We start from the raw sequence: 72,089 nt of genomic DNA on the forward strand, positions 1-72,089 counted from the left end.
ACTTCTCTAATCACACTTGACTCATAGGTATTAATTTATTAAATTTGCAACTCACTCGTTGGATTTAGTGATCCCCAAATCACTGTTTTCAACACCACTGAAAATTGGGCTGTTACATTAATCTTTTGAATGCAATAAATATACATAACAATATCTAGAACAACCATCAATAAAAGTAACAAAATATTTCTTTCCACCTAATGTAGGAGTATTATGCATATCACATAAATCACTATGTATCAAATCATGCAATTTTGTTTTTCTTTTAACTTTAGGGAAAGGGTTTCTTGTAATTTTAGTCAACATGCATGTATTGCATTTTTCAATATTTTATTAAAAACATGAATTAAATCTAACTTATACATGTCATTCAATTTTCTATAATTTAAATGACCTAATCTAGAATGCCATAAACAAAAAGATTCAACCATATAAGCAGAAATAGTATTTTTATTCTTATTAATAATATTCAGTTTGAACATACTCTCATACATATACCATTTCCCTATAAAAAATCCTCCCTTAGAAAAAATAAACTTATCCGCCTTAAAAACAAGTTTGAAACCAAACTTATTCAATAGACTTCCAGACAATAAATTCTTTCTAACTTCTGGTATATAATATACATCATTTAAGGTTAAACCTTTCTAGAAGTGAATTGTAGCTCAATAGACCATTTGCCTTTGATTGCTGCGGTGGAAGAATTTCCCATGTACAAGACATTGTCATTTTCACATTGTATGAACTTTGTGAACATGCTTTTGTCTTTGCACACATGTTTGGTTACTCTGGTATCAATCCACCATGTATTATCATCTTTTGCCATATTAATTTCAGATATCATTGCAACGAAATTTTCGTTATTATTAGCCTTAGAAGATGATTTCTTCTTTAAAATCGACATTCATTCTTAAAATGTTCTGGCTTAACACAATGATAGCATGAGCCCTTTTTTTTTTCTTTTGAACTTAGGTGCTCTATTAGTCTGTTTGAACTTTCTCTTGAATGGTTTAGTAGTCTGTACTTCCTCTGTAACATGCACTTTGGCATTTTCAGAATTTCGATTCTGATCTTGCTTTCGATATTCTTCTTCAATACGAAGATGATTTGCTAAAGCCTCAAGAGATATTTCCTCTTTCTTATGTTTTAGACTTCTTTTAAAGTCTTTCCAAGATGGAGGAAGTTTGTCTATTATGGAGGATACAATAATCATTTCATCCATTTTCATATTATATTGCTTGAATTGATTCAATATCTTTTCAATATCACGTAATTGTTCCATAACAGAACGACCATCAACCATTTGATAATTATTGAAACGACTGACAAGAAATTTCTTACTTGTAACATCTTCGGTCATGTATCTTGTCTCCAATTTGTCCCATAATTCTTTAGTAGTGACCTCGTTTTGGTAGGTGTCGAACAAACCATCAGATAAACCATTCAATATATGGCCCATGCACATGTAATCAGCATTGTCCCATTTTTGTCTTTCTCGAGTTGCAACAACAGATTCGTTTTCAGTCTCTTCAAGTTTTGGAGTTGCAACAACAGATTCGTTTTCAGTCTCTTCAAGTTTTGGAGTATCCAAAACATAAGCAATTTTTAAAGTTGATAATAAAAAGTGCATCTTTTTCTGCCATTGTCGAAAATTACCACTATCAAACCGATCAAGTTTGACAAAATTAGAAGTCAACTCCCTTAGTGTTTCACTTTCATGAGTTGTGGTAGTCATCATGAAATATAACCTTAAAATTGTTAGAACAAATCTCCGGTGAGAAAAATCTCGAACACATGAACGAAACTCGAACAGAAGAAGAAATAGGACAAGGCTCCAAGATATGTATCAAACCAGTATCTTTAAGGTTATATTCGCTCCCACCTATCTTCGGTGTGCAAAGGAATTTCAAGCAAATTAACCTCGAGGATACAATGAAACCAATGGCTATTTGTGTTTTGCATTGACGAGAATAGCCCACTACACACTGAGCAATGTATGATAAGGAACTCAATTTCTATAAATGATTTCTGCAGTAATACTTTATAGAATAATCTAATAATATTAGAATATAAAGGAAGAAAAGAATTAATATTAGAATTTGTTAGTATGATTTCCAAATGAAATCTCATTCTTATTTATAAGAATTTTTATGTCTCTTCATAGAGATATCTTTTATCAATAGGTGTCTTTCTAAATAATAATGTCTTTAAAATAAACTTATAATTATTCATGTAATTACAACGATTCAAATAATATTATTTAAATAGTTATAATTATTTTTAAAAAAATTAAATAATATAATCTTTTAATTAATTACACGTATTCATTTATAATTATTTTGACTAAAAATGTTTGGTATCCACCTCTAATTCTTTGACTAAAAATGTTTTGTATCCACCTCTAATTCTTTCAATTTTTCTACTCTCAGATCCTTTTCCAACGCATTTATCATCAAAAGTTGGTGATGATTTGACAACTTTAATTGGGGAAAGGTATGAAATTTCCCTCCAAAGTTATGAAAAAGGTTGCTTTGATATAGTGGCAGGTATAACCCAATTCAAACGAATTATGGTATAAGAGATTTGCAAGCCCAACCATGATAGCCTTTTTTTTGTTTCCTCTCTCACTCTCAAGCTTTAGCAGTGAAGAATCATGCTCTTCTAGTGCAGGTTACTTTTGATTTCATAAATTGCTTTGACAATTCATTGTCATTTTGTAGTCTTTAATGAAAAGCTCCTCTTGTGAAACTAAAGCAATCATTTAAAATATTTAATTGCAGTGAGGGGTGAAACGATAAACAGTTCACCTCCAAATCTAATGCCTAGGAAGAGCAGAAGAATAAGTAGTCATTTGGTACGACCAGAATGAAGTATGATCTGGACGATGATTTTGCCAAGGAAACACGTTGCAAAGACAGAGATAATCTTGGGCAACCATCTGGAAAATATACGAGGACTCCAGTTTTGCACAAGTCAAGAGCAACCAAGCGTGCAAGCTATTGTCTCCAAGGGGAAATAGAACAATCTCAGAAATGGTTGCTTGAGGAAGGATGCAATTCAGTTGATATAGATTTGGGTTTCAGTTCTTCCCATTGCACCTCACAGGCAAACCTTCCATCTGTAGGATCCCGGCTGTGGGCTGAAGATCCTATTGGTGCCTTTCCTGTTCCCGAACTGAATCTTGATGTCAAATCTTGATTTAATACACCTAAGCAGAGTGAATCTATTCACTGTTCGCCTTTTAGCTGTTTCACCTCTGAGAAGTTTGCTTTTTGCCAATCATTGAATCACACTAACTCTTTTGATTCTCCAGTATTCTGGATCAATCAGGCGTGTCCTATCTCCAGATTCAGGAAGACAAGGTGTTCCTTTGGGTTTGTTTGATGCTGGTCAGCATAGAGAGATCGGATTTCTTGATTTATCATCAGTACAAGGACGAATTAATGGAGACGATAAAAGAAAACCAAAATCCCCACCAGCCAACTGCGAACAGTTTGAATTTGAAATGGAAAATTGCCTTGGAAATGATTTATTATTTTCAAAAGGAGCACATAGTAATGGGTGGTTCAAATCCCAATAGCAAGGAGGATTTTCAAGTAAAAGATGGAACTCTAGAAAAAAAGGGAGCCTTGGTGTGGAAACATCATCATCTGTTAAGATCCATGAGAAAGGAGAGAGCCAAGGGTAACTATAACCTACTCAGAATTCATCTTTCCAATTTGCCATCACTTTTTTTCCTTGCCCTCTGTCAAGTAAGATGCTGAGATAAGGCTTTTCATTGCTGCTAGATATGAGCGATGTAGAAATTCCACTTCCTTGTAAAAGCGGGACAGAACAGAATGTATCTCTTCTTCTAATATATATACATATATGCATATTAAAGTTTGAACTGCCATTAGATGTTTGCTTGATGTTCTGGATTCATATATAACGTTTGAATCAGAGCTCAATGCAGGAACAGAAATGAAAGGAATCTAAGCAGGTGGGAAAGCTAGCTATGTTGTTCAATTTGTTTAGCTAGAGAAAGTTGCAAGGAAAGGAAAGGAAACATTTGATTATGCCTTGCCTTGTACATTATTATAACTTGAAAAATGTCTGACTAGAATAAATACTAATAGAGTTGGAGATTGGGTAACAGGGAATAACAGGGAATGCTGATTCTCTCTAATCGTTACACTTTTAAGTAGCAGAAAATGGTTAAGAGGCAACACTTTGTTTTGTTAACTGCCTAGAATTCAACTACGCTCTTTTGCAATTGCTATTGCTAATCCCAGCAAGTACTCCATCTGTCAATTAAAGGAAAAAACTTTAGGAATTTGGAGAGAAGTCAATCGTCTCAGCCCCGCCATCGTCGTACCTTTCTTCTTCCTCCAATCAATAACTATTTTTACTTTTTGGGGTTAATTTTTAACGCTTCAAATCAAATATTAAAAAGGATTTTTTTTCTTCGTTATTTAGCGAAGAAGAAAAAGAAAAGAATTGGAGGTCCTTCAAGGCAGTGTCAAGTTTGCAACCAAGCTTAATCCAAGTGTAAGTGCCCCTCTTGTCTTATTCCTTAGTAAGTTCTTCAGCTCCCTTCCATTCTTTTGCTGTTTTTATTTCTGGGTTTTTAATTTGTTTATTTCTCTTTTTCCTTTTTTTTCAGCTGTTCTCTAGCACGTTTCAAGACGCACAAAGGTATAACACCCAACAATTCTTTTCTTTTCTCTCTCCCCCCCCCCTCTTAATTATTCTATTTTTACCTTTATTTCTTAATTTATGTTGATAAATATTCGAATTTTGCTTAATCTTATTGCTTTTGATCGTTGGGATTTTGTTGGCTTAATGTTTTCTCATCGACTTATGTTCTAAACTTCTAATAGTGGAGTTGAATACGTGTTGGCTAAAAGAACTGAACCAATGGTGAATTGTCTCAAGTTTTTGTTGAAAAGATTAAAAGGAAATTTGGGTTTATTGTCCTTTTTGACCCAGTTGCACTTTGTAGTTAAATTCATAAGGTTATATTGTTTTTGTGATACTAGAAATGGGGAACTAATGTGCTTTAACGAATGATGCAGAAACTCCCTGCATGAAGCCGGAATCCGTAAATGAAAAATCCGGTGAGAACTTTCCCTCGACTGTATGTTTCTTAATCAACTCCATATTTTTTCCTAATCAAGCATGCTTGTGTTTTTAATACATTTGATGTTCTAATGGTATCTTTTTATAGATTGGTACATGTTGAGAGGTAATAATATTTTTTTTTTCACACTAAGGTTGTGGCCTTGGGGTTGATTTTCTTGTGTAGATGGTGCCATAAACCCTTATGAAGTGATAAATTTGGAATTCTGTTTTTGTTTCAGTAATATCAGCAGTATCGACACTGCTTTTCTGGTTTGTTCAGTAATCCATACTGAGGTTTATGTCATTGGAAACCCACTGCAAATTTAACCAATGTGTATTTCCACTCAAGTTCAGGTCAACAGAAAATAACAGAGCTAAAGGGGTTTTACCTATGATTTCTATCTGAAGTTGGCCTTTGCTCTGTGGTTCCAGAATGGCCAAATTTAAAAACTAATGCAAGTTTGTGAATAATGCAGGAACTCACAGTGTGGATTGAGGGTCCAGCAATAGTGCTGTAACAACTAGGTTAAAGCGACAATGCAGTGACCCCCAATGTCAAGCCAGAATCACCTAGGAAGATCCAGTAAGTACTCTGTTTATTAACTGAAAGTTTTCTGGTGATCTAAAAATTCAAAAGATGTGTTTGATGTTTATCTTTAGATATATGCTTATTTGAAGTTTTTCAGAAGATTTGATAGGAAAGTTTCATTTTCCTAGTGAATAGTCTGCTTCAGCATTTGAATCTTATTCATGTTTCCTTTTCATATGTGCTTATATTAGGAGCTTCAATATCTAGTAACATTTTTTTAAGAACCTTCATAAAGGCTTTTAACAGCTACCATTTCTTTTAAAAACTAATGCTTTTGCTTATATCTAACCAAGTGAGGGCCTTTATGATTTTAAAGCCTGGGCAAAGAAACATGTTTTACATTTGCATGCTTGATGTGTTGCTTCACGATGAGTTTTGTGGAGATAATCACTACTCAGAACATAGTTTCATGAAATGTCATTCTCATATTTGTTGTCATCATGGTGTGTTAATATCAACAACTTATGGAAAGGAAATTAGAAGTTGATGACCCAAGTGAAGTGCCACAAATTATGCAGATGCAGGCTATTGGTATATATTTTTAAATCTAATCGTAGCTTGGTTATCTTTAGTAAAAACCGCCTTAAAGAGAGGGGAAGTACGCCACTTGAGCAAATTTTTGAAAAAGAATCGACTCATTATAATATATGCACTGGCATCTCGTTGATATTGGCCAACCCAATCAAGATATCCAAGTGCAATAAAATGCAAAATGTATGAAGGAAAGCTTTGTCATAATATCTGTAATTAATCTTTTGCTTTTGATAAGAATTCAATGTATCCCTGGGAGAAATACTGAAATCTCATACAGATATCTTAGAGCTCAATATATCGATGATGGTTATAGATGATTCAAAGGTTGTAATGCGTTAAAAGGATATCCGAGGGTATTGTGATGGACTTGTGGTAGAATATTTTTTGCATTTTATAGTTGGCCGATTGCATTGCTTTTAGCTGGATTTGGTCTGCATGAAGTTTTATGTCAGGTCCCAAAGCATTTTTCCATAAATTGATTCCCAGGGGCTCATTGTACACCAGATTGAGTGGTATGGTAGAAGCTTAAATGCCTTCCAGCTTAAGATAACTAGCTTGTATGATCAAAATTTTTTCATTATCTATATGATGTTAGAGCCAGAGAACCTTTAGACAAACTGTCTTGATGCTGAATCTGGTTAATTCGCTTCACACTACTATTTATATCTACAATTTTCTCTCATGCAGCTTCTTCCAATGAAGTCCGTGAAGCCTTGAAGGATGAACACCGTCAAAAACTTATCTCTGATATTGATAACTCCCCAGATGCATTGAATGTCAATGATGTTATTCCCACTTGAAAACCAAGACCTGAGACTTATTTTCCTTTTTGCTGGTGTTGTTTGTGTGCGTACTAAATCGTGTTTTTACCTTTTGTTACGAACTTGACAAAGCTATTGGACTAGATGTTTTTCGCATTTTCAGTGATAAGGTATCTTATCATCTTCAACCAGTTCCGTCTTCTATTTCTACTTTAACAATATTCATATTTTCTTCTTCGCCTGTTGGCCGTTGGGCTTCTGTATAATTACACTTGTTGCTAATCAGAACTTGGTAATGCCTGAAGTTTAACTGTCTATTTTTTCTCTATCATCAGATTTTATCCGCGATCAATCAATGACCACATATCATAAGTCCTCTGAAGTTCTTTCTTCGAATACATCGATGCCAATATATTTATCTCCAAGTTTTGCTGCGAGCTCAGATGAGAAGTCATCCCACTGTCTCTGAGCCTGGTCAGTGGTCGATGTTTCTGTAAGTATAGTATTTTGGTTAATCGTTATTCATATTATTCTTGTGTTGTGTTAGTTTTCATCTCGACGAAAATGTCTGATGGCCTTCATGTCATTTCTTTTTACAGTAGATCCCTACAATTTCCTTATCTCTTTCAACCCACTGTTAAATTTTTTGTTCTTCCTACGAATGGTAGTATTATCACTAACACTCAAGTTTTACGAGATATGATCTTTCAAATATAAGTAAAAATTTATTGTTCCAAATCCGGCAATTGATTAAAATAGAGCTTAAATCCTTGAAGGAGGATCTATTATTGTCATAATTAGTAAACACTAAAACCCCAACCCAATTTGCACTGATTTTTTTAAAAAGAAAGAACAAGAAAAAGATTATATATGATTACAGAATGTCAATCATGTAAATTTATAATTTCTGTTAAATATTGTAATAGTTTAATTTTACTTTTCATTCTTATGAGCATAAGATTAAGAATATTAATTCAATAATTAATGTTAATATGTATTTGATTGGTTGGAAAGGTAAATAGATAAAATTAAGCTAATAATGATTTATGAACTATTAACCAAATGTATCACTAAATTTGTTATATCAAATTATAAATTTTTTAAAAGGTAAAAAATTAGGAGGGACTAAATATAAATTTACCCTATTTAAAAGATGTATGGTTTGTAAAGAAGTTTAAAAAATTCAAGAGGGGAACAATAGAAAATGTTATTTTTTAGATTAGGATGCTAAAAATTGGGGAAGAATTTGGAAGTTTAGGGGGCCTAAACATGTAAGTATTCCAATTTTGAATGGGATACCACTAGCTAGAGAGCTTCAAAATTTTAGGGGCTAGTCCCCTGTGAACCCCTCTGGCTCAATGGTTTTTGGGTGTGGGCTGGATAGACTCGATTTAATATTAAGGTAAAATTATTTTAAAATTTTAAATAAGCACTTGATTTTAATATTATAACATAACTGAAAAGAAAAATCTATACTCTGCAATGTCCCAGCTAATATATTAAAAAAAAAAAACTTATACACTATTACATTTTGATTAAACTAAATATATGTTGAATTGAGCTTATCTTGAAGATGTTTGTGCTCTTATTGCTGACAGTGTGGACTAGATGCCAATGCAACTGAAAGGGTGCTTCTTCGATCTTTCAAGCCTTCTCTATACACAAATATCGACTACAATGCGCTATCCGCTGCTGTCATTTGTAGACAGATCTCTATTGTTAGATCACTTTTCCAGGTAAGCATCTCAGAACATAGTCGATCATGATCCGTAGCTTCCCTTCATTGGAGTAGTAGAATTTTTTTTGAATTTGCACTCTTTGTTGCTTGGGATTTAAAGTGCTATATATGTATAAGCTTCTGAATCAAGTTGTTGCTTGTTTACTTATCTACAGAGTGTTCTTAAATGGTATTTCTAACTTTTTCAAAACTGATGATCAGGCTGGCATCAAGATGGACTTAAAGGTGAGAGTTGGAGCTTGGTCTTGGGATATTGATACAGGCGAAGAAACTAGGGTCAGTGCCGGACTAGCTGAAGCTTATTCCATCACATGGTGCGCTGTCGAGTATTTTGAAGTCAGTGGTTCCATCTTGCGGTTGCTGCTTCGACACATCTCCCCAAACAACCTTCACTATGGCAGGACCCTCATCCACCATGCCATCTTATGTAACAATGTATCAGTTGTTGAAGTGCTTCTGAATTGCAGTGCCGATATAGAATTTCTAGTTAAAACAACTCCCAAAACAGCATTACCCCTATACATTTGTCTGCGAAACTAGGATTTGTTGAAGTTCTTCAATGCTTGATTGTAGCTGGTTGTGATATCGATTCTCGAATAGCTTTTGGAGATTCCGTGCTATGATTTGTGCTAGATACAAACATGGGGATTGCCTTAAAGTACTGGCCTCAGCTGGGGCTGACTTTGGATTGGTAAACTCTGTTGGCCAAACTGCAAGCTCCATTGCAGGGTTAACCAGATGGAATCATGGCTTCCAACAAGCAGTTCAAGATGTGATTCTAGCAGGGAAGACACCTCAATCAAGCAACCCCTCTGTATTTTCTCCTTTGATGTTCACTGCCGGTGGAAATGAGATTGAAGCTTTGAAGAAACTCCTTGAAAGGGTAGATGTTGATCTTTATGAACAAGATGACGATGGAAATTCAGCTCTGATGATTGCTGCATCAGGAGGCCATTTGGAAGCCTTTGAGTTGCTTCTTCGTGCTGGTGCTAATATAAAGTTGTCTAACAAATACGGTGATTGTTGGAATATGTATATATTTTAAATTTATTTAGGTAGATAAATCTTATTTAGGTAGATAAGTTTTATTCATATTTTAGGAATATTTTTATTTTATCTTTTAGTAGTTTATTAGAATAAGGGAACTATTTTTTTTTATATTTTAGTAGTTTATTAGAATAAGGGAACTATTTTTCCAATTAGGATTAGGACTCTTTTCTCTATTTAAGTTCCATTATTCAGTTAATAATAAAGAATAGTTTTATTAAAAGCTCTCTTGAAAACTTTCATGACATCTGAGCTAGGTTAAAATCTCTAGTAACATCATGGTTAAAACAGCCTTCACTAGAGATAAGAAAAAACCTTGGTACGATCACTGTAAAAAATATTGGCACACTCGAGAAATGTGTTGGAAGCTCCATGGGAAACCGACAAATGGAAGGAAAAAGAGTGACAATAGTCGTGGTTCATAATCAGGGGATAGAAGAGCTTTCTAAACAACTAATGGAAATTACAAGGGCTTTCCAAACTAGCCAGGTACTACGTTATCTTTGGGGCAAAGCCTTATTAATAGCTACATATCTTATTAATAGAATGCCCAGTAAAACTCTAAACTATAGAACTCCTTTTCGTCTCTTTAAAGATAATTTTCCTAACTCTAAATTGATCACAGATTTATCCCTCCGAGTTTTTGGGTGTAGTGTTTTTGTTCATATTCACAACCAAGGCAAACTAGATCCTAGAGCAAAAAAAATGTCTTTGTTGGTTATGCTTCTAATAAAAAGGGTTACAAATGTTATGATCCAATTGATAAGAAGATTATTGTTACCATGGATGTTACATTTGTTGAAACACAATCTTATTTTGATTCTAATCTTCAGGGAGGGAATTATACTAAGGAAGATTCTATAATTGATCAAGAAAAGATTAGGAATATACAACATAGGGATTCTAATAATGGGGAAAGCTAATTTATAATTAACACAGAAATTAATAATGTTAATGTTAATGAAAAGGATGATGAAGGTGTAGAGTCTAATCATGAGAATAAAAAACAAACAAAGGAGTTAATTGTTTACTCAAGAAGAAATCGAAATCAAGAAAGTGGAATCCACCAGATTCATCACCAATAATCTGACCGCAAGATCCTATCAAAAGTCCAGGTAAAACTCATAATCTAGTCAATGAATTTTCTGATTTAGATATTCCAATTGCCAAAAGAAAAGGTGTTAGAAATATTGTCAAATATCCCATGTCTAACTTTGTATCCTATAAAGCCTTGTCTTCGACATTCTCAACCTTTGTTTCGTGTCTTGATACTGTACAAATACCCAAAAATATGAAAGATGCTTTACAGATTCCTGAGTGGAAGGAGGCTATTTTAGAGGAGATGCGCGCTCTTGAAAAAATAGGTACATGGGAAACAATGGAATTACCTGTAGGGAAAAAAATAGTGGGCTGTAAATGGGTGTTCACAACCAAATTCAAACCAGATGGATTTTTAGATAGATACAAAGCCCGGTTGGTGGCTAAAGGGTACACTCAAACATACAGGATAGATTATCTTGAAACGTTTGCTCCAGTGGCCAAATTAAATTCCGTTAGAGTTCTTTTATCAAGTGCTGTTAATCTTGATTGGTCTTTACAGCAATTAGATGTGAAGAATGCTTTCCTAAATGGAAAACTTGAAGAAGAATTTTACATGGATCCTCCTCCAGGTTTTTAAGAAAAATTTGGAACTCAAGTATGTAAACTCATGAAATCTTTGTATGGTTTGAAACGGTCTCCTCGAGCTTGGTTTGAATGATTCACTCAAGTTGTTAAAAAACAAGGTTATTCACAAGGGCAAGTTGATCACACAATGTTCTATCGACATTCACAAAAAGGTAGAATAGCAGTTATTATAGTTTATGTCGATGATATCATTCTTACAGATATCATTCTTACAGAAGATGATGTGGATGAAATAAGGCGTCTCAAGGAGCATCTAGCATTGGAGTTTGAGATTAAAGAATTGGGTCCTTTGAAATACTTTCTTGGAATAGAAGTTGCTCGATCAAAGAAAGGTCTTGTGGTCTTTCAGAAAAAAATATGTGATTGATCTTTTAAAAGAGGCTGGGATGAGTGGTTGCCACCCAGCTGACACACCAATTGATCCAAATGTAAAATTCTGGAATAAAGAAGGTCGATTAGTTGATAAAGGGCAGTACCAAAGATTAGTTGGTAAGTTAATTTACTTATCACATACAAGGCCAGACATAGCTTTTGCAGTGAGCTTAGTGAGTCAATTTATGCACTCCCCAATGGAGGAACATGAAAAAGCAGTGTTTCAAATTCTAAGATACTTGAAGAGTTCACCAGGAAAGGGCTTATTCTTCAAGAAATTCGAACAAAGAGGAATTGAAGCTTATATAGATGCAGATTGGGCAGACTCAATAACAGATAGAAGATCTATATCAGGGTACTATACATTTGTTTGGGGAAACCTTGTGACTTGGCGAAGCAAAAAACAAAGTGTTGTAACAAGAAGTAATGCAGAGGCTGAGTTTAGATCAATGGCTCAAGGAATTTGTGAAATGATGTGGCTAAAAAGAATTATGGAAGAGCTGAGGAAACCAATAACTTCACCAATGAAGTTGTACTGTGATAGCAAAGCTGCCATTAGTATTGCTCACAACCCAGTCTAACATGACAGGACTAAACATGTTGAGATTGATAGACACTTTATCAAGGAGAAGATTGAAGAAGGCCAAGTGTGTATGCCGTTTGTTCCTTCAAAACAACAGATTGCTGACATACTCACCAAAGGACTCTCTAAGACAAACTTTGATTTTCTTGTAAGCAAGTTGGGCATGATTGATATATATGCACCAACTTGAAGGAGGGTGTTGAAATATGTATATATTTTAAATTTATTTAGGTAGATAAATCTTATTTAGGTAGATAAGTTTTATTCATATTCTAGGAACATTTTTATTTTATCTTTTAATAGTTTATTAGAATAATGGAACTATTTTCTTTTATATATTAGTAGTTTATTAGAATAAGGGAACTATTTTCCCAATTAGGATTAGGACTCTTTTCTCTATTTAAGTTCAATTCTTCAGTTAATAATAAAGAATAGTTTTATTAAAAGCTCTCTTGGAAACTTTCAGTGATACCTCCATAAACTTATTGGAGTTAAATCAGAAGGGCGATGTATTTGACCAACTAATGCTGGAGTATGCACATGAAGACGCAAATGGTCCCATTGGGTTTTATGCTCTACACCGTGCGGTAAAACGCTGAGACTTGAATTTAGTTCACATATTAACTAGTAGAGGCTACGATGTTAATGCATTTGATGCTGATGGATACACCACCCTAATGCTAGCGGCAAGAGGAGGTTATGGTAGAGTTTGTGAGCTTCTAATCTCTTGTGGTGCAAAATGCGACATCAAAAATGCAAGGCACGAAACAACTCTATTGCTTGCTGTTGAAACCTTTTTAAAGGGGGAATTTGAAAATGGGAGTCGCCACCAACCTTTTTAGGTGTGATTGGATCACCTTATGAAACATTTTGGTCTATGAAAATGTGAGAAAACAGGTTCGGGAGTCGATTACGTACAAGGAAGGATTAACACCCTCGCAACGCCTAAAATTGGTACCAAATTGAATAGTTTTTTGTCTTATCGTTAAAAAGTTTGAAAGAATTTAAAAATACGATCCCTTTTTAAAACCAGAATAATTTGAGTTGAAAATCGAGATTCCTTTACTCCAAAAGAATACAAACATCATATCCAGCATGATTGGACACGATATTCTTAAACTTTCGTAAGTGAAATCATCTTGTGATTTACAAAATCTATTTAGAAGGATACTTTAGACATTTAGACAAACGAGAAATCGCAACCCAGCATGTTAGGGCACTACTTCCCGAATTCCTAAATACAAAAAAGCATTGCCTCATTTTTAAAAATCTTTTGGATTAAATGAAATATAAATTTTTAAACAATGATGCAATTAACATATTACAAGATTTCAATACTAAATAATATAAACTTCATGATACATACTTTAACATTTCATGCAAATATAATATAGAAAATGATAAATAACGACATAAATTTCATAATATACATTAACATTTCATGTAGATATAATCATAAATAACATAAATATACATACATTAACATTTCATGCGAAATACAACATAGAAAATAATGAATATAACAATATAAATTACATAATATATATACAATAATATTTCATGCAAATATAACTTAGAATAACAACATATATAATCAATTTTCATGCAAATATATAAAAACAATAAATAACATAAAAATAACAAATAATTTATGAGATAAAATTAACTTACTAAAATAATACTAAATAAATACAAAAAAATACAAAAAATAAATAAACAAATTATGAACATATAAAAATAATAATAAAAAAAGATAAAAACTAAATACAATTAAAAAATGGGGTATTAAAAAATAAAATATTTAAAACAACATAATAATAATAAAGGAGAATTTTTTTTAAAAATGGTTAATATATATAAAAATATACTATATGATATAATAACTTAATATATATTTATAAAAATAATAATATGTTAAATAGGAACAAAATTTTGTAGTAAATTTAGAATATTACATACTAAATATTTAATAATGATGTATAAAAATGTAATATTTAATAATAATTTACAAATTTTAAAATTATACATAATATAATAAATAATATAGTAAATAATACATACAAAAATAATAAAATAAATATTTTTTTACATATAAATAAGGTTTAAAGTAAAATAAATAATATACCAAATATTTAAAATAAATAAATTATAATATATATAAGAAGTATTAAAATTGAATTTAAATAAAACTCTAAGGTTAATTTTAAAATAATAATATGAATTTTGGATCCAGTTGAAACACACGCTAAAAGCTTAGGAACTCACTAGGCAATTTGACCCTAATCCCAAAACGACATCGTTCCTGACATCAGCCTTATAATAGCAGCTAGGACTAAATTGAAACAAAAATAAAAGGTCAGGGCCAAATTAAAATAAAAATAAAATTTGAATTGAACGAAATTATAAACGCTGAAAATACGGAAGGACCAGTTGGGCAATTAGCCCTTTAAACAAAAACACGCGGATCCTTCCCGGGTCACGGGTCAACGCGCGGATCCTTAGCCTTGAAACGACACCATTTTGGTCACTAAATGGTTATCCTAAAACGACATCGTATGGGTCGTTTATAAATATAAAAAAAACCTAAAAATTCATTTTAGCCCCGGTTATAAAAAAACAAAAGAAATCCTCTGAAAAAGGAAAAGAGAAAAAAAAAACCTCCGCGCTCCGGCCTCCGTTAAGCCAAGCCTTGGTCATCAGGCACAGGCGCCCACGCGCCGTCATCAAGCCCGCCGGATACGGCGGCCGGAAGCTGAAGAGCTTTGATTTTTAGCGCAAATCTGACGGTAAATCTTTTCGTTTTATTTAGTGATATTTGTATGTATAAAAAGAAAAAAAATGTAAAAACAAATCACCTCCGTTCCTTCGATAAACTGTTGGTATTTTATTGTAAATGTGCATAAAAAAACCCCCTCCATTACATCGTTTCGATTCGGGCTTTTATAGGCACTGAAAATCAACATAAAATATATTAACAATATTTGATTTTATTTCTTGCTATATTTGTACTGTCTCTGCTGTTTCTTTCCTTTTGTAGGCGAGTGAAGATTCGGTGACGAGGGATTGGCACGCCGATTAAGGCGCGAGATGAGGCCTAGTGTCGGGGTGCTTGCGGTGAATAGGGTTTCAGAAAACCCTAGGTCCTCTGATTCTGTTAATGGTTTGGGCCCTTTGGGCCGTGTTTATTTGTTGGGTTAGGAGGTTTAATGGGTGTAACCGGGTATTAGGTTAATGGGTATTTTGGTTTAGGCTAATTGAGCTATAAAATGTAACCGAGTTTTGGATTATCAGGCCTTTAGGCCTGTTTATTGTAAATTGGACATTAACAGGGACACTTTATTTATTTAATTTGGTTTATAAATTTTTTTTTATTTCATTTCACGGGCCCGGGCAAAAACGGGTTCCTACAGCTGCCCCTCTTTACTCATTGCCGTGTAACGGAAATAGAGCAAAGACTATAAAAGGACCCATTTTGCCCAGCCTGGCCAAGTCTCGAAATCTTGATCCTCATCTTCTTCAAAGGTATTCTGATAGCTTCAAACTGCTTCACTGTAACTCAGGAATGTCAAATCTGCTATCTTCGATCTGCTCCCCGTCTAATACAGAGATGACAAATCTGTCATCTTCGATCTGCTTCGATGTAAACACATGAATGTCAGATCTGCTATCTTCGATCTGCTCCCGGTCTAATACAAAGACGACAAATCTGTCATCTTTGATCTACTTTAATGTAAACACACGAATGCCAGATCTGCTATCTTTGATCTGCTCCCCGTCTAATACAGAGACGCCAAATCTGTCATCTTCGATCTACTTCGATGTAAACAAACGAATGTCAGATCTGCTATCTTCAGTCTGCTCCCTGTCTAATACAGAGACGCCAAATTTGTCATCTTTGATCTGCTTCGATGTAAACACATGAATGTCAGATCTGCTATCTTCGATCTGCTCCCCGTCTAATACAGAGACGCCAAATCTGTCATCTTTGATCTGCTTCGATGTAAACACATGAATGTCAGATCTACTATCTTTGATCTGCTCCCCGTCTAATACAAAGATGCCAAATTTGTCATCTTCGATCTGCTTCGATGTAAACACACGAATGTTAGATCTGCTATCTTCGATCTGCTCCCCATCTAATACAGACGCCAAATCTGTCATCTTTGATCTGCTTTGATGTAAACACACGAATGTCAGATCTGCTATCTTCGATCTGCTCCCCGTCTAATATAGAAATGTCAAATCTGCTATCGGTGATCTACATTGTCCCCTAAAAGACATAACCTGTAGAATGCGTATGTGCTCATGCCTAATGATTAGGATGCCATGATCGAAATGAGTCAAATGCTCCTAAATAGACATATTATGATGCAAAATGTTATGAAAATGACTCTTATTTCGGACGTCTTTACTCATTCATCCATCAAAGCTTCATCTTTATTTTTTACTCAAAGTATCAGTCGTACTCTGCTCGTATGCTTTGAATCAAATTAGTCCTATTGAATGTTACGACCTGTTGGAGATGATTCTCTCCTAGGATTGAATCGTTTGAATTGTCCAATCATCCTTTGAACTGAAGAAGAAATTTTCTCGAGTACCTCCGACTTTCACTCATGAGAATTCTTCAAACAATTGTTCTGTTTTAGTTTCTCGTATTATCTAGATATTTCCAGAGTAATATGCAAAACTTCATTTGTAAAAATATTTAGTTCATCAATCATTATTTCAATGCAACACACTTTATGAATAATGGAAAACGAATAATTTGATCTTGAGAATAGTTAGATAAATCATAAAAAATACAAAAGGAAATTAATCTAAAAATATATCTTTGAGAAGAAAAAGAATCCAAAGATAGTAACCAGGACAAAAATTAGATGCCCTACATATCACAACTTGGGCTTCTGTATACCAACTCCCTGAAGACTGTTTTGAGTTTAACATGTGTTTAGAAGATCCAAAGTACTTTGTTGATGCCCCAGCATGTAACACACTCCCCTTCTTGTTGAATCCGGTTAGCAAGATCACTGCATGCTTTTCAAAATTTGAGCTGCCCTTTCGGGTTTTCAACTCAAAACCCCTTTGGTCTTAAGGCACCCTTTGTGGGTTTTCACCTTGACCTCTCCATTTTTTTTAGAAGTTTCAAAGTGCCCTTTGAGGGTTTTCACCTTGGCTTCCCTTCTCTTTAGACAAAGTACTTCTTGACTGAGTCTGAATTCACTGGATTGGGTAAGCTTTTCCCATCCATTTCTGTCAAAATCAGTGCACCACCAGAGAAAGCCTTCTTCACAACATACGGCCCTTCCCAATTCGGCATCCATTTTCCTCTGAAATCCTTCTGTGTGAGAAGAATCTTTTTCAGTACAAGATCCCCTTCTTGAAATTTTCTTGGACGAACTTTCTTATCATAAGCTCGCATCATTCGCTTCTGATACATCTGACCATGAAGAATAGCCCTTAACCTCTTTTCTTCAATCAAGTTCAATTGATCATACCGCGATTGAATCCATTTTGCTTCATCCAGCTTTATCTTTGACAAAATTCGAAGAGAAGGTATTTCCACTTCAATGGGTAACATTGCCTCCATCCCATAAACCAACGAGAAAGGAGTTGCCCTAGTAGAGGTTCTGACGGACGTTCGATAGGCAAAGAGTGCAAATGGTAATTTCTCATGCCAATCTCTGTAGGTCTCAGTCATTTTCTCCACTATCTTCTTGATATTTTTATTGGCAGCTTCCACTGCCCCATTCATTTTTGGGCGATATGGAGATGAATTTTGATGTTTGATCTTGAATTGGATGCATACTTTTGCAATCATACTGTCATTCAAGTTCAATGCATTGTCCGATATGATCCTCTCAGGCATTCCATATCGACAAATAATCTCCTTTTTCAAGAATCGACTTACTGTCGACTTGGTAACACTAGCATCTGAAGCTGCCTCTACCCATTTCGTGAAGTAGTCAATGACCACGAAAATGAAACGATGCCCATTCGAAGATTTTGGTGATATTGGCCCAATGACATCCATGCCCCATATGGAAAAGGGCCATGGAGAAGTCACAACATGCAAAGGTGAAGGTGGTACATGAATGTTGTCCCTATATATCTGGCATTTATGACACTTCTTGGCATAGCTGATACAATCTCCTTCCATATTTGACCAATAGTATCCAAACCTCATGATTTTCCTTGCCATTGTAAAGCCATTAGCATGTGTCCCACAAACACCTTTATGTACTTCTTCCAAGATTTGCCTGGCTTCTACAACGTCGACACATCTCAAAAGTACCTGATCCTTCCTTCTTTTATAAAGGATGTGCCCATCTAGTACATATTCGCAGGCTAAGCTCCTCAAGGTTCTTTTTTCATTCTCAGTTGCCTGCTCAGGATATTCACGATTTCTCACATACCGTAATATATCTTGATACCAAGGATGGTCATCCTTTTCCTCTTCTTCGATGTTACAACAATGAGCTGGAACATCAAAAATACTCATCTGAATTGGTCTCACATCCTCTTTTTTATTTATTTTAATCATGGAAGCCAGTGTTGCTAAAGCATCTACCATCTGGTTTTTGTCTCGTGGGAGATAATTAAAGGTGATGTTATCAAACCTCTCAAGTAACTCGAAAACTACCTTTCGATAATTAATCAATTTGGGGTCCCTTGTCTCCTATTCACCCCTAAGCTGGTTCCAAGGTTCTAATTTTTCGCTCTTTGGCCGCTCGAATCCCCATGATGCATGCTTCATACTCGGCCATATTGTTCATGCAGTCAAAATCCAATTTACATGTAAATGGATAATGATCACCATTTGGGGATACCAAGACTGCCTCAAATTCATTTCCTACCGCATTGGATGCGCCGTCAAAGTTGAACTTCCATGGATATTCTTCAGTAGTTGCCACATACATCAACTCCTCATTAAGGAAATCAAAACTCAATGGCTCATAATCTTCTAAAGCTCTGCTAGCCAGAAATTCTGCTATCGCGCTTCCTTTTATAGCCTTTTGACTCACATAGACTATATCAAACTCTGAAAGCAGTACTTGCCACCTCGCCATTCTTTCATTTAGGGTTGTTGACTCCATCATGTACTTTAACGGATCAAGTTTCAAAATTAGCCAAGTCATATGATATAGCATATATTGCCTCAAACTTCGAGTCGTCCAGATCAAAGCACAACAAAACTTCTCAATTGGCGAATATCTCATCTCACACTCAGTGAATTTCTTACTGAGGTAATATATCGCCTTCTATTTTCTTCCTGAGTCGTCATGTTGACCAAGCACACATCCCATAGAATTACTAAACACTGATAAGTATAGAATTAATGGTCTATCTGGACTGGGCAGAGATAACACTGGAGTGTTTAACAAGTATTGCTTAACTTTATCAAAAGCATTCTAGCATTCCTTATCCCAAGTACCTTGGTTGTGTTTTCTAAGGAGGCAAAATATAGGATCACATTTCTCGATTAATTGTGAAATAAACCGAGCGATATAGTTCAACCTTCCAAGAAAACCTCAAACTTCTTTCTGAGTACGTGGTGGAGGCAGCTCTCGTATGGCTCTAACCTTGTCTAAGTCAACTTCTATTCCCTTTTTGCTGACTACAAAGCCCAATAATTTCCCCGACCTAGCTCTGAAGGTGCACTTTGTCAGATTAAGCTTCAATTGAAACTTTTTCAATCTCAGGAACAACTTCCTCAAGACTTCAATATGCTCCTTCTCTGTTCGAGATTTGGTAATCATGTCATCAACATACACCTCAATCTCCTTGCGCATCATATCGTGGAATAAGGTCACCATAGCCCTTTGGTATGTTGCCCTTGCATTCTTCAGCCCAAAGGGCATTACCTTGTTGCAAAAGGTGCCCCCAATGTTATGAAGGTGGTTTTATCCATGTCCTCAGGATGCATCTTTATCTGATTGTACCCTGAGAAGCCATCCATAAAGGAGAACAACAAATATCCCACTGTATTGTCCACCAAAGTGTCGATGTGCGGTAAATGAAAATTGTCCTTTGGGCTAGCTTTGTTCAAATATCTGTAATCAACACACATTCATACCTTCCTATCCTTCTTAGGGACAGATACAATGTTAGCCACCCATTCTGAGTACTTAACCTCTTGTAGGAAGCCAGCATCAAACTTCTTTTTGACTTCATCTTTTATTTTCAGCACAATATCAGGCCTCATCCTTCGTAATTTTTGTTAAAATGGCTTGCAATCCTGTCTTATGGGGAGATAATGTACCACGATATCAGTATTCAACCCCGGCATATCCTGATATGACCATGCAAAGATATCTTTGAATTCACGTAGCAGCTCAACAAGACCTTGTATCGTTTCCTTAGCAATGTGTGTCCCAATTTTCACCTCATTTCCTTTCTCCAAGGCTACATTCTATATTGCCTCTTTCTCATGGGGTAGGATTTGTTTCTCCTCTTGTTTCACCTTTCTCAACAGATCTGGAGACACATCACAATCCCTGTCATCTTCAAAATCCTAAGGTTCTTCTAAACACATGTCTTGCTCAAAAGAGAATTCAGAATTTGTAGTATTAGTGCTCATGTCATTGATATTTAGGGACCTGCGGGGTACGAAAGAATGTACAAAGAATGAATGAATTTAAGAATGTTTATTTATGTGTTATGAATGAAATGAAAAAAAATTGAAAGAATTTAAAAAGGTCAAAAGAATATTCACTCGAATTGATAACAAAAGTTGTGTTTTATTGAAACGCAAATATTCGAACATGAGCTTACTTTACAAATGAAATCTTATTACTCCTAGGCTTTTAGAGCAACAAGAGTATTCTGAAAAATCTTTAAAAACTACAGGAAGTTCTTCTGCAGTCCAATTGTTTAAAGAACTTCCCGATTCATAAGGGCGAATGCCCTCAAGGTTTCTTCTTTCAGACTCTTCATTATGTACAGCATTGATGTGATGACTTCTTTTTTCGAGCAACCCTCTCTTAAGGTGAATTATCCCTCCTGATATAAAGGTCTGGGATATATGATGGAACGTCATTGATTCCCACTCTACTTCTCTTCCACTTAAACACGCCATTATTCTTTCTTGATGCTTCTCTTTTTCCTTCCTCCTCTACCTGTGATCTGGCCTGAAACCCAAGCCAAAATGATCTCTCTTCTCCTTTAGTTCTGGAACTTGAATCTCTCTTTGGAGATATCTTCCCAATCCTTTTCCTGGCAAGGCTCCTTTCCCCACTGTCATCTGCAAACCCATTCTTGTGGTTTTGGATATCTTAGGCACTGACACCTGATTCCCTTCTGAAATAAATGTTGTATTAACGAATTCTAAGGAGGGAAAAGAACACTCAACGGCCTCCTCGTTCGCCTCTACATAGGGTGCATCATTGTTGACTGCTGCTATGATGTCTTCCTTCGGATTTATGGTAACCAGCCGTCCGTCTGTTACTAGCTTCAATTTCTAGTGCAAAGATGAGGGCACCGCTCCTGCCGAATGTATCCAAGGCCTTCCCAACAAGCAATTATAAGAGGGCTTGATGTCCATCACTAGAAAATCTACCTCATACGTGTTTGGCCCGATCATTAAAGGGATATCAATTTTTCTCATAACCTTTCTCTCCGTGCCATCGAATGCTCGTACTACATTATGGCATGTTTTCATGTGAGAACTATCTATGAGCAATCTGTTCAATGTGGACAATGGTAGGACATTTAAGGCTGACCCATTATCAATAAGCATACTCGGCAATGTATATCCTTTTCAGCGAGTGGTGATGTGCAAAGCTTTAGCTGATCCCATACCACCAGGTGGGATTTCATCATCATTGAAATAAATGAAGTTGTCAGTGTTTATGTTACTAACCAATCGATCCAACTTGTTGATGGATATATCATTAGTAACGCAAGTCTCGTTGAGCACCTTCATTAATGCCTCACGATGAACCTCTGAACTCAGAAGCAAAGCCAACACTAATATGCGAGCTGGTTGTTTGCGCAATTGTTCAACCACGCTGTACTCACTGTGTTTTAGGAATTTTAGAAACTCTCTAGCTTCTTCTTCCTTCACTGGCTCATTAACAAGTACCTCAGCCCCATTCTCCTTTTCAATATCAAAGGCTTTCACTTTCGTGGGCTCAACTCTGATGCCTCCTGCATCATAACGCTTCGCACTACGTGTGTAGGAGCCTTAAACTTGAGCCTCCTTAGAAGTACTAGCTATATCTTCTCTCTCTGGCATTGTCATATTATAGTCATAATTTCAGGGATACTCTTGTTATCCTTATAAGGAACGGAAGAGGGTTTGTGAATAATGACTTTCGGCGCAGTTTGTGTCTCAACTTCATTATTCCTTGGTAGAGAAATAATGATCCTTGGCCGGTTGATTCTTTGATTCTTTGGTTCACCTTCCAATGCACATACGTGTCCCTCATCTGAGCCAGCTTCATAAAATTCCAGCTTCTTATTATCCATAAGGCTTTGTACCAAAGCCTTAAACTTGTCACATTCTTGGATCTCGTGTCCCTCTTCTGCATGGAACTCGCAGTAGTCCCTCGCTCATTTATTTCCTTCTTCAGAGATTATCATCTCTCTTTTCATCATTTCTTCCCAGATTACTTTTATCGGCATTCTTACTTTAGCCATGTCCTCTTTAATCCTTCTCATACCAGTTCCAATTGCGTTTACCACTTATCACCATGGTTCGGCAACGGGTTCTCTGTACTAGGGGTGTCGTCAAATTTTACGACCCCTATCTTGATAAGTCTTTCCACTACTTTTTTAAAGCCAGTGTAATTTTCGATCGAATGCTCCGATATCCCTGTATGGTATTCACATTTGGCATTTGCATCGTACCATTTGGGATATGGAGGTTGCAGTGGTTTCAAATGAAAAGGAGCTATTGTGTGCACATCAAATAAACTTTGATAAAGCTCCTGGTATATTACTGGGATAGGCGTGAATGAGACCTTTTCAGAGTTTTGTCTCGTACCAGATCCCTGCTTTTGGGAACCCTATTGCCCAACTGTAATTGCTTTGGGCTGACTAACCGTAATCGCTTTTGAGTTATAACTACTCGTATTGTTCACCTCATTATCTTTCCTTCTTAGGGCTGATATTTTAGTAGTTTCTCTCTCTATCTTACCACCCCTTGTGGCGTTCTCAATCATTTTCCCTGCCATAACTATATCAGCAAAGCTCTTGGTGGTACTTCCAATCATATGAGTAATCAATGGGGTCTTCAAGGTGTTAATGAACAGCATGGTAGTTTCTTTCTCCAAGAGCGGTGGTTGAACTTCCATGGCAAATGTAACACCCCGAACCCGAGACCGTCACCGGAGTCGAACACGAGGTGTTAACAGACTTTAAAACACTTATAAAAAAATTTCCCAGACACTGCCAATCTGCGTACTAGTCGCTTTAAAAATTATATCTTGAGTTCAGAAACTCGGAATCCAGTTCCGTAAATTTTCCCTGAAACTAGACTCATATTCCCATATACATATTTTTTCTAGAATTTTTGGTTGGGCCAATTAGTACAGTTTATTAGTCAAAGTCTCCCATGTTACAGGGATCGACTACACTGACCTTTGCGCATTACGACTTGGATATCTCCCTGTACAGGGCTTCAATACTGATGTCATTTGTTTCTATAGAAACTAGACTCAAAGAGGAATCTATAAATATATGGAATGACTCCTAATTATCTCTGGTTAATTTATAATTAATTTCCAAAGTCAAAACAGGGAATCCAGAAACCGTTCTGGCCCTGTCTTACGAGAACCTGAATATCTCTTAACATACTGTCCATATGATCGTTTCGTTACTTTCCTATGAAAATAGATTCATCAAGGTTCGTTTACATAATTTATTCACTATTTAATTCCATTCCTACTATTTTTAGTGATTTTCCAAATCTACATCACTGCTGCTGTCAGCATCTGCCTTTAAGGTAGACTTTACTTATTTCATAGTTTCCATGATTCAACTAGCCCTTTTAGCATAAATAGCACAAATTATGATAGTGATTAACCATTCCCATGGCCAATCCTTGTTAAGCATATCCACACCTCTCAACAACCATATCCATACCAAATGATTATAACATTATACTCAAACATATATAAGCCATTTTCGCATGGCTATCCAAAATTATACAAGTCCAAAGGGTCCATGACCCCCAACAAAAAGGGTAGTCCTATACATGCCATTTCGAAGTTCAACCAAAATTGTACCAAAAGGGGGGGGCTTTGATAGTGTGGGCGACTTCGACTTCAAAATCCCGAGTCCGATAGCTGGAGAACCAAAATCTATAAAACAGAGAATCAAGGAGACGGAGTAAGCAATTTATGCTTAGTAAGTTTTGAGCAAGGGATTCCAGCACAACAAAAGTATAGCATTCATGTAGCTAAACGGATAATTTCATATGCTCAATTTTTCAATATCATACTTACTTCACATTACCAACCCTTTTATTCATACACAAAGATCAACTTAGCCAAAGGCCGGTAGCTCATTTATCAACTGAGCGAATACTTATTTGTAAGGGCTCAACTAATTCAAAGCACATACGAAACATATCTCAATGTTGGGATGTTTCAAGCGTATTAACAGAAAATTTTACAGCAAGATCATTCATTCCCAAATCACGTACCTTCGAAATTTAACCGGATATAGCTACTCGTTCAAATGCCTTCGGGACATAGCCCGGTTATAGTAACTCGCACAAATGCCTTCGGGACTTAACCCGGATTTAGTAACTCGCACAAATGCCTTCGGGCTTAGCCCGGAATTAGTATCTCGCACAAATGCCTTCGGATCTTAGTCCGGATATGGTCACTTAGCACAAAGCCTTCGGGACTTAGCCCGGACATCATTCAAATAACCATGCACATTTAGCAATAAATCATGGCACATTCGTATTTCGTTTTCGTTAGCAAAACTCAAACACAAGACACTTATCATTCTTGCAATTTCGGCTCAATAGCCACACACAAAGAGCATGATTTTGATTTGCTTAAAACATGATCTAATCAAATCATAACTTAAGCTCTTTTACTCAAGAACTTACCTCGGATGTTGTCGAACGATTCCGATGGCTACTCGACCACTTTTTCCTTTCCCTTATCCAACTGGGGTCCTCTAAGCTCTTGAGCTAATTCAAACAAATTTAACTCATTAAAGTCTCATTTTGCTAGCTTATGGCCGAATATGACAAGGAGTTTGATAGGTCATATGGCCACCCTTTTAGCTCAAATACACAATGGTCATACGCATTTTAAAAACATCAAGCAATTTAATACAATTCATTCGAACATCAAAAGAGAAGCTCAAGGTACTTAGCCCATATATACATTAGACATTAGAGTCACATGTGTACGAAATCACGAATCGAATTAACATACTAGCTAATATTTCCCCTTAGCCGAATTTTCTAAGTCAAGCTAAAGCCATCAATAGGCTACCTATGGCCGAACATACACATAGCTTATGTACTTATTCATGTGGCCGAACATACATGTCTATGTTGGGGCCGATTGCAACACTTAATATATTCTACAAGTATGGTTACTTGTATTGACTAAACACCATTTTGTTTCAAGTTCAAAACTTGGCTAATACACACATATATACACTAGTAAAGCATCCTCTCCCTTTCCATCAATTTAACACATGCATTACTCATTAATATACAAAAATTATATTCGGCCTTAGCACACAACTTGCTAGCCGATTCTTCTCCATCTAGCAACCAATGCACATATGTGCTCACTCAAAAATGCTAAAAGAAGATTCAAGAATCATCAATCCACCATCACATGCATCATTAACAAGCTTCATATTTAGCATGCCATGGCATTAACACAAAATCCACCTAGGCCGAATATCATCCCCATGACATAGCAAAGATTTGAACCATGGGCTAACTAGAACTCAAGCTAGCAACTAAAAAAAACATGCATGAATCTCATGGCACAACCTCAAACATACCTTGATCTAGATACAAGTATGGCCAAACCTCCTCCTAATCCTCTTCCAAACCAAACATGAAGCAAGAACTCCTTCCTCCTTCCTTAGACTTTTCGGCCAAAAGAAGATGAAAAAGGATGAACAAAATTTTTCTTTTCTTTTCTTTAACTTACGGCAATGGGGGAGGGGGAAACAACCACACACTTTTTTTTGTTTCCATTTCTTTATTACCCATACTCCTTATTTTATTTTTCCTAACATACCTCACTAACATAACATGTTTGTGACATGTTTCCACTCATAGCATGGCCGGCCACTATGCTTTAATTTGGGTAAATTGACATGCAAACCCATCATTTTCACAATATGCATTAATAGGCCACTTTGCATTTGCCTAGCACATTTCAAAATTTTCTCACATAAGTCCTATTTGATAAAATTCACTTACAATTAACAAAATTCAAACACGAAATTTTCACACATGCACATGTACATATAATGAGCATCAATTATGACGGTTAATTATTTTTTTATGACTCGATTTAGTGGTCCCGAAACCACTTCCCGAATAGGGTCAATTTTGGGCTGTCACAGCAACCTCCCTCCACCTCTGTGCATATTGCCTAAAGCTCTCATTAGGCTTCTTTTCCATGTTCTGTAGAGTGATTCTATCAGGATTCATGTCAGTCACATGATTATATTGCTCCATGAAGGCTTGCGCTAAGTCTCTCCAAGAACTGATCCTAGTGCGGCTCAATTGATTGTACCACCTAGCTGCTGCCCCAACCAAACTATCCTGGAAACAATGGATCAATAGTTGATCATTGTTTACATAGCCGGTCATCCGCCTACAGAACATGGTGATATGGGCCTCAGGGCAAGTAGTCCCATTGTACTTCTCAAATTTCGGCATCTTGAACTTATAAGGAAGCACCAAATCTGGGACCAAACTCAAGTTCTTGGCATCAATTCCCTGACGATTATCAGCGTTTTCCAATGCCTTAAATTTCTCCTCCAACCATCTGCAACGTTCCTCTAATTACCTTGATGATTCGAGTTTCATCTCTTCCCTTTTAGCTACATCTCAATCAGGGATGACTGGATTGGTAAGGTTATCTCCCGGGTTGGATCTCGAGCCAGTTTGGAAGTTCATGGGTGTTCCAGCATCAACTTGCCCATATTGAGACCTTATTGTGACGGACGGCCTTTGGGGATATGCCTCAGGTTGAGTTTTCACATGGGGTGGGGTAAAAACCGTAGGATGATCCTCATTATCCTCTTCAGTGATAGTCATAGGGGCCTTTCCTTTATCCGTTGCCCCCTTCATTTTTAATGGCCTAAATTCAAGGTTATCGGAACAGTGGTTTCGTAACCACAAATCTGATTTAAAGAGAAATTTATTTCAATATTTTTGCATGAAAATTGATATGATAGGAAAATCGTATGAAAATATTGATAGAAAATTTTTACCGATTTAGTGGTTAGTTAGAAAAAGAAATTATTGAAGAAATTGGGTAAAAACAAGATATCAGGACCTCTATCTTGTAAAACTGAATCAAAAATAATTTTATAAATATTTATGAAATGTTATTAGTGTGGTATTAAAATTTGTTAGGAAATTTTAATGTTTGGGTAGTCAATTAAATGAAAAGGACTAAATTGTAATAGGTGTAAAAGTTGCTAGAATGATTAAATAGCTTAAGAGTCTAATGATAAAGGATTTAAAAGGCAATTAGACCCAAAATTTATTTGGGCTGGACGGCAAGGGTATGAAATCAGCAGAAAAATTGATAAATTAAGGGTAAAATTGGAATATTGCAAAATTAACTAAATAAAGCTAGGACTAAATAGGAAATATCTAGATTTCTCCTCATTTCTCTTCAATTCCAGCAGCTAAAAACGTCATAGGAAGGTTATCTAAGCTGATATTTAATAATTTTTGCACCAAGTGAGTTAATCCTTGCCTTTTTCTTGTAATTTTTGTGTTTCTAAGACTTTTACAACTAGGTCCTACTATTAAATTCATTAGTTTTTGATTTCATGGATGAAATTGAAAGTCACCATGGTTGAGTGCTGTAAGTTTATGATGAAATAGAATGAAATTAAAGCTTTAATTTGTTTATGAGATGATTTTATTAGGTAATTTCAATAGAAATTGATTTTTAGGACCTAATTGTGAAAATGCTTGGAATTAAAGTCTATTGCTGAAATTCTGATTCCTAAAGGTTGTAAACTAGTTTAAGGTGATAGAATAAAATATTAATTGAGAAAAATCAGTTCAATTGAGAGGCTAATTGAGTAGGGACGAAATTATCATTTATTAAAAGCTTAGGGGAAAAATGGTAATAAACAGCTTGCACAAAAACAGTTTGGACAGCAGCAGTAGACTAACTTTGAAAAATCACCATAAATTGTATAAATCGAATTAGAAGATGATAAAAATATGGAATTAAATATTATTGATGTTTCTAATAGAGGAAATAGTGTAAGCAATGGATTTGTAAATTTTGAGATATAATGAATTTTGTGAGACAAAGTCAGAATGAATTCGGGTTCCCCTGTTCTGACTTTTAAAAATCATAAAAAATTGAAGAAAAACAATTATGAGATTAAATTTATAAGTATAGAATACTTAATGAGTCTATTTTTAAGAGAAACAAACGAGAACATCATTTAAATTCTGTCTGAAGAGATAATTAATTTTTAGTAAAGAAGAGTCAGAACTGTCGACAGCAGAACAGGGGTGACTTTAAAGAATAAACTGTACTGATTTGCTAAACCAAAAATTCTGAAATTTTTTTGGTAAGAAGATATGTAAGTCTTGTTTCAGAGAAAATTATCGGATCCTAATTTGGAGTTCTGTATCTCAAGATAAAAATAATTTAGTGAATATGACTCAATTAGACAGCTTTGAATGAACTATAAATAATAGTTGAATTATAGAGAATGTTGCATATGAACATGAAATTTATTAAATTGATAATTAAATTTATTAATTTAGATCCAGAAGATTCAAATACGAAGCTAGATCGAGGAAAGGAAAAAGTTCGGGATTAGTAGATTTTTTTTGTTTACAAACAAGTATCAAGGTAAGTTCATGTAACTTGAATTATATTCTTAAATGCTTGAGATTGTATGTTATTTATGTGAATATGATTTGAATGTTCATTGTATGAAAATTTATGAAACATTGATATATTTGATAAACGGAGAAGAAATCCCGGTTGAATGAAAGGAAAATTCGATGGATCTCTGAAAAGGAATTGACGGTAAAAAGGATCTAGCTCGGACGGGTGATCCTATCCTGATATAGCCCTCCCGAAGAATATGTGTAAAATGGATTTAGCCCGGACGGGTAATCCGAATTAGGGTCTGAATTTAGCCTAGACTGGTAATTCAAATCCAAGCTCATTAGAGTAATTGTCGTTGCAGGAGATTTAGCCTGGATTGGTAATCCCGACAATACTCTATGAGTTTATATTGCAGGGGATTTAGCCTGGACTGGTAATCCCGCTGCAAGGTTGAGGTTCGCGGGAGTGTGCTCTCTGAAATGGTTATGTGCGCACATGAATATGAATTGACGGACCCGGAAATGTACACTAAAAGTGTATCTCTGAAAATCCATCGAAAATTCTAAGAAATTCAACGGGATAAATATGGAAAAATAACAAGGAAATGGAAATCATGGTATTGATGAGGTCATCAATCATAGTATATATTATTGGTACATGGAAATTATTGTACTAACTTGAATGTTGAGTTTGTGCATATTAGGGTAATAATGCATTGAATGTATATAGGAATGTTTATTGTATTGTATTGAAAATATTAGGTAAGTATAATTCTTGTTACATGAGCTTACTAAGCACAAAGTGCTTACCCCGTTTCCTTTTTCCCTGTTTTGTAGTGATAAGAGCTCGGAGGTCGGATTTGGTCGGAGACACATCACACTATCAACCTCAGGACTTCGGTATATAAAGAAACTTTATTTTGGAAATCAATGGCATGTATAAGCTAATAAAGTAAATGATTCTGTGAAATGAATGTAGAGTTAGCCATTGGTATGGTTAACAAACCTGGTTTTGGGTATGTGATGACGTTATTTTATAAATATGCATGAATTTATCTTAAAAATATGTTGAATTGGATTGGTTGATTTGGATTGGTCTTGATATAATATTGCAGGGAAGGTTAGATATCTGTAAAGGGATTATATTGAGTTTTCCTTAAAAAAATAAAATAAATAAATAAATAAATAAATTCGTAAACTTCGGTAATACCTCGTGCCCTATTCCGGCAATGAATACGGGTAGGGGGTATTACATTTGTTGGTATCAGAGCTACGGTTTAGCCGATTCTAGGACCGATGTAGCAAATACGGGATTAGCTATACATGCCATTTAAATTATTATTGATAGTGTGATATCTCCTGACCATTTAAAATGTGTTTTTCTTATAGTAATGTCATCCGACCGAGCTCAATCTGAGGAAGCTGGGATTCATGCTCCGGGTTCAGTACAAAGAGAAGAAACTAGCAGTAAAAGGCCCGAGATAAAGGGTCGAGGGGACGAGGCAAAAATAGCCTTCTTTCAAATGATGAATGAATGGTTGAATCAATACTTAAGAACTAACCCTGTAGTGCAGCAAGTTCAAGCTCCCCCCTCCTGCTCCTCCACCGGTTCCCGAGATCCCACAAGGTGCAGGTACTGAATCTGTCAGAAAAGGGAAAGCTCCAGTAGATAAAATTTGAAAATATGGGGCTGAAGAATTTCGAGCAGCAGTTGATGATGATTCCGAACGGGCTGAATTTTTGGTTAGAAAACACTACTCGGGTTCTAGAAGAATTATCTTGTACACCAGAAGAATGTCTGAAATGTGCCGTCTCACTACTAAAAGACACAGCTTACCATTGGTGGAATACTAAAGCTTCAGTTGTTCCGAAAGAAGAAATTACATGGGAATTCTTTCAGATCGAGTTCAGTAAAAAATATATCAGTCAGAGGTTTCTCAATTAGAAGAGAAAAGAATTTCTTGAGTTGAAATAGGGTAACAGATCAGTATCTGAGTATGAAAGAGAATTTGTTCGATTGAGTAAATATGCTCGAGAATGGGTATAGTCAGAAGCTGAAATGTGTAAACGATTCGAAGAAGGGTTGAATGAAGACATTAAACTACTGATCGGAATTCTTAAAATTCGAGAGTTTGCTACATTGGCAGAGAGAGCTTACAAACTGAAGAATTGAGCAAAGAAAAGAAACAGGCTGAGAGGGAAGCTAGAATTTTTAGTTAAAGACCGATGGGAAATCCCAGTTTTCTGCTTCAAAGAAATTGAAGAAGTGTCAGGATTGTTCTACTTCAGCCATTTGGTATTCGGGCAGAGAGCGAGGTTCTCAACGCACTAATCCAAGATCTTCTACTCCATCAGTGACCAGTGTTGGCAGTATTGGCACTCCTAAATCGAGATGCCAGTACTGTAATAAAGCTCATTTTGGTGAATGTCGATTAAAGAGTGGGGCTTGTTACCGATGTGGTTCTTTTGACCATTTCCTCAGAGATTGTCCAGAAAAGGGTGAAAAAGAAGCTGAATGTGACACCCCTAATGTGACCCTAGTCGAAAAGTGGTTTCGGGACCACAAAACCAAGTCATAAAAATAATTAACCGTCATACTTGATGCTTATTATATGTATATATGCATGTGTGAAAATTTCATGTTTGAATTTTGTTAATTGAAAGTGAATTTTAGTAATAGGACTTATGTGTGACACTTTGAAATGTGATGGGTTAATCTATAAGGATCTATTAGTGCATGTTATGAAAATAATGGGTTTGCATGTCAAATTTCCACCTATGACAAGTAGTGGCCGACCATGCTATGGGATGAAATGTATTATAAACATTTTATGTTAGTGTTTTATGTTAGAAATAATAAAATAAAGAACATGGGTAATAAAATAATAGTGGTTAGTAGGGGAGAAACAAAAAAATTAGCTAGGTTGCTCCTCTATTGCCGTGACTTGAGGGAGGAAGAAGAAAGTTTGGTTGCTTTAATTTTTGGCTTAGAAGATGGCTAGAAGGAGGAAAAACTATGATTTTAGCTAGTTAGGTAGCTGAAATTTCAAGTAACTCGGTAATCCATCGAAGAAGAGGAAGAGGGCTGCAACAAAAAGAAAAATGGAGACAGTTTGCGTGTTGAAGGAAACTAAGGATTTAGCTTATTTAAGAGTTGTATCCTAAGTTGGTAAGTTTTCTAAGCTCCCCTCTATCTTTAACTTTGTTGTAAAGAAAAATGATGATGGATTGTGGTTGGAAGGCATGGATGCGGGTTGTAGAAAAGAAAAGCTCTTTGATTAGTTGTAAAAATTACTACTGTCCAATTTTGTGCCTTCGTTATGCTGTCCAAAAATTTGAACAAATTAATGGTTCTATTTTCATGCCGACTAGGGGTTGATAAATTGAGTCTAATAGCTAAAATATTATGTTATTCTTACTAAGTTTCAGTTGTTAGTAGTGACGTAACAATGTGACAATTAAATGCATAAATGACTGCTGGAAACTCCAGCTTGAAAACAAATTGTTCCAGCATGTAAATGCTGATTTGAATGTGCTGTAATATGTGGAGGAATTGGTCTGCTGCATGTTTGAAATAAAAGAAAACAATGGTTGTTAAATATTAGTTTTTGTTGCTAGTCGTATGGGTTTAATTCATTGTTCAAGGGGCTATAAATTGGTGTTAATTAAGCTATTAGGATGGTTTAATAAAACAGCCTGAATGTTAAATAATGCTTGCTGTCCAGATTGAAATTATGCTAGAAGGTTGAACAATTGTTGTTCAAATGGAATTTTGGAGTGTTTAATGGACTCCATGTTGCTAAAATTTACATGAATAGAAATTTCTAAGCTTAAATTGTAAGAATTTGAGTTGTGTGGTTTAAATTGTCAAAGATGCATTTGGCAATTGATTATAATTTGTTAAAGGGTGTAAAGTATTGATAGTTCTAAATGGTACGTAGTTAAAGGAAGATGGAAGCTTGATAAACTTTTATTTAGAATGTGAATTAGATATAAATTAAATAAGCATGAAATCGAATCATGGCATGTTTTATTAAATATGATACATATTGAAATCTATTGTTTTAGATGTAGATTATATATATGTGATTGCCAAATGTGATTGTTAAGTGAATAATATTAGTTAAGTACTTAAGCAAATCTATTGTTTTACTTAAGCTTAAGAGCAAAGAGGATCAAAGTCGGATAGGGGAAAAGAGAAAGTAAACGAATAGCCGTGGATATCTAGTCGTCGACCACTTCCGAGGTAAGTTTTAAGTGATTAAACGTTGAGTAAATTCAATCATAATAGGACATAATGAGTTGATTTAATAAGATATGATGTGGCCATGATATGACTTAAACTCAAATGGTAAGTTCATATGTGTTTGGACTTGGAAATTTAAGAGCAAATTGTAATAATTTGCTTTGGACAGCAGCAGTAACGTGATTTTAGAAAATCACTATAAATTGTTGGTGTGGAATTATAGGCTGAATAAAATATGTAATCAAGGCTTAATTAGTCTAGTTTCTTATAAAAAAGACCTTGTGAGCAAAGAAATTTCCTATAAAGAGATATTTAAAGTTGTGTGAGACGGTGTCAAAATGACTCCGAAATCCCCTATTCTGTTTTTAGAAAATCATTATAAATTGTACAAAAATGGTTATAAGATAAAATTTATATACTTAGACTCCTTAATGAGTCTAATTTCAAATGAAATCAAATACAACACATTTTGAATTCTGTAAAATGAGAAATTTGATTCGTAGTGAAGAGTGGTCAGATTAGTCAAACAGTGAAACAGGGGAAACTTTAAGAAAAATCTGGTATTGATTGGCCAAACCTAAAATTCTGGAAATTATATGGATGGAAGATATACGAGTCTATATTCAGGAAAAATTAACGGCAAGTGATTTGGAGTTTTGTAGCTCCGGTTATAAATAATTTGGTGACCATTGCTCAGGAAAACAGCTCGTAGTGAATATGTGATTTTGTTGTAAACATGGATAAAACTTGTTTTAGTTGCTCATAAGCTATTGATTAAACCCATACTTGAATTCTAAATCGTGATATTGTAAGCTTATGAGTATTCGAATATGAAATGATAGTATGGCGTAAAATTGAATTATTCATTGGAAAGTGATGGATGTAGATTCGGCCAAGACCAAGTCTGTACATGATAGTATATGTGGTATGTGAAGTATATTTGAATAAATGTGAAAGTGTATATATGTGATAAGGCCTAATGGCCGATGTGATGAATGTGAAAGTGTATATATATGTGATAAGGCCTAATGGCCGATGTGATGAATGTGAAAGTGTATATATGTGATAAGGCCTAATAGCCGATGTGATGAATGTGAAAGTGTATATATGTGATAAGGCCTAATGGCCGATGTGATGAATGTGAAAGTGTATATATATGTGATAAGGCCTAATGGCCGATGTGATGAATGTGAAAGTGTATATATGTGATAAGGCCTAATGGCCGATGTGATGAATGTGAAAGTGTATATATGTGATAAGGCCGAATGGCCAATGTGATGAATGTGAAAGTGTATATATATGTGATAAGGCCTAATGGCCGATGTGATGAATGTGAAAGTGTATATATGTGATAAGGCCTAATGGCCGATGTGATGAATGTGAAAGTGTATATATGTGATAAGGCCTAATGGCCGATGTGATGAATGTGAAAGTGTATATATGTGATAGGGCCGAGTGGCCAACGTGATGGATGTGAAAGTGTATAAATGTGATAAGTCCCGAAGGGCATTTGTGTCAGTACTATATCCGGGTTAAAACCCCGCAGGCTTTATGCGAGAATATTATCACTGATTAATGTCCGTAAGCTTCGTGCTCGTACTATATCCGAGCTCTAAAGACCCGATGACTACGTGTGGAGATTTTGTCCAGGTAAGCCTCGAACTAAAGGTTTTGCTGAAGATTCAAGTAAAGCGTAAGATTATACAACTTCACAATAACAATTGGTAATAAATACGTTCAATGCGTTAAGTTGGTCAGGTATGTATTTTGAGATTATATTTAAGTTTGATTTAGACTAAATCACAAGGTCGTTATGTGATGCACATGTGAGTAAAGCAATAAGACTGTTCTATGATTATTGTGCATTTGGTCAATGTGGAAAGTCAGGAAAAAAAATATGTAATGTACCTATGATCATAAGAGGTCACTATCAAGTGAGAATTTATCTGCCTATTATATATGATGAGATGTGCATATTCGGTAAAGGGATGGTATGCCCGAAGGAAGAGTGAAATAAAAATACGAACAACTATGTTATAATTTGATTGTTATCTGTTGACACTGCTTAAAACTTACTAAGCATTGTAATGCTTACTCCGTGTACTTTGTTTCCTCTATTTTATAGATCTCATTTGGAAGCTACAGGCTCGGGGATCATCAGCAACTAGTCACACTATCACTATCCACTGTTTGGTACTACTACGTTTTGGATTATCTTATGGCATGCATAGAATAGACTAGTGGCGGAAGAATATTTTTGGTTAATGTATATAAGCCATGCGAAAATGGCATCTTTTGAATGTTTACTTAGAGAAGTTTAAATTTTATCCCTGGCTGTGCTTAGTACTTATTTAAATGAATGATCTTTATTTCAAGAAAAAGTTCAAAATTTTACTGTTCTGACATGAGTTACAAGTCCGGTAATGCCCCTTACCTATTCCGGCGACGGTTACGGGATAGGGGTGTTACACTGAACATATATCGAAGCTGAGTAATCCAGTTTCGAGAGGTAGACCACCTCGACCAGCCGGTAATGTCAGTGGTAGTCGAGGAGCTACAAAAGATACTGCAGGTAGGCTTGAGGCACAAGCACCTGCTAGGACATATGCCATTCGTGCCAGAGAAGATGCCTCAGCAGCCGATGTTATTACTGGTACATTTTCTTTACTTGATACTGATATTACTGCATTGATTGATCCTGGTTCTACGCATTTATATATATGTGTTAAACTTGCAATTATTAAAAATTTATCTGTTGAACCTACTGAATTTGTGGTTAAAGTCTCAAACCCCCTGGGCCAGTCTGTGTTGGTGGATAAAATTTGTAAAAATTGTCCACTAATGGTAAGAGGTTATTGTTTCCCGGCTGATTTGATGTTACTGCCATTTGATGAATTTGACGTGATATTGGGCATGGATTGGTTAACCCAGCATGATGCAGTAGTAAATTGTAGACAAAAATATATTGTGCTAAAATGTTAGAATGGTGAGTTACTTCGGGTTAAATCTGATCAGATAGAGGGGTTATCTGATATGATTTCAGTAATGGCAGCACAGAGGTATGTCAAAAAAGGGTATGATGCTTACTTGGATTATGTACTTGACACCAAAGTATCTGAGTCAAAAATACAGGTAGTTCCAGTGGTATGTGAATTTTCCGATGTGTTTCCAGAGGAATTACCAGGATTGCCACCAGAAAGAGAAGTGGAATTTTCTATAGATTTGATTCTAGGAACTACTCCGATTTCCATAGCTCCGTATCGGATGGCTCTTACAGAATTAAAAGAGTTAAAGACACAGTTGCAAGAGCTTGTTGATAGAGGTTTTATTCGACCGAGTCATTCACCTTGGGGTGCTCCGATTCTGTTTGTGAAAAAGAAAGACGGGTCTTTGAGATTGTGTATCGACTACCGGCAACTTAATAAGGTAACCATAAAGAATAAGTACCCGTTACCCCGGATTGATGATTTATTTGATCAGCTGAAAGGTGCTGCTGTGTTTTCAAATATTGATCTTCGATCAGGTTATTATCAGTTACAAGTAAAAGAGTTAGATGTGCCAAAAACAGCCTTTAGAACCAGGTATGGGCATTATGAGTTTCTAGTTATGCCGTTTGGGCTAACTAATGCACCAGCAGTATTCATGGATTTGATGAACCGGATATTCAGACCGTACTTAGACAGATTTGTAGTAGTATTCATTGATGATATTTTGGTTTATTCTCGGGATGAAGAAGAACATGCAGAACATTTGAGAATTGTGTTGCAAATTCTATGAGAGAAGCAGTTATATGCTAAATTCAATAAATGTGAATTTTGGCTCCGATAAGTGGGTTTTCTTGGACACATTGTATCTGCCGAAGGCATCAGGGTAGATCCAAGTAAAATATCAGCTATTGTCAATTGGAATCCACCGAAGAATATATCTGAAGTTAGAAGTTTCTTGGGTTTAGCTAGTTATTATCGGAGATTTGTACAGGGATTCTCTATAATAGCTTCTCCAATGACTCGATTATTGCAGAAGGATGTAAAGTTCGAGTGGACTGATGAATGTCAACAAAGTTTCAACCAATTGAAAGACCTATTAACGAAAGCACCTGTATTAGTGCAGCCTGAACTGGGTAAGGAATTTGTTATTTACAGTGATGCCTCATTAAATGGTTTAGGTTGTGTTTTGATGCAAGAAGGTAAAGTAATAGCCTATGCTTCATGACAACTTAAACCACATGAAAGAAATTACCCAGTACATGATCTTGAATTAGCTGCTAATGTATTTGCACTGAAGATATGGCGGCATTACTTGTACAGTGAGAAATGTCATATTTATACTGATCATAAAAGCTTGAAATATTTGATGACACAGAAAGATTTAAATTTGAGACAGCGCAGGTGGCTTGAACTGATAAAGGACTATGATTTGATTATTGATTACCATCCGGGTAAAGCTAATGTTGTAGCTGATGCTTTGAGCTGGAAATCTCTATTGGCTTTACGAGCTATGAATACCCGGTTATCATTGACTAATGATGGTTCAATCCTAGCTGAATTAAGTGCTAAACCAACATTTTTACAGCAAATATGTGAAGCTCAGAAGAATGATGATAAGTTACAAGTTAAACGGGAACAGTGTGAGTCAGGTAATGATTTTGAATTTCAGATTAGTTCTGATGGTTGTTTATTATTCAGAGGTAGGGTATGTGTACTTCAGAATTCAGAGCTCATACAGAAGATTCTACGCGAGGCTCACAGCGGTATTATGTCTGTACATCCGGGGAGTAATAAAATGTATAATGATCTGAAAAAGATGTACTGGTGGTCGGGAATGAAACGTGATATCTCTGAGTTTGTATCAAGGTGTTTAATATGTCAGCAAGTTAAAGCTGAACATCAGGTACCTTCGGGGTTACTTCAGCCAATTACTATACTAGAATGGAAATGGGAAAGAATCACTATGGATTTTGTATCGGGGTTACCTTTGTCTCCGAGGAAAAAAGATGCTATTTGGGTGATTGTTGACCGATTAACAAAGTCAGCTCACTTTATTCCAGTACGTATGGATTATTCTTTAGATAAACTAGCTGAACTGTACATATCTGAGATTCTCAGGCTACATGGAGTGCCTGTCTCCATTATATCAGATAGAAATCCTCGATTTACGTCTCGTTTCTGGGACAAATTGCAAGAAGCCTTGGGTACTCAGTTGTATTTCAGCACTACATTTCATCCTCAGATAGATGGTCAATCTGAGCGTGTAATTCAAGTATTGGAAGATATGCTCCGATATTGTATACTAGAGTTTGAAGGTAATTGGGAGAGGTATCTACCTTTGATTGAATTTGCTTACAATAACAATTATCAGTCTAGTATTAAAATGGCTCTGTATGAAGCTTTGTATGGTAGAAAATGTACAACACCGTTATATTGGACAGAGCTTAGTGAAAGGAAGATACATGGGGTTGATTTGATCCGGGAAACTGAAGAAAAAGTAAAGGTTATTCGGAATAGTCTAAAAGCAGCTTCCGATCATCAAAAATCATATGCCGGCCTTAAACGAAAAGAGATTGAATTTCAAGTCGGTGACAAGGTATTCCTGAAAGTGTCTCCTTGGAAGAAAGTCCTTCGATTCGGTCGAAAGGATAAACTGAGTCCAAGATTTATCGGGCCTTATGAAATCATAGAAAGAATTGGACCGGTCGCTTATCGATTGGCATTACCACCGGAACTTGATAGAATCCATAATGTTTTTCATGTATCTATGTTACGACGATATCGATCAGATCATTCACATGTTATTTCTCCGACAGAAGTAGAGATTCAACCGGATATGACTTACAGTGAAGAACGGGTCAAGATATTGGCACGGGAGACAAAAGAGCTTAGAAATAAAAAGATAAATTTGGTGAAAGTATTGTGGCAAAAGCACGGGATTGAGGAAGCGACATGGGAACCGGAGGAGGCAATGAGGAAACAATACCCAAATCTCTTTACTGGTAAGATTTTCGAGGACGAAAATCCTAAAAGGGGGGAGAGTTGTAATGACCTAAATTCAAGGTTATCGGAACAGTGGTTTCGTAACCACAAATCCGATTTAAAGAGAAATTTATTTCAATATTTTTGCATGAAAATTGATATGATAGGAAAATCGTATGAAAATATTGATAGAAAAATTTTACCGATTTAGTGGTTAGTTAGAAAAAGAAATTATTGAAGAAATTGAGTAAAAACAAGATATCGGGACCTCTATCTTGTAAAACCGAGTCGAAAATAATTTTATAAATATTTATGAAATGTTATTAGTGTGGTATTAAAATTTCGTTAGGAAATTTTAATGGTTGGGTAGTCAATTAAATGAAAAGGACTAAATTGTAATAGGTATAAAAGTTGCTAGAATGATTAAATAGCTTAAGAGTCTAATGAGAAAGGATTTAAAAGGCAATTAGACCCAAAAGTTATTTGGGCTGGACATCAAGGGTATGAAATTAGCAGAAAAATTTATAAATTAAGGGTAAAATTGGAATATTGCAAAATTAACTAAATAAAGCTAGGACTAAATAGGAAATATCTAGATTTCTCTTCATTTCTCTTCAATTCCAGCAGCTAAAAATGCCATAGGAGGGTTCTCTAAGCTGGTATTTCATAATTTTTGCACCAAGTGAGTTAATCCTTGCCTTTTTCTTGTAATTTTTGTGTTTCTAAGACTCTTACAACTAGGTCCTACTATTAAATTCATTAGTTTTTGATTTCATGGATGAAATTGAAAGTTACCATGGTTGAGTGCTGTAAGTTTATGATGAAATAGAATGAAATTAAAGCTTTAATTTGTTTATAAGATGATTTTATTAGGTAATTTCAATAGAAATTGATTTTTAGGACCTAATTGTGAAAATGCTTGGAATTAAAGTCTATTGCTGAAATTATGATTCCTAAAGGTTGTAGACTAGTTTAAGGTGATAGAATAAAATATTAATTTATAAAAATCAGTTCAATTGAGAGGCTAATTGAGTAGGGACGAAATTATCATTTATTAAAAGCTTAGGGGAAAATGGTAATAAACAGCTTGCACAAAAATAGTTTGGACAGTAGCAGTAGACTAACTTTGAAAAATCACCATAAATTTTAGAAATCGAATTAGAAGATGAAACAAATATGCAATTAAATCTTATTGAGTCTAGTTTCTAATAGAAGAAATAGTGTAAGCAATGGATTTGTAAATTTTGAGATATAATGAATTTTTTGAGATACGGTCAGAATGAATTCGGGTTCCCCTGTTCTGAATTTGAAAAATCATAAAAAATTGAATAAAAACAATTAGAGGCTTAAATTTATATGTATAGAATCCTTAATGAGTCTATTGTTAAGAGAAACAAACGAGAACATCATTTGAATTTTGTATGAAGAGATAATTAATTTTTAGTGAAGAAGGGTTAGAACTGTTGACAGCAGAACAGGGGTGACTTTAAAGAATAAACTGTACTGATTTACTAAACCAAAAATTCTTAAAATTTTATGGTAAGAAGATATGTGAGTCTAGTTTCAGGAAAAATTATTGGATCCTAATTTGGAGTTCTGTATCTCAAGATAAAAATAATTTAGTGAATATGACTCAAGTAGACAACTTTGAATGAACTATAAATAATAGTTGAATTATAGAGAATGTTGCATATGAACATGAAATGTATTAAATTGATAATTAAATTTATTTATTTTGATCCAGAAGATTCAAATACGAAGCTAGATCGAGGAACTGAAAAAGTTCGGGATTAGTAGATTTTTTTGTTTACAAACAAGTATCAAGGTAAGTTCATGTAACTTGAATTATATTCTTAAATGCTTGAGATTGTATATTATTTATGTGAATATGATTTGAATGTTCATTGTATGAAAATTTATGAAACATTGATATATTTGTTAAAAGGAGAAGAAATCCCGATTGAATGAAAGGAAAATTCGATGGATCTCTGAAAAGGAATTGACGGTAAAAAGGATCTAGCCCGGATGGGTGATCCTATCCTGATATAGCCCTCCCGAAGAAAATGTGTAAAATGGATTTAGCCCGGACGGGTAATCCGAATTAGGGTCTGAATTTAGCCTGGACTGGTAATTCAGATCCAAGCTCATTAGAGTAATTGTCATTACAGGGGATTTAGCCTGGACTGGTAATCCCGACAATACTCTATGAGTTTATATTGCAGGGGATTTAGCTGGACTGGTAATCCCGCTGCAAGGTTGAGGTTCACGGGAGTGTGCTCTCTGAAATGGATATGTGCGCACATGAATATGAATTGACGGACCCAGAAATGTACACTAAAAGTGTATCTCTAAAAATCCATCGAAAATTCCAAGAAATTCAACGGGATAAATATGGAAAAATAACAAGGAAATGGAAATCATGGTATTGATGAGGTCATCAATCATAGTATATATTATTGGTACATGGAAATTATTGTACTAACTTGAATGTTGAGTTTGTGCATATTAGGGTAATAATGCATTGAATGGATATAGGAATGTTTATTGTATTGTATTGAAAATATTAGGTAAGTATAATTCTTGTTACATGAGCTTACTAAGCACAAAGTGCTTACCCCGTTTCCTTTTTCCTGTTTTGTAGTGTTAAGAGCTCGGAGGTCGGATTTGGTCAGAGACACATCACACTATCAACCTCAGGACTTCGGTATATAAAGAAACTTTATTTTGGAAATCAATGGCATGTATAAGCTAATAAAGTAAATGATTCTGTGAAATGAATGTAGAGTTAGCCATTGGTATGGTTAACAAACCTGGTTTTGGGTATGTGATGACGTTATTTTATAAATATGCATGAATTTATCTTAAAAATATGTTGAATTGGATTGGTTGATTTGGATTGGTCTTGATATAATATTGCAGGGAAGGTTAGATATCTGTAAAGGGATTATATTGAGTTTTCCTAAAATAAATAAATAAATAAATAAATAAATTCGTAAACTCCGGTAATACCTCGTACCCTATTCCGGCAATGAATACGGGTAGGGGGTATCACATCAGCAGCTGAGCCATTTCAGCTATCATATTCCTTTGGGCCTCCAACATTTGATCCTTCATCTGCTATTGGATTTTTGCCAATTGTTCCTGCAATTGCTCTTGTATTTCTCTCTGGATCTGCTCAAGTCTTTGATCCATATTCTTTGTCTTAGTGCATGTACCGTAAGGATGTGTTGCTTCCAGGTTTTCTCTTTCTCTCTCTCTCTCTCTCTCTGTGTGTTTAATTTTAACTAATTAGGGTCTTTCTATAAATTTGAATGCATACGATACGATGAGATGAAAATGCATGAATGCAAAAAGATATCGATTCTGATTCAGTTTCTTTTAGAAAACGTTATTTAAAAAACAAAAATCTTTACACAAAATGAATTACAAATACGCTTTTGCCCTCAGGCCTAGAGTTTTAACCCTATCCAATAACAAAGCTAACTCTCGACCTCTATCTGACACTGACTCATACTTTGCACTCAATACATTAGCTTGCGCTGCCAGGTCTTGCAAATGATTAGCAACCTCTCGAATCTGGACTATGGCTTCTTCCATGAGGTAGTCCCTATCTCTGACTTGATCCTGAAAATGGTGAAGCTCTCCCTTCCAATGTCCTTCTCTTGCCTCAAGCTACTCAATCCGGAGTTCACAGTTCTGTAATGCTACTTCTAACCCTCCAATCTTGTGCTTCATTTCCTCGATCTTGTTCAGACTTGTCTTTAACTCGGCCGCAAAGTTACGACTTCGGTGAAGATGAATGGACCGTCTGAGTTCAGTCACTTTAGCTTTTAATCCTTGATTCTCTTTCTGACTTTCTGCCAAGCTTCTCTCTAAGGCCTAATTCCGTTCCTGCATTTCTTGAAACTTCTTCTCCCAGTGTTCGGATTTGGCTCTTTCTTCTTGAACCTCTTGTTGCCACTACTCTGAAGACTTCCCCAGTCCAACTCTTTTCATTGATAGCTGCATCGTCTTTTATTGCGTCTTCAAGTCATCTCGGTCTTCCTCAATCTTCTTCTTTTCTTTCCTCATTTTCTCGACCTTAATTTTCTGAACGTCGACGTTTAAGCTTAGGTACATCTTCTCTTCCTCCAGCTTCTCTATCTTTTTCCCGAGCTCCAAACTCTTTCTTTTGAACTCTTGCTTTATGACTTCTAACTCTATTGGAACCACTCGTAAATTCTCCTTAATTGATCGAGCAGCCCTCAAACTCTGCCTAGAGATGTTATCATTGATCCTCTTGCTAAACCACCCTTTGTACTCAAGGGTTGTCGTCGGACCTTCAGTCAGAATCTTTACACAGTAAATCTTCTTCCAAGCCTCGGAAATCTCTCGCATCTTATTCTTATAATGATCCCCCTTATATGAGAAATCACTCTGAGCAACCCTTGTGTTGCCGGTATAAACTGCCCTGCTTTGTATTGCCTTAGGACGAGTAATGATGCATAACCAACAACTCCCCAAATTCCAGGAAGAGGTACCCAATCAAAGCTTCTGCAACGATAAAGGACTTCATTAGGAGCCATCCAAGGGGTTTTCCACATAACATCTTCCTCTCGGAGATTCTGAAGTATGTCTATCTACCTTTCCTCTGTAATGTCATCCCTCCTTGGCGTAGCTGCTGTTTCCTTTAAGGGAGAATAATCCTCAAAGAACACTCGACAAGGAACCTTATCAACCTTCCAAAAGTGACTGTGGAACCATACTAACAACAACTGTGCGCATCCAATGAATCTACCTTCACCGGCTTTCCGACATGCACTCAAGGATCTGAATGTCTCAGCTAGGATTACAGGCACAGGTGTGCTCTGTTTACCAAGTCGATCGAATAAATCCACAACTGCCTCATCTATGTGCCCAATAGCTTTGGGGAAAATCACCAAACCATAAACACTTAAGGCCAAGACATCAACCCTCTTTTTCACATCTGGGTGCGCCAATATCAGATCCTTCAAACTTGCCAACAGAATGCATTTACCATCACCCTTTTGTTGGATTCGAGCTGCGGTCCACTATTCACTCATCCCTGTGATCATCATTAATTTCTTCACGAAAGTTGGGAGATTAGTAGCCCTAACATAAGCTTTATTACCTTGAATTCTTGGACAGTGAAGCAAGGTCGTATACTCCTCCAAAGTAAGTACTAAGTCTACCTCTCCAAATGTAAAACAACTATAAGCAGGGTTCCAAAACTGCAATATAGCTCGAAACAGATGCTTATCCACATTGATGTCTAGCAAATAGGGAAGATCTCCATAATTCTTGTAGAACAGCTGCTTAGCCTTGTCATCCCATTGGGCCCAAATGTCCTTCAACTCCTTCAACTCATTCTGTGTCGAACTGATACGAGTGAAGTCCCACAACTCTAATGTATACCCCTCGGTGACACTATCTCCTTTCTCTAACTGGGTTTTCTCTGACCACGCACAGACAGAAGCGTTGTCCTCCACTTTATCAAGATATTCGTTCCTCATTACAAAACTTTCTAATCTAGAAATCGAACCGTGAATCGACACCTTTAAATGTTGAATGACATGCAATGATAACAAAATAAAATAGGTCAGTGTCATATATAAAAGGTATAATAAACAAGCACTTATAAGGGTAGCTTACTAAAGGCTATCACTGTACTACCTAGGGTAAGCACTTAAAGCTCACTATATATGTTTTAGTTCTAAAATGAGGGTACCTGAACCAGTAGATTCCTCGATCCTCACCCATTATAGGCTCATATGGACCAAGTTTGGTTCAGGGGGACACATTTCCCTATGGCCATACGGAGATGAATATCTCACAAAGACATAGGTACGGATGTATCCCGGAAGCAATCCACTAGCCTATGTGGAGGTGAAAACCTCACAAAAGCATAGCTTTTCACTCCCACTTAAGGGTGCGACCACAGCAGTCATGCAAATGCAATGTGTGCGAAAACAAAATAACAAACATATGTGGCAAACACATGTAAAAAGATCGATATTTTTAAAATTTTTCTAAACTTCTGACATTAAGACAGAAAATAATCAATTTCTTGGCTTGACTCTCTTAATTTCTTCCCCAGTGGAGTCGCCAAGCTGTCGAAACCTTTTTAGAGGGGGAATTGGAAAATGGGAGTCGCCACCAATCTTTTTAGGTGTGATTGGATCACCTTATGAAACATTTTGGTCTACGAAAATGTGAGAAAACAGGTTCGGGAGTCGGTTACGTACGAGGAAGGATTAGCACCTTCGCAACACCCAAAATTGGTACCAAATTGAATAGTTTTCCGTCTTACTGTTAAAAAGTTTGAAAGAATTTAAAAATAGGATCCCTTTTTAAAACCGGAATAATTTGAGTTGAAAATCGAGATTCCTTTACTCCAAAAGAATACAAACATCACATCCAGCATGATTGGACACGATATTCTTAAACTTTTGTAAGTGAAATCATCTCGTGATTTACAAAATCTATTTAGAAGGATACTTTAGACATTTAGACAAACGGGAAATCGCAACCCAGCATGTTAGGGCACTACTTCCTGAATTCCTAAATACAAAAAAGCATTGCCTCATTTTTAAAAATCTTTTGGATTAAATGAAATATAAATTTTTAAACAATGATGCATTTAACATATTACAAGATTTCAATACTAAATAATATAAACTTCATGATACATACTTTAACATTTCATGCAAATATAATATAGAAAATGATAAATAACGACATAAATTACATAATATACATTAACATTTCATGTAGATATAATCATAAATAACATAAATATACATACATTAACATTTCATGCGAAATACAACATAGAAAATAATGAATATAACAATATAAATTACATAATATATATACAATAATATTTCATGCAAATATAACTTAGAATAACAACATATATAATCAATTTTCATGCAAATGTATAAAAACAATAAATAACATAAAAATAAAAAATAATTTATGAGATAAAATTAACTTACTAAAATAATACTAAATAAATACAAAAAAATACAAAAAATAAATAAAAAAATTATGAACATATAAAAAAAATAATAAAAAAGATAAAAACTAAATACATTTAAAAAATGGGGTATTAAAAAAATAAAATATTTAAAACAACATAATAATAATAAAGGAGAATTTTTTTAAAAATGGTTAATATATATAAAAATATACTATATGATATAATAACTTAATATATATTTATAAAAAAATAATATGTTAAATAGGAACAAAATTTTATAGTAAATTTAGAATATTACATACTAAATATTTAATAATGATGTATAAAAGTGTAATATTTAATAATAATTTACAAATTTTAAAATTATACATAATATAATAAATAATATACAATAAAATATATATAATATAATAAATAATACATAAAAAATAAAATAAATATTTTTTTACATATAAATAAGGTTTAAAGTAAAATAAATAATATACCAAATATTTAAAATAAATAAATTATAATATATATATATATATATATAAAAGAAGGATTAAAATTGAATTTAAATAAAACTCTAGGGTTAATTTTAAAATAATATGAATTTTGGACCCAGTTGAAACACGCGCTAAAAGCTGAGGGACTCACTGGGCAATTTGACCCTAATCCCAAAACGACATCGTTCCTAAAATAGGCCTTATAATAGCAACTAGGACTAAATTGAAACAAAAATAAAATGTCAGGGCCAAATAAAAATAAAAATAAAATTTGAATTGAACGAAATTATAAACGCTGAAAATACGGAAGGACCAATTGGGCAGTTAGCCCTTTAAACAAAAACACGCGGATCCTTCTCAGGTCACGGGTCAACGCACTGATCCTCAGCCTTGAAACGACACCGTTTTGGTCACTAAATGGTCATCCTAAAACGACGTCGTATGGGTCGTTTATAAATATAAAAAAAAACCTAAAAATTCATTTTAGCCCTGGTTATAAAAAAAACAAAAGAAATGCTCTGAAAAAGGAAAAGAGAAAAAAAAAACCTCTGGGTTCCGGCCTCCGTCAAGCTAAGCCCTGGTCATCAGGCACACTCGCCCACGCGCCGTCATCAACCCCGCCGGATACGGCGGCCGGAAGTTGAAGAGCTTTGATTTTTAGCGCAAATCTGACGGTAAATCTTTCTGTTTTATTTAGTGATATTTGTATGTATAAAAAGAAAAAAAATAATGTAAAAACAAATCACCTCTATTCCTTCGATAAACTGCTGGTATTTTATTGTAAATGTTCATAAAAAAAACCCCCTCCATTACATCGTTTCGATTCGGGCTTTTATAGCCACCGAAAATCAACATAAAATATATTAACAATATTTGATTTTATTTCTTGCTATATTTGTATTTTCTCTGCTGTTTCTTTCCTTTTGCAGGCGAGTGAAGATTCGGTGACGAGGGATTGGCATGTCGATTGCAGCGCGAGATGAGGCCTGGTGTCGGGGTGCTTGCGGCGCCTAGGGTTTCAGAAAACCCTAGGTCCTCTGATTTTGTTAATGGTTTGGGCCCTTTGGGCCGTGTTTATTTGTTGGGTTAGGAGGTTTAATGGGTGTAATCGGGTATTGGGTTAATGGGTATTTTCGTTTAGACTAATTGGGCTATAAAATGTAACCGAGTTTTGGGTTATCAGGCCTTTAGGCCTGTTTATTGTAAATTGGACATTAACAGGGACATTTTATTTATTTAATTTGGTTTATAAATTTTTGTTTATTTCATTTCACGAGCCCGGGCAAAAATGGGTTCCTACACTTGCGAGGATAAAAGGGTACGGAAACGATACGGAAATTGTCATTCTGAATGAGCTTGCTCGAGCTCTAGTTGTGGATGGAAGCCAAGTGAAGAAGCACACTAGGGGTGATAAAGGATCACCTCATAGCAACTTACTGAGGATGATGGAGACCAGATGCATTCCGCGATGGGGCAAATCAAGTAGGAGAAATGTGATATGCAAAGCAGCTGAGGTCGGTCCAGGTAAAAAATTTCGATGGAATCGGAGGAGGAAGTTCGATGTGGAAGAATCGGGCATGTTCCATGTGGTGACTACAAAGAACAATGAGGTGCATTTCGTGTGTGATGGTGGGATTCAAATGGCTGAATTGTGGGTGAGAGGGATTCTTCTTGTGACAAGTGAAGCCATTTTTGGCAAACCAAAACAAGTGTGATTTTTGCTGATCAAATGAAATTTTATTCGATGTTACTTTTTCCACAATATATCCAATTTCCACAACTTGGAATTTATATAAATCATTTTATGGAAATTATATTGTTAAACCAAAAAAAGATTATATCAATTATAAATATATAATATTAAATTAATGATAAAATTAGTAACATGTTTATACAAAAATTCAATTGAAATATTATATATAGAAATCGCTCTTAATTCATCTTATATATTTATATATACAATAGTATATTTGATATACTTATAGTGTATTTTTTTATTCCGTAAGTAGTCTTGAAAAAAGGGTCATGTATCTTTTTTTTAAAAAGATAAATATTTTACTATACTCCTATGCGATATTTATCAACTCTTTAAATTTACTTGTGAAATATGAAAATTCCACTAATTTTCTCTTATATAAATGCATAAAAAAAAGAAATAAATAAAACAAAAATTAATTATAATCAAATCTTCTAATAAAAATTACATCATTTCAATCTTTTCTGTATGCTTCTTCTAATAGATTTGATAAGAGGATTACAAAAACTCAATTGAATATTAATATATAAAAAAAGGCATTTAGCTGTAAAAAAATAAATAAAAATTAATTATAATCTTCAAATAAAATCATATAATATATAATATAATAAGGTACATAGATTATATATGCGATAAGTGATTAATTTTTATAATTATAATTAAATATATCTTTGAAATGTAAATGATTGCCTTAATTTCTTAAAACCATAACTTTATATAATACATGCATATTCACTTGTTGTTGTTTTTTTTTAATTATTTTTTTATATGTTGATTTTTATATTAATAAGAACCATTCATGTTTATACATAATCATGCAATTAAGAATTATTAGAAGATATATCCGAACTCCTTTATTATGGTTTGGTTTACTTTTTAATATTTTTATTTTCAACAACAAAATATTTTGATACAACAATATTTAAGATAATTTTTTATTTAAATTCCTAAGTCGTTAGTAAAAATAATTACTAAAAATTTTGTTAAACATTTTCAAAGCATTTCAAAGACTTGTAAAAGTACTCAAAAACATGTTCTAAATATGTTTTAATTTATTTAAATATTTTTAAGGCAATCAAAAATGTTTTTAAGTGCTCATTTTGTACAAGTCTGAGAAGTTGTGTCAATACTTGGAGGAATTTATACCGATAGAAGCAAGTGAGAGAGTACCTCAAGCATTCCTCCAGACTTTTACTGAATACTCAAGGGGACTTTATCAATACAAGTCCACTTCTACTATACAGGTCTACTTCTACCCATACATCTTGTGAGTTGTATTGATACAAGTCTATCTATAATACTTCTAATGGTTAGAAACTATCCCAAGGGCTATAAATTGTCAGAAATTTTGACCTTGTTATATATGCACATCAAGATCACTTCAACATACAAGAGATAAACATCCAAACATAGAAATCAAGGCAAAACCTTCAATTCTTTATTTTCTTCATTTTCTCTTGTATATATTCATTGATAGCTTATTGTAATATCTTTTGTCACTCTCAAATCTTTGTATTTAGAGCTTCAATTTGTAAATACACACCTACTAGAGGTTCATTGTTAGTTTTCTCATTATTTATTTGTTGTAAAAAGCTACTTAAGGCTTTTGTGGTATAGAACCTTAAGTAGATTGTAAAAGGTTTCTAGTTGAGCCACAAAAACTAGATGGTTTTAGTTTAGCCATAAAAACTAGAGGAGAAGTTCTATCTTAGCCTCATGAAAAAGATAGAGATTGAAAGGTTATACATTTTTCTCGAAAGGTAATAATTCAAGTATAGTGAATTGGAAAAGCCTTTGTTGAGGCATACCAAGGTAGTGGAGGTAAGTAATTGGGGTCAAACCACTATAAATGAAATTGTCTAAGCTTTTCTTCCCTTTCCTCATCATTTTAAAAAGTTTGCAAAGATTTTTAAATATACCAATTCACCCCCTTTTGGTATTTTCGGGCCTAATAATAGATATCAGAGTTTAGTCTTTATCAAAGGTTTAACCACTAGGAGCAAAGGTTTGAGGTGGAAAATATCGAGTTTAGATGAAATTTAAGTCAAGGTCAACAATTTTCAAGAAGGTCATTCCATCATGTGCCCTCAACTCCTAAATGAAGTGATGATGAAATTATTTGTCCAAGCATTTGATTATGATGCTTAGAGGTTTATCTTAAGAGGTCCATTGGAGGTACCTAAGGAGGAAGAAAGATGAGATGGAAATGACAAAACAAAGGCTCAATCCAACTCTAAGACTATGCACACACTCCTTTGTGCTATTAGTGAAGAAGTCTTCAATGAAGTTTCCTCATGTGGAAGTGCCAAAGACATATGGGATATACTTGAATACATCTATGGAGATAAGAAGGAAGAAAAAGAGACCAAGAAACCTTATAATAGAGAAAGTTCAACTAGTGATGAGGAAAGCAAAGATGAGTAATCAAGTGAAAGCTTCCCCACAAATCCAAAGGTGATGTGTCTTTTGGCTCTTAAAGAGCAAAAGGTGTCTTCTAGTTCATATAATTTAAATTCATATTTATTTGATGAGCTACAAGATACTTTCAATTAGTTAGCATTAGAATTTGAGACCATGAATTCCAAATACAAGAAATGATTTCAAAATTCAAAATAGAAAATGATTTTCTTTTTAAAAAAAATTGATTTAGAAAGCCAAAATTAAAATTTGAAAATAAATTTTGAGACTTCCCAAAAGAAAATTAAATTGTTTGAAAATAAAAAATTTGAGTTGAAAATTAAATTTGACAGTTTAAAAAAGGAAAATGAAATCATATTGGAAAACTCTTAGGATGTTCAAGCATGGTTTGTGGATTATTTGGTTAATTTCAATATGATCATGCTTGAAGATATTAATAGGATGTATGCATATTAGAACATATTGCATTTTTACACATCCTAGAAGGAGCATACAAAGCTTAATAATTTTGTTGTTAAAAAATTTATTTGTGCAATATATATATTTGAGCAAGTGACTTTTGATAAAATGGTTTGAACATTTTTAGAAATTTCTTTGAGCTTGCTTAAAAAAGTTTGTAAAACTTGCAATAATTTAGGTTTTAATATTTTGAATGCAGGTTTATAAGACTTTTTGAACTTAAATGGTCAATTTTTGATGTTAATGATTTATGGATATGGAAATCATTTAGACACACTTTAAATGGATTACAAAACTTCACTAAAGAGCTTTGAAATGATATTTTAACATGATTGTCCAATTCAAGTCCAATTTCAAGAAAATTTATACATTCAAGATTTGATTTTTACAATTTCCTTGTTAATTACGCCATTTGATTACTTGAACAAGTTTGTTTCATTGTTTGGAAGTTGTTGAAAAAAGTTCAAGTTAATTAAAAATGATTTTAAATTTTTAACTATTTGAATGGTCGTTTTAAAAGCAAAAATGAGTTCTAAAATTATTAAAGTTTAGTTATATATATTTAAAATATAATTTTATGATAAAAAATATATAATTTTTATAATTTTTTATTATCTATTAAATTATAAAAGTTTATGTTTGAAATAAATAGTTAATTAGATAAACAAAAATTTGAAAAGACAGTTTATTCATTTAATTTAATTAAAATATATTATATTATGAAAAATATTTTAGTATAATGCACGAATAAATTAATAAAATTATTTATACCCCAATCAATAAAATGAATATCTTATACCAATAATATGAGTAACCCATGCAATTAGGTTTCTCAAATAATTTTAAAAATATTGAATTTGCCTGCCTATTGGTACGTGTTGTTGGTTTTTTCTGTATGAAGTTAATATTTTTGTGGTTTTTTGCGGTTTGGGTCTGTTCTTGTGTTCCTAGTCTGATTATGGAAGAAGATATTGCTGGTCTCACTCTTCAGGATGACGAGGATGTCGCGTGGCTAGTTGATTTTGGTGCTTCGAAACCTGTAGCTGGGTTTGATTTCTGTTTGGTGGGTTGCTTTTTGATGGCTACTGTTGTCCATTTGAGGCGAAGTGAACCACCATGGCTAATTTGTGGCACTTAATTGAGGGAATTTCTATTTCTGATTTGGGTGAGAAATGTTTTCTCTTTCGGTCTTATGTTGAAGTGGATGTTGCACGAGTTATTCAGGGTAGCCCTTGGACCTTTAACAACCATTTACTTGTGTTTCATCAATTGGAAAAGGGGGAGGATCCCCTTCAAGTCTTGTTGTATTATGTTGATTTTTGGGTTCAAGTGCATGACCTCCCCCTTGGGTTCTACAACAAGCAATTGGCCGGGCAATTTAGAAATTTTATTGGGACATTTTTGGACTATGATTCCAAGTCTCTTGTTTTTGGTTTACAGAAGTGTTTACGGGTACGAGTTCGTTTGGATGTCTAACTCCCATTGAAACGAAAGAAGTGTTTTGTTCTGTCTCATCACCAATATGTTTATGCCCGTTTCCAATATGAACGATTGTCACTTTTTTGCCTCTTTTACGGAAAACTGGGTCATGGTGAGAGTTTTTGTCCAACTCGGTTGGCCCTTAGGGTGAAAGAGGTTCCAATGGGATGGGATGTGTCCTTGAGGGCAATGCCACGTTGACTCAGGCCCAGACCAGTGTTTGGCTACGTCATGTGCCTATTGTAGGAGTTCTGCTATCTAGGGGTCTGTAACACCCCTAACTCGTATCCGTCACTGAAATAGGGTTACAGAGCATTACTGGAGTTTACATTTCAAAACTATCAAAAATATAAATCATTTACTTCATAGCATCAATTGTAACAGCCCAATTTCGGTGAGGTCAGAACAGTGGTTTCGGGACAAAAAATCCAAGTTAAAAAATTTATTTTTATTTTATTTTATTTTATGGTTGAAATCATGATAGGAAGGTCACATGAAAATTTTGATACGAAAATTTTATTGATTGTATGGCTAATTAGGTAAAGGACTAAATTGTATAAAATGCGAAAGTTGGATTCTAGTAGCTATAGGTATCAAATAGCTATAGAATTCAAAATTTAAGGTTCTCATATGGTAATTAGACCATTGAAGAGTAGTTAGTAGATATTTTAATGACTCATCCATGGAAAAATTAGAAAACGCAAGGGACTAAATTGAAAATCACTAAAATTAAAAGATGGTAATTAAATAAAACGAAATATTCATCTAATTTCATATAATCTTCCTCAAAATTTCTATGGAAACCCTAGGAGAGAGGAAGAAAACTTACCAAGCTTGAAAAGATATGAAATCAAGTCCCGTTTTTAATAATTTTTATATTTTTGAAACCGAGATAGTCTAATCTCTCTATTTAGGGGATTAATTTGAAAAGGTATCAAGGTATGAAATTTGGGTCATCGATGAATATGCTGAAAATTAGAAATTTATGGTATAAAATGAAAGTTTGTTCATAGATAAACAACTTTTACAAAGTAATTTTTGATGAAAACTTGATTTAGGGACTAAAATGAAAAATGGTAAAAACCCATGGAAATTTCTAAAATTTGTGAAAAATGTGTGTTGTAAATGTTGTTTATAAATTTCGGCTAGGCTTGAAAAGAGGGTTAAATTTCATGAATTTCATTTTCCAAGCCTAGGGACGAAATCGAATTTTTAAAAAGTATAGGGGAAAAATGGTAATTTTGCCTAGGATGCAATAGAATGCAAATGTATATGAAATGTGATAGATTAATAGTCAAATTTATCCATATAGATCCGAAAAGACCAACTACGGAGGAAAGCAAAAGGTTTCAAATTAGTTGAAATTCAAAAACGAACCATTTTCAAAGTAAGTTCGTGTAACTTAACTATGTATGTTAAATACTTGAATTTAATTGTATGATTGTGTTGATGTGAATGAGATAACATATATTATGAAATAATCATAAGTTGTGAAATATGGACAAATTGCTATGTTATGGTTGAACATTGAAATTCGATGGATTAAGGTGATATGCTCGAACGAGGATAATATTCCACATGTTGTAAAAAAGATTTAGCCCGGACGGGTAATCTTGATATAAGCCGCTAGAGCATATGTTATAAGTTGGATTTAGCCCGGACGGGCAATCCAAATTAAGCTCTTTAGAGCATATATCCTAAAAAAAAGGATTTAGCTTGGACTGGTAATCCTATAACATAATATGTGGCTCGAGAGCGTGCTTGTTAAGTTTGTGCCCAAAGAGGTACTTTTGAGTATACTAACTTGATGTCCATCGACATTTCAATAGTTCAACGGAAAATGAATCTTGAAACAAAGAAAGGTGAAAAATTTATGGAACTTGTAATGTGAGGAGCTCATCTATGTTTACTTGATATTCATATGAGGTTATGTGACTAATGATAAACCATAATATATACATATTTTTACCCCATGCTTGGCATATTTTTGGATGATTTATCGTAAGATTTAGTGAATTTGATGCTCCTAATCCTTTAATTTCATGTTTTATACTCAGGTGAGCATAGGAAAGCAAAAAGAACAAGAAACGGGCCAAAAACGGACAAATTGGGCCTAATCAGTGTTTCACACGGCCTAGGCACTTCCACACGGGCAATCCACACGCCCGTGTGTCTTGGTCGTGTCGACTAAAAACCAAGTCAGAATTGCACACGGCCTAAGCACTTGCACATGGGCGTGGCATACGGTTGTGTCCCTGTCGAGCCAAAGTTTAATTCTACTCGAAAAAGGCTAATTTTGGCCTAATTTGGGAATTCCAAAGTTTATTTAAAGACCCTAGAAGAGGATTAAAGGGACACGGAGAAGAGAAGGCAGAAAATACTTAACAACAGCCATCGGGATCAGCTCAGAAGGAAACTACATCAAGACTGAAGATTTCCATCCAATTTCCTAGAAGTTCTTTGGGTTTCTTTATGTTTTGTTGTTTTCTAGTTTTTGAGATGTTTTCCATTATTATGAACTAAACTCCCTAAATACCTAAGGGAGATGAAACCTAAGACAAATCTTATTACTAATTGAGTTATATGATAAATACTTGTTCTTATTCTTAATTGTGAGTTTAACCCTTGTTTTAATATTCTAGGATATTAATTCAGGTTTTTGATGTGCTTATTTAGTGGAGGAAAAGTCCTTGTTTAAGAGTAGACATTCATAATTAAGCGGAGTTGCATGCAATCCTAGAGATAGGACGACATAAACCTGCCAGATTAGAGTCAAATCTAATAAAGGAATCCATAAATTGAGTTAATGCGACAATAGGGGTTTTAAGTAGAAAGAGATTTCATTTAATTAACCTAGAGTCAGTTGTTTTTAGTCTCGAGAGAGATATTAACATAAATCAGGGATTTCTTGTAATGACCCAAAATTCACGAGCACCGGAAAAGTGAGTTATAAAGCGTTCGTCTTAGTGAAATAAGTTCGAAAATAATTATTAGAAATATTTATGAGTTTAGTGGTGTGTCTAATTAGGTTTTAATTAGGTGAAATTAGCTTAATTTAGAGTAATTAGTAAAAAAGGGACTAAATTGAATAAGGGGTAAAAGTTTAATTATAAAGTAATAGAAAGTAGAAAGTGTAGCACCCCAAACCCGGCCCAGACGTTATGGCCGGATCCGACATGCCACATCGAAGCGTTCAAAACATTTTATATTATTGGTCCAGAAAAACTTACTTAGTGTTTTAAAAGATAATTTCATTATAGGTTAAAGTGAATGGAAGCTGTGCACCAGGTAGGAAACCGGAAAAGAGGTGGTGAGTCCATCGGACTGCTTAAGTACCAAGCTCCCTTCGGATCCAATCCTAGACATGCATACCGCCATTGCCACACCTTAACGTCATGGATATTTCTAGGAAACCGATTTGATTAAGTCATTTTTAGGAAAAGTGATTAATTTTGGAAAATACTTTCATTGCGGAAGCTTTGCTTGTTGTCGTGTTATTTTGAAATCAATTGTTGTTTTTGAAAACGCGCCCTAAAGCTATCCAATTTCAACAGTTAAAATAAGTATTACCTATCTTAGTAATACATATTAAAACCATCAAAAATAATTAAGCGACCTTATTACATTTAAAATCCCAAAAACTTCAAACGTAAATAAAAGGATGTCCAGTTCACCAGAAGAAAATCAAACTTTCAGAACGGGTGGCCACTCCGAATTCCCTCACAGCTCCAAGCCCACTATGGTTGGGGATTTCCTGCGTGGATGAAAATAAAAGGGCTGAGTTTGGGGAAACTCAGTGTGTAAGGAAAACCCATTCAAAGCCCAAGTCAGCTCAAGCCTATTGGGCCTAAGCCCATTCAGGTAACAGTGGTACTGGACCAGAGCCCTTTTCAGATTACAATAAACTGGGCCTTAGCCCCTTATTCAGATAACAGTATGGCCCATAGGCCAATTTCAAAATACATGCAACATCAATAACATATGCAAGCCCATTTGGGGAGACTACTCAACCCACCAACCACTACACTCCACCCGTACCAGCCCTACACTCCATGTGGGGAATAGCTCAACCCACCCAGCCCAACACTCCACAGTTACAGCCTTGCTGCTCAGTTAACAGTAAATTGAGGCAAAGCCTCCAGTACGTGGACAAGCCACTTTCAATACTTCCTCCGTCAATATCCTAATCTCATGCATCAGATAATAACAACATGGCATGCAGTAAATAAAACAATCAAACATGCATTTAGGTCAATTTAATCCTAGGGGTATTTCGATAATTTATCTCCTAGGGGTAAAACTGTAAATTTTCCACTTTTAAAGGTATTTCAGTAATTTATCTATTTTAGGGTTTTTCATGCATATTCCTACCTTTCACGTACTAACAGAATCACGTACCGAGGGTTCTTACCGAATTGGGCCCGTTGGCCCATCATTCCAATTTTGGCCCATTAAGCCCAAAAATATCGAGGGCACAGAAATCATGCACTTTGCAGTCCAAACATTGCAGCTTACCAAAAACATTAATCGATTTACCTCACGAGCATTCGCACACTCGTAAATCTACAAAATACCGGTTTTCGGCATTTCGGCTTTTGCCGATCCAGATTAAGAAAGAGGGTGTTAGTTACACACCTGTTTGCGACGATATGCTGATGAGATCCACACACGAACCGCCTACAATTGGATTACTAACACGTTAATCTAACTATTCAAATACGAACTACGTATTAACCCCTTACAATATTCGGCCAACCACACCTACAGATCATAGTAAGCTTATAAGAAAACAATAAGCAACTCATTAACAAATTTTTGTCAATGTTTACCACATAATCATAATTTCACTGCAAGCTGTCTTCCTGAGCAACAGTCACTAAATTATTTATAATTGGAGCTACAAAACTCCAAATCAAGTGCCGTTAATTTTCCCTGAAAATAGACTCATATATCTTATATAAATAAAATTTTCAGAATTTTTGGTTTGGCCAATCAATACCAGATTTTTCTCAAAGTTTCGCATGTTTCACTGTTTGACTAATCTGACCGCTCTTCATTACGAATCAAATTTCTAATTGTACAGAATTCAGAATATGTTCTCGTTTATTCCATTTGAAACTTGACTCATTACGCTTTAATCACATAATTTATGCAGCTTCTAACTCATCTCCCACAATTTATAGTGATTTTCCAAAGTCACGTTACTGCTGCTGTCCCAAGCAAATTTATTACCAAGTCACTCTTTCACACCTAACTTGCATGCTTGTTATTTAAACATGTATATCACCAATCAATCATCACATATCTATGATTTTACTTAAGTATAATTTCCATTTCATCATTTTAAAGCACAACATGTTAGCTGATTTTTCCCTTTAACATCTAAGGCACATGCATGCTCATTTGTTTGGCTCAACTTCACCTATCTTCCATTTTTCATCAAAAGAACATGAAACAACAACCATTTCCTTCATTTTAATTCATGACTAAATGCTCACAACACAACTAAAACCAAAATATACTTCAAGAGTTAAGGTAGAATCAAGAAGAACTCATGAACATCAAGATAGAAGCAAACTACCATGAACTTACCTTCAATTTTCTTCCCCAAGTGACCGAATACTCAAGAGCTTTCTCCTCTCCTTTCTCTTCTCTAACTTTCAGCTATGATGAACAAAGATGGACAAAACTTTGTTCTTTTCACCCCTTTTTCTTTTAATAAAACTTCATATTTCATCCATTTAATTCTTTAATACAAAAGACATGAAATTCTTATCATGAAACATTTACCTAACCCATTATCATGGAACATTTACCTAACCTATTATCATGGAACATTTACCTAACCTATTATCAATTTGTATCAATTTGTACCATAAATTATTGATATCAAATGTACATTTTGTCTACAACAACATGATGGCTGGCCACTTCATGTAAAATGGGAGGTTTGTCATGCAAATCCTCCTATTTTGCACTCCTATTTATTTGGTCACTTCAATTTAGCCTATAGCATTTTCAAACATTTTCACATAGGTCCTATTTTGTAATTTCACTCACAAATGACAAAAATTAAAGCATGAAATTTTGCCAACATTCACAGAATTCTCGAACATTGGGGCGTTACAACTCTACCCTCTTAAAGAAATTTCGGCCTCGAAATTTACCTGATCCAAATAGTTGAGGGTATTGTTGACGCATAGTTTCTTCTGATTCCCAAGTAGCTTCTTCCCTTCCATGATTACGCCACAGTACTTTTACCAACGGAACCGACTTCCTTCTTAGAACTTTAACCTCTCGATCTAAAATTTGTATGGGTTCTTCCTCAAAGGTCAAATCAGTCCTTACTTCAATCTCCTCCACTAGCACAACATGTGAGGGATCCGATCGATATCGTCTTAACATAGACACATGAAAGATGTCATGGATTCTGTCTAACTCTGGTGGTAACTCTAACTGATACGCTATTGGCCCTACCCGCCTAAGAACCCGATAAGGCCCTATAAATCGCAGACTCAATTTGCCTTTCTTGCCGAATCTCAAGATCTTCTTCCAAGGTGAAACCTTTAAGAAAACCATATCCCCAACCGCGAACTCTATCTCTTTGCGCTTTAGGTCCGCATACGACTTCTGTCTATCAGATGCCTCCTTTAATCGATCTCTTATCAACTTAACCTTACTTTCAGTATCTGCCACCAACTCCGGTCCAAGCACTTGTCGTTCACCCAACTCTATCCAACATGTAGGCGTACGACATCTCCGCCCATAAAGTGCCTCATATGGAGCCATCTGAATACTTGCTTGGTAGCTGTTATTGTATGCAAATTCTACCAACGGCAAGTAATCCTCCCAACTACCTCGAAAGTCAATCACTCATCCCCTCAACATGTCCTCCAGAATCTGAATAACCCTTTCCGATTGACCATCAGTCTGGGGATAGAAAGGCATACTAAAATTCAATCGCGTCCCCAATGCCTCATGCAACCTTTGCCAAAATCGAGATGTAAATCTGGGATCCCGATCAGAAATAATTGAAACTGGGACTCCATGAAGTCGCACAATCTCCGCTACATACAAGTTGGCTAACTTTTGAAGTGAAAAGTCAGTACGAACAGGTATAAAATGGGCCGATTTGGTCAACCTATCCACAATCACCCACACCGAGTCTTTTTTCGATGGTGTCAAGGGCAGCCCACTCACAAAGTCCATGGTTACCCTCTCCCACTTCCAAAGTGGTATCTTCACTGGCTGCAACAGTCTAGAAGGTAATTGATGCTCAGCTTTTACTTGCTGGCATGTCAGACATTTCCCTACAAACTCCGTTACTTCTCGTTTAAGTCCAGGCCACCAGTACAATTCTCGCAAGTCGTGATACAACTTGTTCCCTCCAGGATGCATGGCACAAAGTCCTCCATGAGCTTCCTTCAATATTGTCTGCCTCACATCAGAGTCCTTCGGAACACAAATTCTTCCTCGGAAACACAGAACTCCTTCGCCATTTAACCCAAACTTAGAAGTTTCCCTTTCCTTAACTTGTTAGAAACGAGCGACCAAAGACTCATCGTTCAACTGCTTTTCCTTAATCTGATCCACCCAGGTTGGCCTCACTTGCAACTCAGCCAACAGACTTCCATCATCATACAGACTCAGACGAGCAAACATTACTCTCAGATCAGATACAGTTCTACGACTTAGAGCATCGGCTACCATATTAGCCTTACCTAGGTGATACTCGACCGAACAGTCATAATCCTTAAGCAACTCAATCCATCTCCTTTGCCTAAGGTTCAGCTCCTTCTGAGTCAACAAATACTTAAGACCCTTGTGGTCTGTGTATATAATGCACCTCTCCCCGTACAAGTAATGTCTCTAAATCTTAAGTGCAAATATCACTACCGCCAACTCCAAATCATGAGTAAGATAGTTCCCTTCGTGAGGTTTAAGCTGTCGTGATGCATATGCAACCACCTTACCCTCCTGCATTAAAACACAACCCAAGCCTACATGTGATGCGTCACTGTACACAGTAAAATCCTTCCCAGACTCTGGCTGAATTAACATAGGTGCTTCAGTCAGAACTTTCTTCAACTTCTCGAAAGCTTCCTGCTGCTTCTTAGTCTATACAAACGGTACTCCTTTCCTTATGAGTTTTGTCAAAGGTGCTGCCATCAGAGAAAAACCTTCCACAAACCTTCTGTAGTATCCTGCTAGTCCTAGAAAACTCCGTATTTTCGACACTGACCTAGGCAGCTTCCACTCCAAAATCGCTTCAATTTTCCGAGGGTCCACCTTAATCCCCTCAGCAGAGACTGCATGTCCTAAGAAGGTTACCTCCCTCAACCAAAATTCACACTTGCTGAACTTCGCAAAGAGTTCCTTCTCCCTTAACACTCGCAGCACTATACGGAGATGCTCATCATGTTTCGCTTCAGTTTCAGAATATACCAGGATATCATCAATGAAGACGACTACGAATCGATCCAAGAATGGTTGGAACACCCGATTCATCAGATCCATAAATGTTGCAGGAGCGTTCGTCAGTCCAAATAGCATAACCAAAAACTCGTAATGACCATACCGAGTCCTGAATGCCGTCTTATAGATATCTGCCTCCTTGACCCTTAACTGATGATATCCAGATCGGAGGTCGATCTTAGAAAATACAGAAGCTCCTCTAAGCTGGTCGAACATATCGTCAATCTTTAGCAGTGGATACTTATTCTTAATTGTCAGTTTGTTCAACTGGCGATAATCAATGCACATCCGCATTGTACCATCCTTCTTCTTCACGAATAGCACCGGTGCTCCCCATGGAGACACGCTTGGCCTAATGAAGCCCCTATCCAACAACTCTTGAATTTGAGCCTTTAACTCCACTAACTCCTTCGGTGCCATCCTATACGGTGTGATGGACACAGGCACCGTTCCAGGCAACAAATCTATTCCAAACTCAACTTCTCGGTTCGGAGGCAATCCTGGAAGCTTTTCCAGAAAAACATCTTGGAACTCCTTTACGGTCCTAACCTTATCCACTGTCAGTCCCTCCTCTTCTGACTGACTTACAAATGCCAAATAGACCTCACAACCTTTCCGAATCCACTTTTTGGCTCTTAATGTCGACACCACATTGGACAAATAATCCCTTAGCTCACCTATCACCATAACCTCCTCATCCTTTGTGGTCCTTAACTCCATTCGTTTAGCAGCACAATCTAGAGTCGCTTTATGCTTAACAAGCCAGTCCATTCCCAAAATGAGATCAAACTCTCTGAACGGTAACTCCATCAGATCTCCAGGGAAAATCTTACATTAAGTTTCTAAGGGTACATCCCTATACAGTTTGTCTACCCTAACCGAGTGACCCAAAGGACTTAGTACAGATACCCCACTCACAATCTCCTCAGAGCAGTCCAAGTTCTCCATAATCCGTTCTGTGGCCTCTAACCAATACTCTGCCACATTCGGGGCTATACCAGACATGCCCCTAAAGATCTCCGCTCCGTTAGCCCGAAGTCATTCAGAAATAGATCCCCGAACTCCATTGCCCGTACTTGCCCCGACAACCCTTTCCAGAACACGAAGCATTGCCTGTGATAGGGCATCATCCTCGGCATCGCGGTCATGAGACTCTACCTCTGTTGCCGGTGGTACCGGTGCATCCACCGCCGGCATATGTCTCGAAGACGAAGATCTCGCTCGAGCACTTCCTCGACTCCGTCCACGGCCTCTTCCACGAACGGCTCTTGTACTCATATCGTATTATCTTGATTACGAATTTTTATGCATTAATTCAATATTCCAGTGTTTATTGCAGATGTTTTATGAATCAGACAGTAGTTCAGAGTTTGTTTTCGCAGAATTGAAGTCTAGTTACAGTTTCAGTCTCTTATCAGATTTTCCTATGGTTTCAGTATCATCCTATCTAGAGTATCCTAGCAGGATTTCAGTACAGACAGATAAGTCAAAAAAATATTCAGAAGAGTTCAGAGTAATACTTACACACTTGAGCCGGAGATTCAGAATGCCACCTTCTAAAGATCTAAATTTTAAAAATCGAGTTTTTCGTATTCTTTATAAAATTTTCGTTTTCGAAAATCTTTGTTTTTGTAAACCCATTCCACAGCCGAGTTGTTACAACTGGGCTCTGATACCACTAAATGTAGCACCCCAAACCCGGCCCAGACGTTATGGCCTGATCTGACATGCCACATCGAAGCATTCAAAACATTTTATATTATTGGTCTAGAAAAACTTACTTAGTGTTTTAAAAGATAATTTCATTATAGGTTAAAGTGAATGGAAGCTGTGCACCAGGTAGGAAACCGGAAAAGAGGTGGTGAGTCCATCGGACTGCTTAAGTACCAAGCTCCCTTCGGATCCAATCCTAGACATGCATACCGCCATTGCCACACCTTAACGTCATGGATATTTCTAGGAAACCGATTTGATTAAGTCATTTTTAGGAAAAGTAATTAATTTTGGAAAATACTTTCATTGCGGAAGCTTTGCTTGTTGTCGTGTTATTTTGAAATCAATTGTTGTTTTTGAAAACGCGCCCTAAAGCTATCCAATTTCAACAGTTAAAATAAGTATTACCTATCTTAGTAATACATATTAAAACCATCAAAAATAATTAAGCGGCCTTATTACATTTAAAAGCCCAAAAACTTCAAACGTAAATAAAAGGATGTCCAGTTCACCAGAAGAAAATCAAACTTTCAGAACGGGTGGCCACTCCGAATTCCCTCACAGCTCCAAGCCCACTATGGTTGGGGATTTCCTGCGTGGATGAAAATAAAAGGGCTGAGTTTGGGGAAACTCAGTGTGTAAGGAAAACCCATTCAAAGCCCAAGTCAGCTCAAGCCTATTGGGCCTAAGCCCATTCAGGTAACAGTGGTACTGGACCAGAGCCCTTTTCAGATTACAATAAACTGGGCCTTAGCCCCTTATTCAGATAACAGTATGGCCCATAGGCCAATTTCAAAATACATGCAACATCAATAACATATGCAAGCCCATTTGGGGAGACTGCTCAACCCACCAACCACTACACTCCACCCGTACCAGCCCTACACTCCATGTGGGGAATAGCTCAACCCACCCAGCCCAACACTCCACAGTTACAGCCTTGCTGCTCAGTTAACAGTAAATTGAGGCAAAGCCTCCAGTACGTGGACAAGCCACTTTCAATACTTCCTCCGTCAATATCCTAATCTCATGCATCAGATAATAACAACATGGCATGCAGTAAATAAAAACAATCAAACATTCATTTAGGTCAATTTAACCCTAGGGGTATTTCGATAATTTATCTCCTAGGGGTAAAACTGTAAATTTTCCACTTTTAAAGGTATTTCAGTAATTTATCTATTTTAGGGTTTTTCATGCATATTCCTACCTTTCACGTACTAACAGAATCACGTACCGAGGGTTCTTACCGAATTGGGCCCGTTGGCCCATCATTCCAATTTTGGCACATTAAGCCCAAAAATATCGAGGGCACAGAAATCATGCACTTTGCAGTCCAAACATTGCAGCTTACCAAAAACATTAATCGATTTACCTCACGAGCATTCGTACACTCGCAAATCTAAAAAATACCGGTTTTCGGCATTTCGGCTTTTCGGCTATTGTCGATCCAGACTAAGAAAGAGGGTGTTAGTTACACACCTGTTTGCGACGATATGCTGACGAGATCCACACACGAACCGCCTACAATTGGATTACTAACACGTTAATCTAACCATTCAAATACGAACTACGTATTAACCCTTTACAATATTCGGCCAACCACACCTACAGATCATAGTAAGCTTATAAGAAAATAATAAGCAGCTCATTAACAAATTTTTGTCAATGTTTACCACATAATCATAATTTCACTGCAAGCTGTCTTCCTGAGCAACAGTCACTAAATTATTTATAACTGGAGCTACAAAACTCCAAATCAAGTGCCGTTAATTTTCCCTGAAAATAGACTCATATATCTTATATCCATAAAATTTTCAGAATTTTTGGTTTGGCCAATCAATACCAGATTTTTCTCAAAGTTTCGCATGTTTCACTGTTTGACTAATCTGACCACTCTTCATTACGAATCAAATTTCTCATTGTACAGAATTCAAAATATGTTCTCATTTATTCCATTTGAAACTAGACTCATTAAGATTTAATTACATAATTTATGCAGCTTCTAACTCATCTCCCACAATTTATGGTGATTTTCCAAAGTCATGTTACTGCTGCTGTCCCAAGCAGATTTATTACCAAATCACTCTTTCACACCTAACTTGCATGCTTGTTATTTAAACTTGTATATCACCAATCAATCATCACATATCTATGATTTTACTTAAGTATAATCTCCATTTCATCATTTTAAAGCACAACATGTTAGCTGATTTTTCCCTTTAACATCTAAGGCACATGCATGCTCATTTGTTTGGCTCAACTTCACCTATCTTCCATTTTTCATCAAAAGAACATGAAACAACAACCATTTCCTTCATTTTAATTCATGACTAAATGCTCACAACACAACTAAAACCAAAATATACTTCAAGAGTTAAGGTAGAATCAAGAAGAACTCATGAACATCAAGATAGAAGCAAACTACCATGAACTTACCTTCAATTTTCTTCCCCAAGTGACCGAATACTCAAGAGCTTTCTCCTCTCCTTTCTCTTCTCTAACTTTCAGCTATGATGAACAAAGATGGACAAAACTTTGTTCTTTTCACCCCTTTTTCTTTTAATAAAACTTCATATTTCATCCATTTAATTCTTTAATACAAAAGACATGAAATTCTTATCATGAAACATTTACCTAACCTATTATCATGGAACATTTACCTAACCTATTATCAATTTGTATCAATTTGTACCATAAATTATGGATATCAAGTGTACATTTTGTCTACAACAACATGATGGCTGGCCACTTCATGTAAAATGGGAGGTTTGTCATGCAAATCCTCCTATTTTGCACTCCTATTTATTTGGTCACTTCAATTTAGCCTATAGCATTTTCAAACATTTTCACATAGGTCCTATTTCGTAATTTCACTCACAAATGACAAAAATTAAAGCATGAAATTTTTCCAACATTCACAGAATTCCCGAAAATTGGGGCGTTACAGAAAGGCTAAAATGGCAATTGAGCCATTTGCAAAAGATGAGACGGCATAAAAAAAATTCTAAGATTTTATTATTATTATTAATTATTAGTATGGTTTTATATTAAATTATTATTATTATTATTATTATGGTTTCATATTAAGTTATAATTATTTAATTGGTATTATTATTAAATAAATTAAATAGTAGACAATTGTATGATAATAAAAATATACATGTGTAATAATATGTATGTGTACAAATGTAATATATTTAATTGATATTAAAATAGATATTTATTATTATTTTTATATTAAGTTAAAGATATTTATTAATTAAATAATTAATTTATGAGATTTTTGTTTGACAAACAAATTGAATAATGACAATTGTAATAAAAATATTGGTACATTTGTAATAAATAGATATGTACACTTGTAATAAAGTAACTAATTTACTTAATATTAAAGTAAAAGATATTTGTTAATTAAATAATTAAATTATTAGATTTTTGTGTGAAAAATAAAATAAATGGTGACAAATGTATGGTATTGATGGTGTACACTTGTGTGTATATGATTAAATACTTAATAGATATTTAAAATAAATATATTATAATATATGTTAATTAAATAAACAAAGTAAATAAAAGAAGAAAAGAAGGAAATAAAAAGAAACAACGAAAAGAAAGAAACAGAGACATTCGAAACAAGGCAGGAAGAAAATGGGAAAGAAAAGAAAAAGGAAAAACTAAGAGTTTAAGGTTTAAAGCTTTGATTGCCGACAAAGAACCTGAAGCATTGGCACGAAAAGGAAAGGAGAAAGTTATCGAGGAGTAATTGCAAAATTCGGGTTTATATTACTATAATTCAAATTATTTATTTATTCATTATATGTTTAATTTAATTTATGTATATGGTAAGTAAATTATAACGTAAGTATATTTGTTGACTTGTATAAAAATTTAATTGAATGATGAATATGTATTGAAATTGAATTGCTTGTGGATTGAAATGGAAAAGTGTATTGAATTGAGTTGAAATTGAAATTGAAAAGTGATATGAAATACCCTATTAACTAGTCGGGCTGAGTCGGATATAATTGGCATGCCATGGGATCTAGAAGTGTACGGGACTTGCCAGCTTTACTGATCAGACACTTTATGTGTCGTATTTCAGGCACCTCGTGTGTCGTATCAGGCACCTCGTGTGTCATTTTAGGCACTTTATGTGTCGTATTCTGATCAGGTACTATGTACCGTTTTAGGCACAATGTGCCATACCTGTGTGTTTGGGTTGGAATCCGTGTATCCATCAAAGTCCGGTTCTGTTAATAGGGTGAACATCTAAAATGTGAAATTTAAAATAAATGGATTAATTATATTATTGAAATATTGAAAGAAATGAGAAAGTTGAATTATGAATTGAAATGAAGATTGAAAATGAAAGGCATGAATTTAATATTCATGTAATGATTGAAATTGTTACATGTGATATGTGATGGAAATTGAAGAATAGTTAAAAATTGTATTGTTATTATTAATTAATGAAGTTTAAGAATGAATTGATATTTGAGAAATTGGATAGTTACATGTTCGGTAATTATAATTCTTTATTGCTATTATAATTTGAATTATGATAATACCACTGTGTATATCCATACTCAGCGTACGGTTGTTTCCATGCGCAGGTTAGTAAAAGTCAAGTGTCCCGGCTCAGCATCCAGAGCATTCCTGACTCCAACACAACTTGGTGATGTATTTTTTTTCTTTTAGGTAAAGGTGGCATGTACATAGGTGTTGTGTGATCACTTGAATATGTTATTATTTTGGTTGTGAAGGATGAATTATAAGGTTTAGATTGTTAAATGAAATGGTAGAAAAGTATATGATATTTTGACACATGAACATTAAGTTATTAAATGAATGAAGTTTTCAATCAATTTTGAATGATGCTATGATAGTTATTTAAGTTAAAATTATGTTAATGATATAAATATTAGTTAGGTGAATTTGAAACATTGGTATTGGTTGTTTTTGGTTTGAAATTGCAGGGGGTTTTAGATAAGAATAAGCAGAAATATTGTCGAAATTTTTATTAAAAAAAATATTTATGAAAATTTTTCAGAATACTCGAACAAATCCCGTTCTACTTTTAATACATGTTTTAGGCTTCGAGAGTCCAATATAGGGACTTATTTACTAAATTATACTATGAAAGTTATATTAATTGTAAATTATTCGTAAATTGTCTGATATGTCCGGTAATGCCTCGTAACCCCGTTCCTGTGGCGGTTTAGGGTTAGGGGGTGTTACATTTCTACGAATTAAGTCAAGTGAATAAATCATCTAATTCAAAGGTAATAAGTGAAGTCTATGTGGATTCTTCCTTGGGTATTGTCTTCTCCATCGGTTTTCCAAAAGTATTTTCCATTTTTACTCTCTGTCGTAATCTTAGTTAATTAGAGAATTAGTGTTAGTTTAAAAACATTCTCTTAATTGTTAGGCTAGATAATAAAAATATAGTAATTACTAGTACTTTTAGTCCTCGTGGATACGATATTTCCGGTCTCACCATAACTATACTACTGTTCGATAGGTGCGCTTGCCTTAGTCGAATTTTCAGTTAGTTTTACAACCATCAACTAACTTGTTTGAATAAGTGTATGTGTTTAGGTAACTTACCCAAAATTGATAGAATGTGTATTTATGTGTGCTTGTATTAATAAATAAAACCGATAAGTTTATTTTCCGTTATACAAACTTACTAAGCATAAAATGCTTACTTTATTTATCTTTCTCTGTCTTATAATGCTCAAAGCTTCCGAAGGTTGGAAGTCGGTCGGAGCAATCATCACACTATCCACTATCTCATTTTGGTATAAATAGAAATATCATTTTGGTATAATGGCATGTAATAGCTTAATTGGCCAATTATGGCTTACTGATGATGTTTGTAATCTAGCCATTGGAATGGCTAGTAATGGTTGTTTGATATACTTGTAATGTCATGCTATGCTAGCTTTATATATATATTAAGTGATTGTTTTTAGTATGTCTAATATATGGAGTAAATCAAGGTAAAATTATGAACATGTATGTATGTAGTGGTATGCCTTGTAAGTGCTGGAATTTGCTTGAGGAAATGGTTGGATTGTATTCAGTATGTTTTAGTGCAGGAACATGGTAAATTTGGGTGACAAATGAGGCTAGGAAATGGTTCACACGAGCTGGCACACGGGTGTGTGTCTTGGCCATGTGTGACACACGGCTAGCCCCATGGGCATGTGGTCTAGCCGTGTGTCCCCTGCGTCTAAAAAATGAAAAAAATAGAATGCTCAGAATTGAGCACATGGGTAGAGACACGGGCGTGTTACACGGACGTGTAAAAACTGCACCTAAATTTTGAAAATAAAAATTCGCCACATGGCCTAGCATACGGGCATGCAATTTGGCCGTGTGACTTCAATTTCTTCATGCTTTAAAAGTCAGAGAGTTACACGGGTTAGGGACACAGGCGTGTGTATACACGGCCTAACCACACGGGTCTGTCCCTAGACCACACGGGCGGATGAGCCCTACACTTAGGAAAAATTTCATAATTTCATGAAAAATTCCCTGAGTTTCCAATTTAGTCCCGATTTGATTCCAACACTCGTTTTGGGCCTTGAGGGTCCATTTATGGCACGATATGTATGATATCAAAAAATTAATAGTAATTTACATAAATTAATTGAAAAATGTTCTGAATGTTCCGGTAATATTCTGAAACTCTGTTTCGACGATGGATACAGGTTAGGGTGTTACATCAATCATAGGAAATTCTATCAATAACATACATATTGTCCCTTATACAAGCTCTCGAGGCCCTAAAAACACATTAGAAACAAATCGGGACTAAATTGAAAACATTTAGAATTTTTTTTGAAAAAGATAAAAATTTTCAAACTGTAGGGGTCACTTGGCCGTGTGGCTAGGTCATGTATGTAACACCCCTAATGTAACACCCCTTACCCATGTCCGATGCTAGAATAGGGTACGAGGCATTACTAGACTTAATTGTTTACAAACATGCAAAAATCGGGCCATAAAATTTCTTTTAATTCAAAACTTTTCAAACACATGCACGTCATCCCTTATTTGGCTCTACAAAGCCCAAAACATACATCGAGACTGATTCGGGACTAAACCGAAAACTTGAGAAGTTTCAAGAAAACTTAGAAAATTTTTCCCTTAAACAGGGTCACACGCCCGTGTGGACATAGGGATACGCCCGTGTCCTCAGGCCATGTAACTCTCTGTTTATGACGTCAGCATGCAAGTCGAACCACACGGCCGGGCCACACGCCCGTGTCTCCAGGCCGTGTCCCTCACACGGTTGAGGCACACGATTGTGTCTTAGCCCATGTAGTCAACACTTAGGCTATTTTTCAAGCCTTCATGTTACCAATAAACCCTTACAACCTTTTTAATATATTTTTAAGCCTTCATGTTACCAATAAACCCTTACAACCTTATACATATTAAAACCATAATTCATGGCCTCATTTTAGTGATTAAACACTATTTATTTAGACATATTCATAACATTAGCATGTCCTCTTACAAGCAATGCATCTACTCATGCAATTCCAAGTCTAGATTTCTTAATTCACATTCATAAGACTTTTCATTTTGATGATCACTACTACCATTATACAATGGTTACCAACCATGCATGGCAAACAAACTTAGTCACATCATAAACATTAGACATGACACAAATAACTAGGTTTACAAACCATAATCAATATGAGCCACATCTCATGGCGATATACGTATAATTCAATATAAGCCGATACATTTGGCCAAAGGATAATAATACATGTGAATAAACTAGATCCCTATACATGCCACTCACTTGAAATTTCTAATATATGTTTCATTATTCCAATGGTAGTGACTTAATAGTGTGATGCTGCCTCCGACGATCTCTAACCCCGAGCTAACCTGACAAAGCTAAAAGAAATGAAAAGGAGAGGGTAAACTTTATAGCTTAGTAAGACCGTATGAAAATGATAAGCAATTTATCAATATGCTTCCACCAATTCTTAAAACATGATCTCAAGGTAATACTATCATAATTGCCTTTTTACCTATATTCTGGTCAAGCTGTTTTCTCAAGTCACAGTCACTAAATTACTTATATTTGGAGTTACGGGACTAAAAATTAACATCTGAAAATTTTTCTAGGAACTAGCCTCATATATCTTCTTACCATAAAATTTTCATAATTTTTGGTTTACCCAATTAGTACAATTTATTCTTCAAAGTCACCCCTATTCTACTGCTTGACAGCTTCCACCTTTTCTTACTAAAAATTTATTAAATCCTCACATGGGATTCGAATGAGGTTCCTGTTTGTTTCTTTTGAAATAGACTAATTAATTATTCTAATAATATAAATTGTAACCTATAATGATTTTTGTACAATTTTTAATGATTTTCCCAAATCAGGATAGAGGATTTCAAAATCATTCTAACTATGTCTCACAACAATTTAAATATTTCATAATATGAAACTCTTTTGCTTACACCATTTATTTTATGTAAAACTAGACTCATTAAGCTTTAATTTCATATTTTATTCAGCCTCTAACTCAATTTACACAATTTTTGGTGGATTTTCAAATTCAGACTATGGATGCTGTCTAAAACTGTTTTAGTGTAAGTTAATGATACTAAGTTTATCACACCT

The 72,089-nt window shown here is 35.1% G+C and overlaps 1 pseudogene; it reads left to right on the forward strand.

The window, feature by feature from the left end:
• Positions 1–2,865: 2,865 nt before the first annotated feature.
• On the forward strand, positions 2,866–48,842 carry LOC107917493 (serine/threonine-protein phosphatase 6 regulatory ankyrin repeat subunit B-like; annotated as a pseudogene).
• The last annotated feature ends 23,247 nt before the right edge of the window (positions 48,843–72,089 follow it).

The sequence above is a fragment of the Gossypium hirsutum genome, chromosome A01, assembly GCF_007990345.1.
Source record: "Gossypium hirsutum isolate 1008001.06 chromosome A01, Gossypium_hirsutum_v2.1, whole genome shotgun sequence".
Classification (NCBI taxonomy): domain Eukaryota; kingdom Viridiplantae; phylum Streptophyta; class Magnoliopsida; order Malvales; family Malvaceae; genus Gossypium; species Gossypium hirsutum.